Source organism: Odocoileus virginianus, chromosome 1, assembly GCF_023699985.2.
Source record: "Odocoileus virginianus isolate 20LAN1187 ecotype Illinois chromosome 1, Ovbor_1.2, whole genome shotgun sequence".
NCBI classification, from domain to species: domain Eukaryota; kingdom Metazoa; phylum Chordata; class Mammalia; order Artiodactyla; family Cervidae; genus Odocoileus; species Odocoileus virginianus.
The window spans coordinates 268,755-338,568 of record NC_069674.1 but is presented as its reverse complement, the minus strand read 5'-3'; the positions used below and the strand labels follow the sequence as shown (position 1 = coordinate 338,568).

General features: G+C 48.5%; 1 protein-coding gene across 4 annotated transcripts; it reads left to right on the top strand.

The window, feature by feature from the left end:
* Nucleotides 1-18,772: 18,772 nt before the first annotated feature.
* DYNC2I1 (dynein 2 intermediate chain 1) lies at nucleotides 18,773-66,586 on the top strand. 4 transcript variants are annotated; one of them, XM_020886171.2, is made up of 25 exons: nucleotides 18,773-18,935; nucleotides 21,408-21,461; nucleotides 22,222-22,624; nucleotides 24,592-24,683; nucleotides 26,106-26,414; nucleotides 31,014-31,069; nucleotides 32,374-32,428; nucleotides 36,913-36,978; nucleotides 37,756-37,833; nucleotides 38,356-38,575; nucleotides 39,617-39,719; nucleotides 40,651-40,780; nucleotides 42,681-42,792; nucleotides 50,176-50,264; nucleotides 50,942-51,071; nucleotides 52,595-52,767; nucleotides 53,538-53,700; nucleotides 56,073-56,186; nucleotides 56,279-56,340; nucleotides 56,693-56,744; nucleotides 58,564-58,624; nucleotides 59,944-60,043; nucleotides 60,186-60,317; nucleotides 63,968-64,191; nucleotides 66,252-66,586. In XM_020886171.2, exons 1-25 carry the CDS (start codon nucleotides 18,921-18,923, stop codon nucleotides 66,424-66,426), a joined length of 3,168 nt encoding a protein of 1,055 aa, XP_020741830.2. In that variant the 5' UTR covers nucleotides 18,773-18,920; the 3' UTR covers nucleotides 66,427-66,586. The 4 variants fall into 4 exon arrangements, with proteins under 4 accessions (XP_020741830.2, XP_070334166.1, XP_020741831.2 ...); XM_070478065.1 differs by lacking the exon at nucleotides 21,408-21,461 and having other exon boundaries at nucleotides 18,774-18,935; XM_020886172.2 differs by lacking the exon at nucleotides 36,913-36,978 and having other exon boundaries at nucleotides 18,774-18,935.
* Nucleotides 66,587-69,814: the final 3,228 nt, after the last annotated feature.

Here is a 69,814-nt window from a genome sequence, read left to right as displayed (position 1 = left end):
CCCTGAAGCGAGGCGGGCGGGTTTTGAGTGAAAGTTGGTGCGCAGAACGGTCTGCTAGCGGGCTTCCGTGTTCGCCGAGGGGGCTGCGCTCGCCCAGTCACCTGGGCCGCGCTTCGTGCTTGGATACTGCGGAAGGAGAAGCACACACTCCTGAGTTTGCGGGTACTGACAGTCCAGAGCCGATGGACGATTTCCTAACGGAATTCTCTCCGCGGCCCTGGAGGCCCGAGAGCTCAGATAGGCCGCTGTGTGCGCGAGGGCGGGACTTATCCTCGCCCGCGATGCCGCGGGGACTTGGCACCCGCCCTCAGCAGGATGTCCGACGAGCGCCAGTGGTTCCTGAATCCCTTCTCTAGAAGGACAACCCGCTGTTGATTGCTGTTTCCCCTTAAACTCAACCAGGGTAATTATATTTGTACTCTAGTCTCCTTAAAGCCGAACAGTTGCAGAGGACAGCCTAAGTAAATTTTTAAAGCATATCCAGTGGGTTCGAAGGATATTTTAATTCAATTACTGGCAGCCTTGAATGATCACCTTTAGGAGAGACAGGACCTATTGGAGAGAAATAGATCATGCTTACGTGTTTTGAAGTTCTTGGTGGGTGTGTTCATGTTACATGGCCCTACCCTACCACACTGTAGTGATTCTGGAGTATTGAAAACTATGCAGCAATTGGGAGAGGGAGGGGGGCAGAAGCCCATTTTCAGGACAAAACAGTGATGCTCCATAGGCCACTTTGCTGTGCACGCAGGTAAGTAAAAACCTGTAAAATGAAGACCACCAGCTGAAGACACCTGCAGTTGCAGCCCTATAAAATGAAACCAGTGAAAGATTTGCTGCTCACATGAACTTTTTAGGGGGACGGGATGGGAAGCACTTGCGCGATATGGTAACTTTGACAAAGTCTCATCAATGATTCAACTAGGCTTTAAATTCCAGTTGAGCTATTTCAAATCCTAAAAGATGATGCAGTGAAACTGCTGCACTCAATTTGCCAGCAGATTTGGAAAAGTCAGCAGTGGCCACAGGACTGGAAAAGATCAGTTTTCATTCTATTCCCAGAGAAAGGCAATGCCAAAGAATGCTCACACTACGGCACAATTGCACTCATCTCACTCACTAGCAAAGTAATGCTCAAACTTCTCCAAGCCAGCGTTCAATAGTATGTCAACTGTGAGCTTCCAGATGTTCAAGCTGGATTTAGAAAAGGAATCAAAGATCAAATTGCCAACATCCATTGGATCATCGAAAAAGCGAGAGAGTTCCAGGAAAACATGTACTTCTGCTTTATTGACTATGTCAAAGCCGTTGACTGTGTGGACCACAATAAACTGTGGAAAATTCTTAAAGACATGGGAATACCAGACCACCTCACCTGCCTCCTGAGAAATCTGTATGCAGGTCAAGAAGCCACAGTTAGAACCAGACATGGAACAACAGACTGGTTCCAAATCAGGAAAGGAGTATGTCAGGGCTGTATATTGTCACCCTGCTTATTTAACTTATATGCAGAGTACATCATGAGAAACGCTGGGCTGGATGAAACAAGCTGGAACCAAGGTTGCCAGGAGAAATATCAATAGCCTCAGATATGCAGAAGACACCACCCTTATGGCAGAAAGTGAAGAACTAAAGAGTCTCTTGATGAAAGTGAAAGTGAAAAGTGAAAAAGTTGGCTTAAAACTCAACATTCAGAAAACTAAGATATGGCATCTGATCCTGTCACTTCATGGCTAATAGATGGGGAAACAATGGAAACAGTGACAGACTTTATTTTGGGGGGCTCAAAAATCACTGCAGGTGGTGACTGCAGCCATGAAATTAAAAGATGCTTGCTCCTTGGAAGAAAAGCTCTGACCAACCTAGATAGTATATTAAAAAGCAGAGACATTACTTTGCCAACAAAGGTCCATCTAGTCAAAGCTATGGTTTTTCCAATAGTCATGCTTGGATGTGAGAGTTGGACTGTAAAGAAAGCTGAGTGCTGAAGTATTGATGTTTTTGAACTGTGTGTGTTGAGAGTCCCTTGGACTGCAAGAAGATCCAACCAGTCCACATCCTAAAGGAATATTCATTGGAAGGACTGATGCTGAAGCTGAAACTCCAATACTTTGGCCACCCGATGTGAAGAACTGACACATTTGAAAAGACCCTGATACTGGAAAAGATTGAAGGTGGGAGCAAAAGGGGCTGACAGAGGATGAGATGGTTGGATGGCATCACCGACTCAGTGGACATGAGTTTGAGTAAACTCCGGGAGTTGGTGATGGACAGGGAAGCCTGGTGCTCTGCAGTCCATGGGGTCATAAAGAGTTGGACATGACTGAATGAACTGAACTGAACTGAGACAGTAACAGAACTTTAAGACGGTAAGGGCAGGAACCATATTTATTATGTTGATCACCATATCTTCAGGCTAGTACAGTACCTGGCACAGCAGGTCCTGAGTGAATAAAGGATACCCCCTACCCTCATCTGTGAGTCTGTATGTAATAGGTATACATAAGTGTATGTGTGTGTGTGTGTGTGTGTGTGTGTGGCTATGGAGATATATGTAAATATATAATCTCATAACATTGCTCTAGGGTCTTGAACACACAACATTAAGCAAGGGCACTAAACCACAAGCAAGGGAAGGAGTGGTTTTTTTCTTTCTCTTCCCCAAATTACATCATGTGAGTTGTAGATGCATGAAAGGGTGAGTCTCATCTCTTTCTAGGCAGCAGCTTAAAGCTGGAAGGCCACCTGTCGCTCAAGGCCAAGTTACAACCTCAAAACAAGTAATTGCCTTGTTAACCTAGGAAGAAGCATGAGCCTTTCTGTCTTGTGGTATTTCCTCTAAAAAGCTGTAGAATCATATCCTATAGATAAAAATTTGGATGAACATGATCCACATGAGAAATCCTGCATGTCTGTGATAAAGCCTTTGACCTGGAGGCCTTGTTGTTCTTGTTCAGTCTCTCAGTTGTGTCCGACTCTTTGTGACCCCATTGACTGCAGCATGCCAGGCTTCCCTGTCCTTCACCATCTGGAGCTTGCTCAAACTCATGTCTGTTGAGTCGATGATGCCATCCAACCGTTTCATCCTCTGTCATCCCCTTCTCCTCCTGCTTTCAGTCTTTCCCAGCATCAGTCTTTTCTGATGAGTCGACTCTTCGAAACAGGCGACCAAAGTATTGGACTTCAGCATCAGTCCTTCCAATAAGTATTCAGGACTGATTTCCTTTAGGGTTGTCTGGTTTGGTCTCCTTGCTCTCCAAGGGACTTCAACAAGAGTCTTCTCCAGGATTCTTCAACACCACAGTTCAAAAGCATCGATTCCTTGGTGCTCAGCCTTCTTTATGGTTCAACTCTCACATCCATACATAACTACTGGAAAAACCATAGCTTTGTCTATGCAGACCTTTGTTACAAAGTAATGTCTCTGCTTTTTAGTATGCTGGATAGGTTTGTCATACACTTTTTTCAAGGAGCAAGCATCTTTTAATTTCATGGCTTGCAGTCACCATCTGCAGTGATTCTGGAGCCCAAGAAAATAAAATCTGTTACTGTTTCCATTGTTTCCCCATCTATTTGCCATGAAGTTTTGGGACCCAATGCCATGATCTTAGCTTTTTGAATGTTGAGTTTTAAGCCAGCTTTTTCACTCTCCTCTTTCACTTTCATCAAGAGGCTTTTTAGTTCCTCTTCACTTTCTGCCATAAGGGTGGTGTCATTTGCATATCTGAGGTTATTGGTATTTCTCCTGGCATTCTTGATTCCAGCTTGTAATTCAGCCAGCCCAGCATTTTGCATGATGTACTCTGCATATAAGTTAAATAGGCAGGGTGACAATATACAACCTTGACAACTCCTTTCCCAATTTAGAACCAGTCTATTGTCCCTTGTCCAGTTCTAAATGCTGCTTCTTGACCTGGATACAGGTTTCTCAGAAGGCAGGTAAGGTGGTCTGGTATTCCCATCTCTTTAAGAATTTTCCACAGTTTGTTGTGATCCACAGTAAGGTGTACCTTCTTTGGCACAGCCCTTTGAGATTAGAATGAAAACTGACCTTTTCCAGTCCTGTGGCCACTTCTGAATTTTCCAAATTTGCTGGCATATTGAGTGCAGCACTTTCACAGCATCATCTTTTAGGATTTGAGATAGCTCAATGGGAATTCCATCACCTCCACTAGCTTTGTTCATGGTAGTGCTTCCTAAGGCCCACTTGACTTCATACTCCAGGTTGTCTGGGTCTAGGGTGAGTGATCACACCATTGTGGTTATCTTTGTCATGAAGATCTTTTTTGTAGAGTTCTTCTGTGTATTCTTGCCACCTCTTCTTAATATCATCTGCTTTTTTTAGGTCCATACTATTTCTGTCATTTATTGTGCCCGTTTTTGCATGAAATGTTTCCTTCATATCTCTAAAGACATGGGAATACCAGACCACCGTACCTGCCTCCTGAGAAATCTGTATACAGGTCAAGAAGCAACAGTTAGAACTGGACACAAGACAATGGACTAGTTCCAAATTGGGAAAGGCGCTCATCAAGGTTGTGTATTTCTTGAAGAGATCTCTAGTCTTTCCCATTCTATTGTTTTCCTCTATTTGCATTGATCACTTAGGAAGGGTTTCTCATCTCTCCTTGCTATTCTTTGGAACTCTGCATTCAGATGGGGATATTTCTCGTTTTCTCCTTTGCCTTTTGCCTCTCTTCTCAGCTATATGTTAGGCCTCCTCACACAACCATTTTGCCTTTTTGCATTTCTTTTTCTTGATTATGGTCTTGATCACTGCCTCCTGTCGCAAACCTCCATCCATAGTTCTTCAGGAACTCTGCCTATCAGATCTAGTCCCTTGAATCTGTCACTTCCACTGTATAATTTTAAGGGATTTGATTTAGGTCATACCTGAATGGTTATGGCTGCTGGTGCTTTTCCCTGCTTTCCTCAATTTAAGCCTGAATTTGGCAATAAGGAGTTTATGATCTGAGCCACAGTCAGCTCCTGGTCTTGTTTTTGCTGTCTGTATAGAGCTTCTCCATCTTCAGCTGCAAAAAATATAATCAGTCTGATTTCAGTACTTTCCATCTGGTGATGTCCATGTGTAGAGTCGTCTCTTGTGTTGTTGGAAGAGGGTGTTTGCTATTGAAAGGTTGTTTCTGAATCACGAAAAGACGCTGGGGTTCTTGGCCTCCAGAGGAGAAGAATTCAATCTGGGGCCAGAGACAAGGCTAGATCACTCAGAGCTTTTGTGCAATAAAGTTTTATTAAAGTATAAAGGAGACAGAGGACGCTTCTGACATAGACATCAGAAGGGGGTAGAAAGAGTACCCCCTTGCTAGTGTTAGCAATGGAGTTATATACTCTCCAGTGAATCCAAAGAATGTCTGGAGGTTGTAAAGACCTCACCAGACCTACTCCCATAATTTACATTTTAAGATAAGAGTTGGACAGAAGGTTTAATCCAAAGACTGTCCTCAGGCAGGATACATCCATGTAAAGACCAGACCTACTCCTATAATTTATGTTTTAAAATAACAGAATTAGCCAGAAGGTTTAATCCAAAGACTGTCCTCAGGCAGGATATATTATTGTTATATAATCCTAAGGAATGTAGAGGAAAAGTAAAAAGTTTGTCCTTTCTCCTTGAATATTCCAGACCTCTCTCTCCTTGGGGACCCCTAGACTTCTTATCAACCTGCCTAGGAAATGACTATGACCAGTGTGTTCTCTTGGCCTTTACCCTACTTCATTTTGTACTCCAAGGCCAAACTTGTCTGCTACTCCAGGTATCTCTTGACTTCCACTTTTGCATTCCAGTCCCATATGATGAAAAGAACATCTTTTTGGGTGTTAGTTCTAGAAGGTCTTGTAGGTCTTCATAGAACTTTTGAACTTCAGCTTCTTTAGCATCAGTGATTGGGGCATAGTCTTGGATTACTGTGATACTGAGTGATTCGCCTTGGAAATGAACAGAGATCATTCTGTCATTTTTGAGACTGTACCCAACTACTGCATTTCAGACTGTTTTGTTGACTGAGAGCTACTCTGTTTCTTCTAAGGGATTCTTGCCCACAGTAGTAGATATAATGATCATCTGAATAAAGTTGCCCATTCCAGTCCATTTTAAATCACTAATTCCTAAAATTTCAATGTTCACTCTTGCCATCTGTTTGACCACTTCCAAGTTACCTTGATTCATGGACCTAACATTCCAGGTTCCTATGCAATATTCTTCTTTACAGCATCAGACTTTACTTCCATCACCAGTCACATCCACAACTGGGCGTTGTTTCTGATTTGGCTCCGCCTCATCATTCCTTCAGGAGCTATTTCTCCGCTCTTATCCAGTAGCATACAGGGCACCTACCAACCTGGGGAGTTCATCTTTCAGTGTCCTGTCTTTTTGCGTTTTCATACTATTCATGGAGTTCTCAAGGCAAGAATGCTGAAGTGGTTTTCCATTCCTTTCTCCAGAGGACTACATTTTGTCAAAACTCTACATCATGACCTGTTCATTTTGGGTGGCCTTACATGACATTACTCATAGTTTCATTGAGTTAGACAAGGCTGTGATCCATGTGATCAGTTTGGTTAGTTTTCTGTGATTGTGATTTTCATTCTTTCTTCCCTCTGATAGATGAGGATAAGAGGCTTGTGGAAGCTTCCTGGGGGCCTAGGGATGTATTAAGTTGGTGCAAAAGTAATTGCAGTTTTGTATTGTTGAACTTTGCTGTTTGATACTGGAGTACATTCTTAAATGTTATACATCATTTTAATGTGAATTTCTTGCTTTTATATTTTTCACTAATGACTTCCTACTTACTGTATATTTTATATTTATTTAAAACTTGCAAAATGATACTAAACAAAAAGCAAATTTGAGCAATTTTATTATTCAAATTCAAAATGGGTTGTGAAGCAGCAGAGACATCTTGCAACATCAGTGCATTTGGCTCAGGAATTGCTAATGAATGTTCAGTGCAGTGGTGGTTCAAGAAGTTTTGCAAAGGAGATAAGAGCCTTGATGAGGAGTGTAGTGGCCTGCCATCAGAAGTTAACAGTGACCAGTTGAGAGGATCATCGATGCTGATCCTCTTACAACTACACGAGAAGTTACTGAAGAACTCAGCATTGACCATTCTACAATTGTTGGACATTTGAAGTAAATTGGAAAGGTGAAAAGGCTCTGTAAGTGGGTGCCTCATGAGCTGCCCAAAAATTAAAAAAAAAGATTGTTGTTTTGAATTGTCATCTTCTCTTATTCTGTGCAACAACAATGAACCATTTCTCGATTGGACTGTGACATGTGATGAAAAGTAGATTTTATACAACAACTGACGATGACCAGCTCAGTGGTTGAACTGAGAGGAGGCTCCAAAGTACTTTCCAAAGTCAAACTTGTACCAATAAAAGGTCATGGTCACTGTTTGGTGCTCTGCTGCCCATCTGATCCACTACAGCTTTGTGAATTCCAGTGAAATCATTACATCTGAGAAGAATGCTCAACAAATCAATGAGATACACTGAAAACTGCAGCACTGGCATTGGTCAGTAAACAGGGCCCAATTCTCTGCAACGATGCCCAACTACATGTTGTACAACTAAGCAAAGTTGCATGAATTGGGCTATGAAGTTCTGCCTCATCTGCCATATTCACCTGACTCGCCAACCAACTACCAGTTCTTGAAGCATCTTGAAAACTTTTTGCAGGGAAAATGCTTCCACAACCAGCAGGAGGCAGAAAATGCTTTCCAAGAGTTCGTCAAATCCCAAAGCATGGATTTTTATGCAAGAGGAATAAGCAAACTTATTTCTCATTGGGAAAGATGTGTTGATTGTAATGGTTCCTATTTTGCTTAATAAAGATGTGTTTGAGCCTAGTTATGATTTAAAACTCATGACCTGAAACTGAAATTATGTTTGCACCAACCTAATAAAATACTCTGTGCACCAATCAGTCTCCAGCCTCTCTGCTGTCTTTGTGACCCCACTGAACTTCTGGCCCCTTCCCAGCAAGGTGGAACCATCTCCTTCTGCACTGAGCCTGTCAGCAAATCTAGCCCAGTTCCTAGGTCTTTGATAGCATGTTACCCTACACCCCAGTCTCCTGTAATCTCTTCATGGTGCCTCTTTCCTTACCTTAGGGGCAGACAGTTTTCAGAGGAAAGACGAGTCTGATTGTGAGTGTTCCAGTGCAGAATGTAGAAGTTCAGCCTCTGCATTCATCCTGTCTAGTTTCAGAGCAAAGTGCTGCCTTCTCTATAAATTCAATCTGTTCTGCTTTGTTTTAGGCCCCCTCTGGTGGAGGACTGGGCCTTACTGAACCTTCCCCTGTTTTGTGTCCTAGCTCATTCCCTGCGCCTCTTCACCAGCTTCACTGCAGGGGGAGGGACACGGTCAGCCTCCCTTTCATGCTGTCAACTGAATAAATACACACAGTGAGACTTGTGAGTGAAGTTTTATTTGGGGCAAAATGAGGACCATAGTTCAAAAGACAGCCAGTTAGATAGTTCTGAGGAATTGTTCCAAAGAGCTTGTTGGGGTCAGGGTGGGGGTGTAGTATATGTGTGATTTTGGTGAGGGAGGTGCATGAAATCAGGGACATGTTTTGGCAGAAGGTTGCTACTGGTCACAAGGAGGAGACATCTTTGTTAATGATCGTAGTGCTTTTCTAAGCTATGAAAGGATGCAAGAAATTGAGCTCATAAAATCTTCTCCTGAACATATCAAACTGCCTGAAAGCCTGTTCTGCCAGTTTTCCCAGAGCACAGAGGGCCTCCCTCATTCCTGGTCTTTGCCCTGAACTCCTTTCAGGGGTGTGGAAGGGCAGCGACTGCTATGACTGGTGACCTCATCCTTGTAGAGGCAGATAGCGGACAACAAGTTTTAGCTGAGTCTACCAACCAGACTCGTTTGACCCAAACTATTCAAGACTGCTATTCCTGTGTCTCTGAGATGCTTCTCTGGTGACACAATCATGCATTTCTTTATCTGAGTCACCAAGTGGATCTCTTTGCTGTGCAACTAGAGGAATCAGAAAAGCTTGGTCCTCGCTGGCTTACCTATATTATTACAAGAGTGTCTTAACTGGTTGATATCCCTTTAATCTTTCTCTCTTTAAAAGCTCTCTAGAGGCCTCTGCTCCCCAGCACAGAAGGGACAGTGGTAGGCCTAGCACTAGTGACTAGTCAGCCTGGATATACTGGCGAAGAGACACATACACTGGATGTTACATGCCAGGTTTCTTGCTGTTGGAGATCATATAAGCATGGAAAAAGGGGACACTGGAAAGAGCCCTGAGGTGTTGGATTGGCATTGGAGGGAGTATGATGTGTACAGATCATATGCATAGTTCCCAGATCTTGCTCCTAAATACCATTCTCCAGTTAAAGGAACTAGGGATCTTTGAGAAATAGTTGACTTCAGGGCTGGAGAAATGAAAATACAACATGAGCCTGAAATACTTCATTGTGCCAAAAAGTAAGAAAATTATCAAATTGAGTGGTGGTGTCAAAGGACACATGACAACATATGGAAACATAAGACAACATATGGAAACATATGACAACATATGGAAACATAAGGCAACATAACAACAACCCCTGATTAAATCTGGGTAATTTGGCAAATAGATGGGGAAACTGGAAACAGTGGCTGACTTTATTTTGGGGGGGCTCCAAAATCACTGTGGGTGATTTTGTGACTGCAGCCATGAAATTAAAAGATGCTTGCTCCTTGGAAGAAAAGTTATGATCAACCTAGACAGCCTATTAAAAAGCAGAGACATTACTTTGCCAACAAAGACCCTCTAGTCAAAGCTATAGTTTTTCCAGTAGTCATGTATGGACGTGACAGTTGGACTGAAAAGATAGCTGAGCACTGAAGAATTGATGCTTTTGAACTGTGGTGTTGGAGAAGACTCTTGAGAGTCCCTTGGACTGCAAGGAGATCCAACCAGTCCATCCTAAAGAAAATCAGTCCTAAATGTTCATTGGATGTGGAAGCTGAAACTCCAATACTTTGGCCACCAGATGCAAAGAACTAACTCATTTGAAAAGATCCTGATGCTGGGAAAGATTGAAGGTAGGAGGAGAAGGGGACGACAGAGGATGAGATGGGTTGGATGGCATCACCGACTCAATGGACTTAAGTTTGAGTAAGCTCCAGGAGTTGGTGATGGACAGGGAGGCCTGGGGTGCTGCAGCCCATGGGGTCGCAAAGAGTCGGACACAACTGAGCGACTGAACTGAACTGAATTTGAGCAGCAAAGTCAAGAATGATGTTGACAGATTACCACCCAGTGAGTAAAACCCATGAGTCCATGCTGAGGTAGGTAGACAAGTGAGTGTTGAATGTGTAGAAATAAATAATTGGGAGTGATGAAAACTGAAAAATCACCATTTAGCCATCACAGTGGGGCTAGAGTAAGTGATCAGTGGAGGCCAAGGATGGTAGGTGGAGGCTTTAATACCTGTCACAAGGTACTCTTCAATCTCAAAGGGAAAAGTTTTTGGCAGATGTGACCCAGTGCAGGTGGGGCCAGAGTGGAATTTTACGTCCGGACTCCACAAGAGAGGAGCAGAGCAGCATGCCTGGGGCATTTCTGCCAGAAAGCTTAGTCCAAGTGTGGCCTGGGAGCTCACCAGACAGATGGGATGTTCAGGTGCCCTTTTTCATACTGAGAAACTAATTATCTCAGATCTCAGGAGACTGAAAAGGCACAACTGCATGCAGTGTATGCTCCAGAGTGGGATCTGGGCCACAAAGGAAATACTCCAGGGACAGCCTGTGGATTAGATAGTAGAGTTGTATCAGTCTTTACTTGAGTGAGAGGGCTGTGGAGCAGAGGCTGTCCTTATTTTGGAGAAATAGGCAATGGAGTATTTCAGGGTGATGAGTAGTCATATCTGAAACCCTTTGTCAGATGACTCAGAAAAAGACTAATGATGATAGGTAAGCTCAGCTGGTAGCTCAGCTGGTAAAGAATCCGCCTGCAATGCAGGAGACCTTGGTTCGATTCCTGGGTCTGGAAGTTCTCCTGGAGAGAGGATAGGCTGTCCACTCCAGTACTCTTGGGCTTCCCTTGTGGCTTAGACGGTAAAGAATACGTCTGCAATGTGGGAGACCTGGGTTTGATCCCTGGGTTTGGAGGATCCCCTGGAGGAGGGCATGGCAACCCACTCCAGTATTCTTGCCTGGAGAATCCCCCTGCACAAAGGATCCTGGTGGGCTACAGTTCATGGGGTCGCAAAGAGTCGGACACAACTGAGTGACTAAGCACAAGTGTGTGTGTGTGTGTGTGTGTGTGTGTGTGTGTGTGTGTGTGTGTGTGTATGTAGAGAGAGATGCTAAATGAGAGATGGGGTCAGACGAGGAGAGCACATGCTGTTGAGGTTCACAGTAGGGATCTGGTGGTGGAGACTTTTGTGCTCAAATATTTTCTCCAAATTTGAAATTATTTCAAAAATTGTTTTTGAAAGTCCCTGTTTCTTTCAAACGGCCAATTTTAAGTGCAAGTTTGATTGAATATCACCCCTGCTTATAAACTGTTTCCTTTTCTTCCCCTGTGAAGTTAAAGACTTTCTGCAGAGCAAGCAGAGCTCTTCAGAGTCTGACCTGCATCTCACCTTACCCCCTCACCCAGGGTCTGCACCCTGCATGCTCACATTGCTCCCCGCTTGCTCTCGCCAAACCTCACTGTTGTCTCTCTGTCTCTCCACGCCTTTGCACCCGCACCACTGTTCTCTGTGTCTAGACTTTTTCCTTCTGTCTTTATGCAAAACTCCCATGCATCTTTCAAAACCTGATTTGTACGTTTCCACCTCTGAGAAGCCTTTTGCTGTAGTGAGTTAATCTTGTCTATACTTTATGCTGGTCTCCATGATGAAACTTATCTACTGAATACAGCTCAGCCCTCAGGAGCCCTGAGGCAGCTCTGTGCCTGTGAGGGGAGCCCTGGTGTTCATGGGGAAGTCTGAATTAGGCAGTACACTTTAGAGCCCCCAACTGAAGCCATGTATTGAGTCACAAGCCCTCTTTCAGTATTTACCAGTAATGAAGATGGGTTTGCATGACCTCTCTGGGCCCTCTGCTCAAGTGTAGGAAGGCAAGTGAAGTGTTAGCTGAGTCCTCTTGGAGGGCCTTACCTGAGATCCTCTCCAAGTTCATTGTGGCTCTAGGACACAGGTCCTGATTTGCGGGGCTGACAGTCAGGGCTCTCCCTGGGCTCCCTCCATGTTGGCCCTCCCCATGTGGCAACTCGCTTTATCTTCTCAGGAGAGCAGGGGTGTCTCTCTGAAGTGTCACCTCCTTTGCTGTTAGGCCCACTCAGGGCAATCTCCTTTTTGACTTAGCTGATTAGTAAGCTAGCCTTGGGTGTGAAATCCCTTCACATTCTCAAGGAGAGGGGACCGTGGAGTCGAGGGACATTTGGGTTTCTGCCTCTATGGTCTCTTTGTGGACTGAGAGAAGAAAGGGGTGCTGATGGGCCATCTGAAATTGCAAAAGGGGCTCCAAGTATGGTTTCGTATGTTTGCTGCTGTTCAGTCGTGTCCAACTCTCTGCGACCCCGTGGACTGCAGCCCGCCAGGCTCCTCTGTCCATGGGCTTCTCCAGGCAAGAATACTGGAGTGGGTTGCCATTTCCTTCTCCAGGGATCTTCCCAGACCATGGGTCAAACCTGAGTCTCCTGGATTGGCAGGCATATCCTTTACCACTGAACCAGCAGGGAAGCCTGGTTTCCTACGGTAGCAGATGATTTATGAATTTACAAAGGAAGGCTATCATTTTGGTACTGCACCCATTTTTATTTCTAAATGCTTATAGTTTAGGCACTAGTCTATAAGAGCAATAATACCTTGGAAAAGGAAACGGCAACCCATGCCAAAATTTTTGCCTAGAAAATCCTATGGACAGAGGAGCCTGGTGGGCTACAGTCCATGGGGTCGCAAAAGAGTCACAGGACTTAGCAACTAAACAACAGCAGAGCCTCAGTTCAGTTCAGTAGCTCAGTCATGTCCGGCTCTTTGTGATTCCATGGACTGCAGCACACCAGGCTTCCCTGTCCATCACCAACTCCCGTAGCATGCCCAAACTCACATCCACTGAGTCGGTGATGACAACAGAGCCTCGTGGTGCTCATTTTCCAGGGTGTCTGGCCTTGCAATTACAAAAGCCCATCACAGTGACAAAGATGAATGGAAAGGTTACAAGGCTTCTTTCTTGTCCAAGACACAACTGCTGGCATCACTAAGTCTCTGGAGCTCAGGGAGGTAGGTAAGAATTAGTAGGTGGAAGGATGCAGCTTACAGAGCCCAGAGTGCAAAACTTGAATTGGGAGACAACAGACAGGGATGTCCAAACTGCTCTGATAATCCTTGCATAGCCTCAGCCCTGATCCTCAGCCTGTGGGGTTGACTTTTGCTGCTGGCCACTCCAGATGACATCACCCTTATGGCAGAAAGTGAAGAAGAATTAAAGAGCCTCTTGATGAAAGTGAAAGAGGAGAGTGAAAAAGTTGGCTTAAAGCTCAACATTCAGAAAACTAAGATCATGGCATCTAGTCCCATCACTTTATGGCAAATAGATGAGGAAATAGTGGAAACAGTGGCTGACTTTATTGTTCTGGGCTCCACAATCACTGCAGATGGTGATTGCAGCCATGAAATTAAAAGATGCTTACTCCTTGGAAGGAAAGTTATGATCAACCTAAAAAGCAGAACATTAAAAAGCAGGACATTACTTTGCCAACAAAAGTCCGTCTAGTCAAGGCTATGGTTTTTCCAGTGGTCATATATGGATGTGAGAGTTGGACTGTGAAGAAAGCTGAGCACCGAAGAATTGATCCTTTTGAACTGTGGTGTTGGAGAAGATGCTTGAGAGTCCCTTGGACTGCAAGGAGATCCAGTCCATCCTAAAAGAGATCATTCCTGGGTATTCATTAGAAGGACTGATGTTGAAGCTGAAACTTCAATACTTTGGCCACCTGATGCGAAGAGCTGACTCATTTGAAAAGACCCTGTTGCTGGGAAAGATTGAAGGTAGGAGGAGAAGGGGACAACAGAGGATGAGATGGTTGGATGGCATCACCGACTTGATGGACATGGATTTGGGTGAACTGTGGGAGTTGGTGATGAACAGAGAGGCCTGGCGTGCTGCGGTTCATGGGTTTGCAAAGAGTCGGACATGACTGAGCAACTGAATTGAACTGAACTCTGCTTCCTGGCATGCTGCAGTCCACGGGGTTGCAAAAGGTTGGACTTGACTTGGCGACTGAACAACAACTCTGCTTCCTGCAGTGAGGCTGCCTCTCTCATTAATTTCCAGGTTGGAAAAAAAATTAAATCAAAATTTCCAGTCAAATAAACTAGATTGAACAACAGCAACAAAACCAAAAAAGAGCGACAATAATAAAAATGTCAATAACTGACATTTATTGACTGCTCAGCTTTGCAGGTACAGATGCTCAGTACTTCATAGAATTACTCGTTCAGCCCTCTTGATCCCTGCAGAGTAGGTGCCCTGTGATCCTGCTCTGTGCAGGTGGTAAAACACCCTGCCAGTGACCTGAGCTCAGACTCTCACCTGCCCTTAGTTAACACCGCAGGCAAGTTTCACACTCACACACCTCAGTGGCACTATTGTGATGTCAATTCTGTAACAAAGTATTACTGTGGGGAAAAAACTTTTGTTTTTACCACAACCTGCCAGAGTTGAACATACATTTCTATTTTTATTTATTTTTTGGCTGCACTGAGTGGCATGAAGGATGTTAGTTCCCACACCCCCCTACAGTTGAAGCTCTGAGCCTTAACCACTGGACTGCCAGGGGAGTCCAGAACATACATTTTTAAACGACAGGGACGAGGATATGCGGGACTTTGGCAGAAGAAGCAGACAGAGATGGAGCAGAGGCGGCACTGGGGGAAGCAGAGGCGGCACTGGGGGAAGCAGAGGGGAAGCTGCAGATCCAGGCAGAGGAGCGGCCTGTATGAAGGCCGCCAAGCCCCCACCTGGCCTCGTTCTCCACCGGCCCAGTCTTCAGCTGCAGCTTTCTCTTCCCGTGTTAAGCACTGATCACTGCCTAATCTAATGCTTTCCATCTTTCTGTCAAACCTTCCAAGGCCCTGGACAAATTCCACTCCCGCCCCCCCTCACCTCCTGCCATCCACCCATGGCATGTCCCCTGCCCCTACTCACACACCCTGTGCTCCAGACTGCACTGCCTGGAATGGAAGCCACTGGCCACCTGGGGCTGTGAGCCCAGGAAATGGGGCCAGTCTGAACCAAGGTGTTGTGTCAGTATAAAAAACACACTGCATTTCAAGGACAGTATACAAAAAGTATAAAACAACTCAATATTTTAAATAGATATTCTATGACAAAATGGTAACATTTGGTATATACTTCGTTAAATACTAGATTTAATTATATTTGATTCATCTGTTTTTCACTTTGTAAAATGTGGCTACTAGATAATTTATAATGACTCTGTGACTCATATTATATTTCTATTGGATAGCTCGGCTATAGATAAGTTATTACATTTCCTAAACCCTCCAAACCCTTCCCTCCCTTCCTCTGCACTTGCACCCACGTTTGTTTTTGCCTAAGATGTTCTCTGTGGGTCTCTGCCTGTAGGCTGTTTGTGCTTCAGGGTCCACCTAAAGGAGGCCCTTCCCAAACTCATTCCTTTCCTCCAGGCCGACTTTGTCACGTCTTCAGTCACTGCATTTTTTTTTTTCAAATGTATATTTTTTTCCATTTATTTTTATTAGTTGGAGGCTAATTACTTTACATCACTGCAGTGGTTTTTGTCATACATTGAAATGAATTAGCCATGGATTTACATGTATTCCCCATCCCGGTCCCCCCTCCCACCTCCCTCTCCACCCGATCCCTCTGGGTCTTCCCAGTGCACCAGGCCCGAGCACTTGTCTCATGCACCCAACCTGGGCTGGTGATCTGTTTCACCCTAGATAATATGAGTAGCTGTTACACTTTCATGTTGTTTAATTATTGTTTGCAGTTATGAGCAACTGGAGGTCCAGGCAGCGTTTTTTAAGAAACATTTATTTATTTGGATTGCCAGGTCCTAATTGTGGTGTGCAGGATCTTTGATCTTGTTGTTACATGTGGGATCCAGGTCCCTGATGAAACCCAGGCCCCCTCCATTGGGAGTGCAGAGTCTTAGCCTCTGAACCACCAGGGACATCTCCCAGGCAGTGTTTTATTTATCTGTCTTCAGCAGTCTGAGTTCCCGTGTCATCAAATGAACTAGAGCGTCATCTAGTGAATAAAGTGATAGAAGAACTATCACAAGATAAAGTTTGATTGGCAAACGAATTGTTTAGAAAAGAATTCTTCTAAGAGGTCCAAGGAGAGAAAAACTGTTAACTTCCTCTATGGACATTTATTTGGCACATATGGTGGGGACGGTGAGAGAGGGAAGAAGCATTTGCAAAAACCTGTGAATATGGTGCATCTGGGGAACCCTAAGTCATTCTGCTTGGTGACAAAGAGCGCAACTGGGTGAGAGCCAGATGGAGTCAGAAGCAGGGAGCTGAAGTGCGTCACCTGCTGGATTGCTGGCTGCAATGGACGATGGATGGGTCAGGGCTGGAGAGGGAAAGGATGAGGAAGAGAGTTAAGACACAGTGATCGTGACAGGGGTGTATGACTACACTCAGGAGGGGAGAGAGGAGTGCCAGGGCCAGGCCAGGTCAGTCATGCAGTGGGCGTGTCCATGACTTCATCTAACGCTGTAGCTGACCGCCTTATCCTCAAGGCTGAAACCTTTCCAGTATCAGCTGTTTTCTCAGCTGACAAAGACAGACCCAGTGGTTAAGAGAATTAACTTTGCTGTCAGATCTTCCCCCAGCCTAGCTTCCAGCTCAGGCGACTAAATTAATCTTTCTGGCCCTCAGGCTCATCCTCTGAAAGACAGTAACATGCCTGTCTCACAGTAATACTAGGAGAATTAAATGAATTATCAAGGGGGAAATTTTCAGTTTGGTGCCTCCTTTGGAGTAGTCCCTAAGTAAATCATAGCTATCACTGAAATTACCTTTCCTATTCTTGTTTCCGGTTTGGGTCTTCCTAAATGCTGTAGTGAAAATGAAAAAGGCAGTACTGGAAAGTTCAAAACCAGAGAACAATGAAATATAAAAGGCGGATTGGATCTGATACTAATTCCTTTGGCAAGCAGCCAAGAAAACGGCTTTTATATCTGAAGGGAAGTAGATCCATAAACCATAACAGTATGTGACTCAAAAACACAACGTCTGCAAAATTGCATATCTACAGCAAAACCATGACATCAAAAGTTGTTCAGTTGCTAAGTCACGTCCAACTCTTTGTGATCCCATGACTGCAGCACACCAGGCTTCCCTGTCCTTCACTCTCTATCAGAGTTTGCTCAAATTCAAGTCCATGGAGTTGGTGATACCATCCAACCATCTCATCCTCTGCCACACTCTTCTTTTGCCTTCAGTCTTTCCCAGCATTGGGGTCTTTCCCACCCATCAGGTGGTCAAAGTACTGGAGCTTCAGCATCAGTCCTTCCAATGTATTCAGGGTTGATTTCTTTAGGATTGACTGGTTTGATCTCCTTGCAGTCCAAGGGACTCTCAAGAGTCTTCTCCAACACCACAGTTCAAAAACATCAATTATTTGGTGTTCAGCCCTCTTTATGGTCCCTTCATGGATCACAGCCTTGTCCTGGGGAAGGGGCTTAGGCAATTCAACAAAGTTATAAGCCATGCTGTGCAAGGCCACCCAAGATGGACGGGTCGTAGTAAAAAGTTCTGACAACACAAAACATGGTCCACCAGAGGAGAGAATGGCAAACCACTCCAGTATTCTTGTCCTGAGAACCTCATGAACAGTATGAAAAGGGAAAAAAACATCAAAAGTACAGGCCCCCTAATAACACGCTCACGGATGCGCTCCTTAGCACAAGATTGAGTCCTCTCTTTTTCTCTACCCGTAAGTGAAATCCTTTCTAAGTGACACTTGCAGGCTGAACTGACGCGAAACACTTCGCAGAATCAGAGCTAGATGTCAGTTACAATGTGCATCACGGGAGTAGGACCCATCCGTCTCTAGTCTGGCATGCTTAAGGTTGGCTTTTATGTTAACCTTAAAATAGCTGTGATAAAATATTATAAACGTGAGGTGCAGACTAGTGCCTTAATATCTCATTCCCCTTGTCGCCCGTTTTGTGTAAAAGTTGAGTTTTTCAACAAATACTTTTTCAGACACTTTGTGATTCCTACCAATCCTGCCCAGTAGCAAAGGGCAATCACGGGCAGAGGAACTCGAGAAGTGCGAGCCTCCGCGGAAGGAGAGCGCCCTCCGCCGCCCGTCCGGACCGAGGCTGGGTTCCGCTCCACTTCAAAAGGCGGGTTTGCCCGTTTCCCTGCAACAGCTCCCGTTCTGCTCGGCTGCGTTCCCGCCAGAGAGCCGCTGGGCCGAGCTCCGGCCGCGCTCGGCCCTGCTCCGCACCCCTTTCCCCTCCTCGGACCCCACGGGAATAACGGCCCGGCTGTAGCTCAGGGCTTTCCGGGCCCGCCGGTCAGTTGCTAGGAGACAGGAGGGCGCAGGCGTGCTGGGGCGGCCGCGGGGCACGCTCGGCCGGCGGTCTCTCGGTGCTCTACCGCCCAGTCTGTCGGTTGCTAGGAGGTAGGGCGGCGCAAGCGCGTTAGGGGAGGCCGCGCAGCTGCGCCGTCTACCAGTTGCTAGGAGGAGGGGAAGCGCAGGCGCGCTGGGGGCGGCCGCGGGGCACGCTGGGCCGGCGGTCGCTCGGTGCTCAGCTGCCCCGCCTGCAGGTTGCTAGGAGTCGGGACGCCGGCTGGGAGTGCGGGAGCCCGAGCGTCTCTTCCCCGGCCTGGCAGGCAGGAGGGCAGCGCGGCCTCCGGGGCCTGCGCACGGCGATGGAGCCCGGGAAGGTGGGTGCGGACGCCACGCCGGAAAGCCCATGCCCGCCGGGGCCGCCCCCTCCTACGGGGCGGGAGGCGCCCCGGAGTTGCGCTGCGGGACTGTAGGAAACTTACCGACGTGTCTTATTTCCCAACGGATACATCGGGGCAGTACGAGTAGGGCTGGATGAGGTTCTAGACGTTAAAGTGCTCAGGACGGTGTTACTAACTCAGTAAATGAGCTCTCTCGTTCTGCTTGTCTGTGGATTCCCGTAAAAGATGAGTTAGTTTGCATGCATTTCCCTCCTTTTTTTTTTTTTTTTTTTTGGTCTTCTGTCGTTCACTTTTATCGTGTTAGTAATATCGATTAGGAGTTAGCGCATCAACTTCCTGACTTCTGTCATCCACTGCACCGGTTCTTTACGTTTTCATAAGTTATTCTGTAACCTGTTTTCTCTGGTTTGTTTATAGGAAGTTTTAAAAGTTGTGTTAACCAAATAGTAGAAAAGGAGACTTGATTGAGGTTAAAACGTGTCTATTTGGCCTATGTTACTCCTGCGGCTTGGGAGATACAGATTCAAGCTCTTGAACTGTGTTCCCTGATTGCAAAGTGGAAGAGGCTTATAAAGGCAAGAATTTACAATGTTACATTTAGCTGCTTGAGTTGCTTGTCAGGAATTATCATGGAGCTGGGAGGAGATGAGGGCTTGCTTGGGGTCCTTGCAGCTGGTAAGTGCTGTCTGATCGCTGTTGGTGATCTTGGGTGTGGTGCTGTTCAGAGAAAGTTCAATTTCTCAATGCTGCGGGGTAGGGTCTGAGGCCGGACCCTCAATGGTCACCCCTTTTGTTTGCCTGAACTGGGGTCACTCCATTATAATGTCTGTCATTGGTTGTCATATCGTGATTATATAAGCAGAGTTCACACAGAGTCCACTGCGGAGCTAGGTTGTGTGATTGGACTAAGCAGCTCTTGCTGCTCAAAGAGCGATGTGGGCATGTATATACCTATATATAGGTAAGCAGGACAGGTTCGTTTGCATATAAGTTACACTTGGATAAGGAGGTTGGAAGTTCTGCTGTTCAGGCATCGCTTATGGGGTTTTCCTTTGTTTTCAGGGTGCGGTTTATTCCTCTCGAGGGGGAAAAACACTGCCTCTCTACTTTATTTGCCTTTATCTGCCTCACGGGATGGGCTGAGCAGAGGGCAGGAGGCAGGGGCTCCTGGTCTGAAGCCAGTGGCCAAGCATATGCAGGGTGACACCTGGGGTTGTGATGGGCATGAGGAGCTTTGTGTCATTTTACAGTTTAAAGCATTTAAACGAGAAATTTAAAAAGGAAAGGAAGAAAAGCATCAGGATGAAGTAAGGCCCGAAGCCAGGTTTTTGTTGGTGAAAATGTTAGAGGCAGCTGGAAAATCCTGGGGTCTCTGATCTGTTACCTTGTTCTTTTTTTTTTTTTTTTTCAACTTTATTGGCATAAGTAATATAATTACAACCATTAAGAGCCCTGATCCAGTGGGTTTTCCACATTGGATCACATTCCTGCAGGTGCCTCCCGCGGGTAGAGGTCTTGGACCCCACTGCCTGCTCCAGCAGCAGTGCACACTCTCTGTCGGCTTTCGGCCATTTGTTTGGAAAAGATCATGTATTAAACCTCTCTAAAGAGCAGTTAACTGGAGAGAAAATGTTTTTAAGTTCAGCAGCTGCAGGTTGTAGTGGTGCTAACTGTTGCTCACCATCCTCACCATGTCTTATTGTGCACTCCTTTTGTTAAATCCAGCGATTTATCAGAAAAGAGTACATGTTCCACTGAGAGCAGAGAATGATGCCCTTTCTGCTTGTGCTTTGGCAGATTCTTGACCTTGTTGCTTTTTATTTCTCCTTAGAGTGTTATGAACTGTTGTGAATTTTCCCCCTGCTTTCTTCATTTACACATCACCAGGATGATTTTTGGTGGCTGATCCATGAGTGGGTTTTTGTTTTTTATTTGCACTCCATTTGCTTTAAATTTGAAACACACCAGGTCCTCCTGTATTTATGCTCTTAAGGCAGAGTTTCTCAAAGGCAAATGACGTAGTTGGGATAGGTTTGTCTTGTTCTCTATAGGAAACCATCCTTGACTGGTTTCTGCCATCACCCAGGGCACGCAGCTGGCACCCTGTGTTGTGGACTTGTTGCTGTCAGCACCTGAAGAGGCATCTGCCGGGCAAACCTCCCACTGAGGGGTCCGCTGTGGGTCTGCCTGGGGAGGTGGGGCTGGGTGTCTGCACTGGGCATGAACCTCGGAGCAGCAGGAATACAGGGTAGCCTGTGATCATTTATGGGTAACTAAAAAAAATCTGTTTATGATACCTTTTATTCTTATAGGCAGACAATAATTTTTGGCATATCAAGGATTGCCATTGACTAAAATGGTCTAATGAAAAAGCAGCTCACTGGAGCATAAAAAATTAGATGTTTTAAACTCTAAAATTAAATTCTAACTCTATACTTTTCTTTTTAGAGAAGAACCAAAGATGATACTTGGAAAGCAGATGACCTCCGAAAACACCTTTGGGTAGTATATTTTAAAGATCTGGGGAAAGAAATTTTGAGTTTGGGTCTGTGTGGACCCTGGACGGTAATCTTGGATAGTGTTACCTGGTTCTCAGCTCTGCACGGCTTTGCTTACGTATGGCTTGTTGCAGAGGCATTTTGACGCAGAGATAAAGCCACGTGGTTAGCTGCTCAGGAACTGTCCTGTCTGGGGTTTTCTGGCCCAGTTCAGCTCAGCATCCCACCAGTGGGGTTCCTGCTGGGGTTCATAACGCGGGCCTTGTGTGGGGGGGGTCTGTGTGCACATATGTGGGGAGCTGAAGGGCTGCCTGCAATCAAGACCTCCTGAGAAGGGACTTACCTGGTGGTCCAGCTGTTAAGACTCTACACTTCCCCTGCAGGGGGCATGTGTTCCATCCCTGGTCGGGGAACTGAGATCCCGCATGCCATGCTGCGAGGTCACACACACAGGAGACACCTCCTGAGAGTTTATGGTGATGGCCCTTGTTCTCGGAGGGGGACCCCGGCAGCCAGTGTCCTGAGACTTTGGAGCACAGCCTAAAACTGCCTTCCTTTCTTTCGGATTCACGGGGCCTTTCAGGTTTGAGTTGCTGGCACCCTCGGGTGTCCCTGGAGGTGAGCACCTGGCTGGTCACGGGGCTGCCTAGCTGACTGCCTGCCCGGCCTGCGGGGACCGACAACGGTTTAAGCCAGTGCTTCCTAGGGCCCTTCGGTGGGTGTGGCCCCGGGGTGCAGACCTCCGCTCTCCTTCCCTCGTGCAGGCGGCTCAGTCCTCTGGTCCCAAGGAGGAGAAGAAGCATAGAGACCGGAAACCGCTGCGGGAGTCGGAAGCGGACTTGGCAGACGGCAAAGAACACCGACCCGGGGACCCCGACCGCGAGGCCAAGCACCGAGAGCGGGCCGCCGAGCGGGACGGCCACGCCGCCCGGGAGCACCCGCGCGGGGACAGGCAGCGGGAGCGGCGGAAGGACAGGGACCGGCCGAAGGAGAGGCACCGGGAGCTGGACGCGGAGAAGCCGCACGTCCGGGGGAAGGAGCGTGAGAGGGACCAGGAGCACCGGGCGCGCCGCGAGGAGCTGAGGCAGGCGGCCGCGCACCGCAACCTGCTGGCCCGGGACCGCGACCAGGACCGGGACGGGGACAGGCCGGAGCGCCGGCGGGCAGGTCTGTGTCTCCGAGGAGGCGACCCGCCCCCGGGCCTTCTCCTGTGGGTTTCCTGGAGGCTTTGGCTGTGAGATCAGAGCCCCGCGGTGCACCTGTGTGCTCACTTTGCACTGCTTTCTTTGGTTGTCTCTAGTGAACAGGAAGAGCAGCAGCTTAATTATTGGCTGGAGTTCTACTACTGAAATATACTTTAGATTTATTCCCTCCATAATTCACAGCCCCTGTTTTAAATTAAAAAATAATGCTTTTTGATAAAAGAATTTCTCCAAAGTATCAGATTTATTTTAGCCATATTTAAATATCTGTTCAAATTCCTAGAAATTCTAAGGTAGAAGTACGTACTTTTTTCTTCTCAAATGGAATAAAGTATCTTCATTATTTTTTATTATACAAATGGTATCTTCTTCCTATAAAAAGTCAAACTAGCCAACATACACTAAAAAGGAAGAGCACATCGTGGCTCCAGCATCCTCAGGCTGTGATCGTCATGGAAGCAGGACCTCAGTTCGCGGTCTGGTGGCCTGTGTTGCCCTGCGTAGGGGCTCGGGCCCGGGGACCTGAGCTCTGGGCGGGGTGAGGTTAAGTGGGCTGTCTCTGCTCAAGGTCCACAGTGACTCCCGCACCACCCATTGCCTGTTTTCAGGATTAACATTTTGATGTTCTTGGTATTTTTTTTTAACAGTGACGTCCTTTTTGTTTTCCGGTCGTTCTGGTCTCCCTGCTCTTGTCTTCTCGGCGCAGCGTCGCTCTGGTTGTTCAGGAGTCTGTGCAGAGTCTGTGCAGCCTGACTCTGACGGCCCTTCCTCCTCCCAGGGCCATTTGCCCCTTCCCTTGCCTCCTCCGTGTCTCCCCAGGTCCCCAGACCCTCTCTTCCTTCCTCATGTCGCAAACCCTGGGAATCCCCCTGACCCCACTCTCTCTCTCAGAGCCTGGCCCTTCTCTGCACTCCTGTCACCCCCGCCAGGGGACCCCACTGTGTGTTTTGATCTCTTAAATGTGTGCTTAGTCGCTCAGTCGTGTCCCACTCTTTGCGACCCCGGGGACTGTAACCCACCAGGCTCCTCTGTCCATGGAATTCTCCCAGCACGAATACTGGAGTAGGTTGCCATGCCCTATTCTAGCCACTCTACCCTAGGTACTCTAGGGTACCTTCCCAACCCAGGGATCGAACCCAGGTCTCCCACGTTGCAGGCACATTCTTTACCATCTGAGCCACCAGGGAAGCCCTTGATCTCGTATGCCGAAGGCTTTTAGAAAGTGGTCAGGTTTGGTGAATACTTCTGTGGTGAATGAAATTTGTTTCAATGATCTCTGTATGTTGAGTTTTGTCCTCACCTTTACAAATGTGGGTTTTTGTAGTTTTAAGCCTAATAAGTATTATGCAGATTCAAAAGTAGAAGTCTGGTTTTTTGCTCCTGGACGAGGCTGCAGGCGTCACCAGTGATTGAGGTGGTTGTATTGGGTCCCCGTGGCAGGGAGAGATCACGGGGTGGGGTAGGGGCATTCCAGCTTTCACCTGAGGCCTGGGGAGTGGGCCGTCCTTGCCCTTTGCATCACAGGGCCTCCTGCACCAGTGTGCCCTGGTTGGCGGGGCTCTAGGGGACCTGGGGGCAGGAGGGGGCAGTCTCCCAGTTTGTATGAGGCGGCTTTTCCCTTGGCTGAGCATGGGGGAGGGAATGCCTGCCCAGCTAGACTGGACTTTGCTTCCCTGAGTCTCTGGCAGCAACCAGAGCTCTGAAGCCCTGTGTTTGGACTGGTGCCCGTCTGGGGCTCCTCTGACATGCTTTCCAGGTTTCCTTCTCCTTTATTCCATTTTAAGTTCAGATTCTAGAACTTTCCACAGTTGAGACTGGAGAATGTGTCTTAAAGAACATGTTTACACACGTGATACTGTGTGATGTGTCCTGTAGACACTGCTGCAGGACATTAAAGTTTGGGAATGTTAAAAACCTGTTTTATTTTTGTAGGAAGTAAAGCAAGAATTGAAGAGAGGGAGCAGAGAGATGAAGACTCTGAGCGAGGAGATGAGGATCGGGAGAGAAGGTACCGAGAGAGAAAGGTATGAAGGGAGCAGCCCCGGGCCCCAGCTGCAGGGCCCAGGACACCCAGGTGGGCACTCTGGGAGCTTTTCTGGTGAAGCGCGTAAAACAGAGTCCAAGACCCGAGACTGTGCTCAAGCACTGAGATCCTTTAGGCAAGTGTGTTTCTCCAATTCCAAGAGTCAACATTGGCTATTCTGGAAAATTTACAAAACGCAAATAAATAAGAAGAAGAAAATAAAAGGTAGTTGCTCACCTAGAGATAATCATTGATAATGTTTAGGTATATGTCCTATAGGTTTATATATTCATATGTATATATATGTTTGGATATATACATGGAAACTTCATTTTAAGTTGGATTTTCACTGTTTTATAACTGCTTAAACTGAACACATTTTGAACATTTTTTCTAAGCTATCACATGTCTGTAGTATTTTAATGGCTACATAATACATTATTCAGTGATATCAACACATCATAGTTTTCTTGACACATCTGCTTCCTTGGATATTTACTTTGATTCTAAAATTTTTTTATTAGGACATCCGAGGTGTAGACTTTTTGCATTTATTCATAATTATTTCCTAATGATTAATTTCTGGAAGTGAACCAGCTGGATCACATTGTGTCATCTCACCAATTCACTTCACAACGAGCATAGTTGTTCCCTTTATTTGAGTATGATTCCCCCCGACCTAAGCAGCAAATGTTTGCTCATTTGATTCACACGCAAAAGGCATTCTGTGAAAGGGTCTATGGCCCTTTGACTTGTTATTACCTGTGCATGTCTGCCTCCTGGTCTGGCGCGGGGAATAAGGGTGCTTTGAAGATGAACTGTCTGATGATTATGTATGTCAGTGCTGTGAGCAGAGTGGGGGCAGTGGGATCGTCCGGAGGGGTGGCGCAGAGAGGGAGGAGGCCCTGAGTGAAGGGAAAGGACGGTGCACTTTGGGTTCTGTTACGATGTCCTGGTGATGCTCACGACCTGCTGTATGAGTCTGCCTCGTGGTGCCCGCCCCCGGGGTCACCGGGCACCCCCGGGGGCTTGAGGGACCCAAGGGTGAGGAGCGGTCTCCCTGCGGGTGGGGACGGACGCGTGCTGGGAGGAGAGGCGCCCTGTGCTGCCCCCGGACGCGGGTGTCCCCCTGAACGCCTCGTACGGTGCCCTCGGGGGCCTGGCAGGTTGGGTGCGGACGCGGGGAGTCGGGGCGGGGACAGCAGCTAGGTCCGGAGGGTTCGCCCGGAGGAGGAACGGGGGCGACAGCGCCCCGAGAGTGTGCGTGCTGGCGGGGCCGTCCCTGCTCCTGTCCCGGCTGTCACGTGCGTCTGGGAGGGTGGCAGCGCCCGAGTCCTGTGCCTCTCCACCTCTGCGGGGTGTGAACGCGCGACGGCGCGTGCCGCTGGCAACGCTTGCGTGTCTGTCCCCGTCACATCCACAGCTGCAGTATGGCGACAGCAAGGACAACCCCCTCAAGTACTGGCTGTACAGAGAGGAGGGCGAGAGGCGACACAGGAAGCAGAAGGAGCCAGACCGGGAGAAGAAGCACCGGGAGAAGAGCGGCACGCGGGAGCGGAGAGAGAAGAGTTCCAAGGAGAAAGGCAGTTCGTTCTGCGGCAAGGAAGGGGAGGAGAGGCATAGAGAGAGGCGCCATAAAGAGGGCGTCCACGCGGGCGAGGAGAGGCCGCGAGGCCACGCGGAGAGGAAGGAGCGGTCTCGCAGGGAGGAGCACAGGAGGAGGGAGGCGAAGGTACGGCGCCCCGGCCCTGCGCCCGCCCCGCGCCCCCGGCCCTGCGCCCGCCCCCCCAACCCCCGTCCCGCGCCCCCGGCCCCGCGCCGCGCCCCGCGCCCCCGTCCCGCGCCGCCCCCCCCAACCCCCGGCCCGCGCCCCCGCCCTCGTCTCGCCCCCCGCCCCGCGCCGCACCCTGCCCCGCAGCTGCTGGGGCCAGCTCCCACAGGGAGAGGCTGCTTCCCAAACGGTGACCTCGGTGTAGACGGGAGTCAGGCAGTATCACGTGACCACGTAGGCACATGGCTGACCTCCCAGCAGACGTGAAGTGCAATCAACTTTTACCATATATTCATATATTTATCATAACATTTTGAAATTTAACGTTAAAAAAGAAGCTGATTTTTTTAAAAAATGTATTTTAAATTAATTTATTTATTTACATTGGAGGCTAATTGCTTTACAATGTTGTGGTGGTTTCTGCCATGCACTGCCATGAATCAGCCGTGGGTGTGCATGTGTCCCCATCCGGACCCCCTCCCACCTCCCTCCCCATCCCAACCCTCAGGGTCGTCCCAGCGCACCAGCTTTGGCTGCCCTGCTTGCACTGGTCCTCTGTTTCACATATGGTAATATATTTGTTTCAATGCTATTCTCTCAAATCATCCCACCCTCGCCTTCTCCCACAAAGTCCAAAAGTCTATTCTTTATATCTGTGTCTCTTTTACTGTCTCAAATATAGGGTCATTGTTACTGTCTTTCTAAATTCCATATATATGCATTAATATTCTGCATTGGTGTTTCTCTTTCTGACTTACTTCATTCTGTATAATAGACTGCAGTTTCATCCGCCTCATTAGAACTGATTGAAGTGCATTCTTTTTAATAGTGAATAATATCTCATTGTGTACGTGCACCACAGCTTCCTTACTGATTCGTCTGCCCATGGGCATTGATTTCCACCCATGTCCTAGCTCTTGTAAACAGTGCTGCAGTGAACTCCGGGGTGCACGTGTCTCTCTCAATTGTGATTTCTTCAGGGTGTGTGCCCAGCAGTGGGATTGCTGGGTCATATGGCAGTTCTATTTCCAGTGTTTTAAGGAATCCCCACATTGTTCTCCATCATGGCTGTACTAGTTTGCATTCCCACCAACAGTGTAAGAGGGTCCCCTTTTCTCCACACCCTCTCCAGCACTTATTGCTTGTAGACTTTCGGATAGCAGCCATCCTGACTGGCGTGTAATGGTACCTCATTGTGGTTTTGATTTCCATTTCTCTGATAATGAGTGATGTTGAGCATCTTTTCACATGTTCGTGAGCCATCTGTATCTCTTCTTTGGAGAAATGTCTGTTTAGTTCTTTGGCCCATTTTTTGGGTCGTTTATTTTTCTGGTATTGAGCTGCATGAGTTGCTTGTATATTTTTGAGATTAATTCTTTGTCAGTTGCTTCCTTTACTATTATTTTCTCCCATTCTGAAGGCTGCCTTTTCACCTTGCTTAGAATTTCCTTCTTTGTGCAACAGCTTTTAAGTTTAATTAGGTCCCATTTGTTTATTTTTGTTTTTATATCCATTTCTCTGGGAGGGTCATAGAGGATCCTGCTCTGATTTATGTCGAGAGTGTTCTACCTATGTTTTCCTGTAAGAGTTTTATAGTTTCTGATCTTATGTTTAGATCTTTAATCCATTTTGAGTTTATTTTTGTATATGGTGTTAGAAATTGTTGTAGTTTCTTTCTTTTACAAGTGGTTGATCAGTTTTCCCAGCACCACTTGTTAAAGAGATTGTCTTTTCTCCATTGTATAATTTTGTCTCCTTTGTCAAAGATAAGGTTTCCATTAGGTGCATGGATTTATCTCTGGGCTTTCTATTTTGTTCCATTGATCTATATTTCTGTCTTTGTGCCAGTACCATACTGTCTTGATGACTGTAGCTTTGTAGTATAGTCTGAAGTCAGACAGGTTGATTCCTCCAGCTGCATTCTTCTTTCCCAAGATTGCTTTGACTGTTGAAGGTTTTTTGTGTTTCCATCAGTTCAGTTCAGTCACTCAGTTGTGTCTGACTCTTTGCAACCCCACGGACTACAGCATGCCAGGCCTCCCTGTTCATCACCAACTCCCAGAGTTTGCTCAGACTCATGTCCATCAAGTCAGTGATGCCATCCAACCATCTCATCCTCTGTCATCCCCTTCTCCTCCTGCCTTCAGTCTTTCCCAGCATCAGGGTCTTTTCAAATGAGTCAGTTCTTTGCATCAGATGGCCAAAGTATTGGAGATTCAGCTTCAGCATCAGCATCAGTTCTTCCAATGAATATTCAGGACTTATTTCCTTGAGAATTCTTTATACCTAGATAGCCATTAAATCATAATGTTTTCCTACCTAGCACTACTGATTTCATTCTGTTTCTTCTGTTCCAATCTATTTTATAGACAGATGCCAGACTGTTCTTCCTGTTAAACATGTTAATTATGCCTTTTCTAATTGATTTTGGAAAGATTTTTAAATTAGGAAGAATAAAGCAACAGTTATCTGTGATCCAAGACTTGGAGCTAATCCATTTTGTAATATATATTTGGCGAAGGAAGTGGCAACCCACTCCAGCATTCTTGCCTGGAAAATCCCATGGCTTGAGAAGCAGGGTGGGCTACAGTTCATGGGGTCACAGAGTCAGACACGACTAAGCGACTAAACAGCAGCAACAACATGTATTTACTTGCAGTCCTGTTTCTACATAATGAGTGCTGGGGTCCAGCCTCAGCAGGATCCAGGGGTACCCTCAGGATGAATGGCATCGGCGAGAGAGAGAGAGAGAGAGAGAGAGAGAGAGAGAGAGAGAGAGAGAGAGAGAGAGACAGAGAGAGAGACCAGACGGGGAGTGTAGCCGAGTCTGGCAAATCTTTATTTTTTACTGTAGCTTTTATATTCTAAGTTAGTGCATTTTTAAGGGGAAGATAGTTTAATATTACATCGGCTTATCCTTCACGAAACCAGGGTGTTTTCTGCATACTTCTTTGTGAGAGTCTTGTATATTATCTTCTGGCCTTGGGGCCTACTGACATCTTATGACCTAGGTGAATGCAAAGCTGTTTTCCGTAATCTATTCTTTAATGAACACAAAGGTCTGTCCTTTTGCAGAAGTTATCAGTTAAATTTATCTAAAAGGTTTACCACACACAGATTCTGCAGCTCTGGTGAGGCAGCCCCTGTTTAGCATTCCTGGTTAGAATGAACAATTCTAAATTCTTATTTTTCTAAATCTCTAACTATAACCATGTTTAGAATAATATCTTTGTGTTCTCTAATAGGGCTTCCTCATCCCTGAAGGTCTCTGTGCCTATTAGGGCCTTTTGTGTGATCAGGTTCTTTATGCTGTTTATGATTAAGGAGTTGTGAGCAGTCATGTGCATTAGTACGCATTTGCCAAGCAGGCTAGAATGCCAGCAAAGGGGTCTAAATTGAAACACTCCTTTCATCCTTGATAATCTTATAGGATCCCACCGTCCAGGGGACATATTGATGAAAGTTCTAAGTTGATTCTGTTTGGAGAGAGATCGGGGAAGGCCGCCTGCCTGTGTCACAGAAATTAGGGAGTAGTCTAATATAGCAAGCATCAGAAAGACAGAGATCATCTTTAAGGTGAGCGCCGAGGCAGCTTTTCAAAACCCCTGAAGTCCTGATCTGCCTTGCTTGTCAGGTCTTCTCCTCACGACCTTGTCATGGGTGGGATCTCTTGTGCTGGCTCCCGGCACATGAGCTTAAATGAGCTTTCTAAAAATGCAAAATTGGAATTGTGCTTTTTTTTTTAATTTTTAATTCTGAGAATTGCTTTTTTAACACTGTAACATTAAATAGCTGTCTGGTATTCTGTCATGGTCATAACCTCATTTATTTACAAGTAACCTAATATTGAATGTGGAGGTCAGTAGAATTTATTGGTCAGAGACAGTATATGAATAATGTTAACTTTACTAGGCGTTTGCTACTTGCTGTGCATTGCCCTGCATGCCAAGCTTCCTTCTGCTCTGTGCTTTTTCTGGATCTCACCTCCTGCCCCCACCCTTGGCCCCCCAGGTCTGGAGCCCCTCTGTGTGGGAGGCGTGGCCCCTCTGCTCCAGGCCCTCCTCAGGGAACAGCCTGACGCCCCTCCTTTCCTCCGTGCTTCCGGGCAGTGCCCACTCAACAGATGGCTCTCCTTTTAGATAGCCTACTTTCGTGTGTTGATTTATATTCTGTTTTTAAAAATTCACTTAATTTAAGAGAAGAGTGTTTAAATTTTTTCCATAGGTGTATGGATTTATGAAACAGCCATATTACAAATGTTTGAGAGTTTTATCGTTTTACACGGTATGAGGATCTAGTCAGGTTTTCTGAAAATTAGGTGGAATTGGTAAGTATAAGTTTCTTTTTCTTAGGTAACATTATGGAGACGATGGATAACCACCTTTTAGTGTCCTGTGTTCACCTCACTTAGGTCAAGCACCTTTTACTAAGACAGGTGGTAAAAGCAGTCATTTTAAGAGGTGCCTGTAGTTGTTATTTGAGCCCGTGACTTCCTTTTCAGAGCCTACTAACTGTGGTGAATTATGCTGTACTCATTAACGGTTGTGGATTTTCTGCCAGGATGGGGAGCACAGACACCGTGGTGCGAGCCTGAGGAGAGACGGCCCGGGCAGCCAGTGAGTGGAATGTGTCCTTCTGCTGATTGCTGTGTCTGTAGCTCAGTTCTCCCAGAATGCGTCAGAACGGACCTTTCCTCTTGGGCCTGATTACGGCCAGGAGAGGAGCGTACGCTGCAGATAGACGTCGGGTTCTCCAGGCAGGAGCCCTGCAAGCTGTGTCTCCGGGGTCCTGCGGGAGCTGGGAGCTTGTTACGGTTACGAGTCCTGCTTGGCCCCTTGCACACTTGCTGGTGCAGCTTCAGCACGTCAGCCCTCCCCGGCACCAGTCTCCGGGAGTCTCTGCTCTGCGGGGGAGGGCACCTGCAGGTGGCTCTGGGCGTCCGGTTCCCAACCCCGGAATGCTGAGCACAGACGTGCCCAGCAGACCCGCTGCCCCGTGTTTGCAGCTCAGGCAAGGCGTGGGCACTGCCCACCGCTGCGTCCACCCTTCCTGGGGGTGGCTGGCCCTTCAGAGCCTGTCTTTACTGTGAAGCTCGGACGAGGCCAATTTTGTGAGTTTTATGAAGATTAAGGTTAGAGTTTGCATGTAAATCCTCACTTTGTATGTGAGCTCCAGATTATAATTTGTTCTTTGCAGCAACAATATTTGGTGATTCTTTTCCACAGATTAGGGAGATTCAGGTTAAATGCCTTGCCCTAAATCTTACAAGTTTGCACAAAATTATGCTTAAGCCTGGGGTGCAGATTCCTAGATTTTGTATTGCATGTCTGCTAGAAATGCAATGAAGCTTTTGCTTGATTCTGTGTGATTTTAAACATAGTGTGTGTTGAATTGGTATGAATGTTAAGTTCCAAATATTGAGAATCAGATTGTAATTTTGAAAACCTTATTTTACATCCAAAGTAAACATATAAATTATGTTCCATAAAAATAGAACATAATTCAAGATAAATCTTTTGGAAATATTATATTAAACCTAAAACATTTGGGATTGATTCTCTAATAAAATTATACAAATTTTCTAGAACTCTTAAAGGACATAGATTTATACATAAACACAAGTTTGTTAAAACGCATAATTTCTTCTCTCTACTGAAGATATTTCCTATCTTGTACTATGGCTAAGACAGTAAAAATAGTTTAAAAAAGTTTAAACTATAGTTTAAAAATAGTTTTAAAAAGGCCTTAATTCTAATAAAGTTCTAATGATAGTTCTAATAGTGTGCTTTGCAAATATGCCAACCTATAGGCATTCTTAATCATATCAAATACTGACAACAGCCTTCACTGAGATGAAAATGCTTTAATTTTCAAGTCTTTGTTTAAAATTAATTTGACTTTGATCATACTTTCTTTCTAGGCATGTGGAGAACTCAGTGAGGAGTGACGGGAAGGATAGAGACTCAAGAAGAAAGGTGAGACCCTTCCCGGGGGTTCTGTGGTAGGTCCAGCGACTCTGAGGGCAGAGCCTGGCAGGCTTTTTTTCACGTGGTTTCCTTGAGTGGTGATTCCAGGAGGCACGTAAGAGATACATTTTAGATTAAAAGACTCAAATGGATTGAAGTGAAAAGATGGACAAGGTGACCACCAAACAACAGTTGTACCGGAGCTTGGGTGGCTGGACCAGACGCCCGAGAACACATCATAGGAATAAGACAGGTCACTTGCAAGGAAGACATGACAAGCATAAAGGAACACGCTGCTCAGAAGAGAGCCCCAGAATGCCAGAAGTAGAGGCAGACTGAATCAGAGGGAGAGGCAGAAAATTCAATAGAGAATGGGACTTTAGCTCCCACTTTCACAAATAGAATGCCAGCATTTCCTGCTAACAGATTAGACGATTTAGATGAAAGGGAAATTACTGGAAGATCGACATTAGTGACATTGCCTCGAGAAGAAATAGAAACTCTGAGTGTGTATATATATATATATATATATATATATATATATATATATATACTGTCACTCAGTCATGTCCTACTCCTTGCAACCCCATGGACTATAGCCCATGAGGGTCCCCTGTTCATAGAATTCTCCAGGCAAGAATCCTGGAGTGGGTAGTCATTTGCTTCTCCAGGAGATCTTCCCAACCCAGGGATCGAACTCAGATCTCCTGCATTGCAGGCAGATTCTTTACCAACTGAGTGACCAAGTTAGAAAAAAGTTGTGTTAGTGTTAAAAATCTTTCCACAAAGCAGCGGAGGCTTGGGTGACCTCACTGGCAACTTCTATCAGGCATTTGTTGTTAACACTGACACCCTCAAGGCCCCACTCCTTTCACAGTTACTTCATATCCAGGATTAAGTGTGTGCACATGTGTGTATGTGTGCATGAGAAGCATGTGCAAGTTATAAGGTGTAGTAGTTCTTTCACATTCTGGATTATCCATGCATGTGTACACGTGAGAAGCACATGTCAGTGATATGCTATCATTCAGACAGCACAGTCTTGGTCTTCATTTTTTATGCCATCTTCATAATTATCATCAGAAGGATCTTCATAATGATTATTTGCTATCTCTGGAATCGTATACAGTGGTGTTAAAATTATTACCGTACCATTTCCTAGGTTTTTGTTCTGTTGTAGGTAATGTGGCAAGCAGATTTTAGCTTTTGTTGTTGTTGTTCAGTCGCTAAGTCATGTCTGACTCTTTGTGACCCCATGAACTGCAGCACGCCAGGCTTCCCTGTCCTTCATTATCTCCCAGAGTTTGCTTAAACTCGTGTCAGTTGAATCAGTGATGCCATCCAACCATCTCATCCTCTGTCGTCCCTTTCTTCCTTCAATTTTTCCCAGTATCATGGTCTTTTCCAGCGAGTTGGCTCTTTGCATCAGGTGGCCAAAGTATTCGAGCTTCACTTTCAGCACCAGTCCTTCCAATGAATAATCAGGGTTGATTTCCTTTGGGATGAACTGGTTTGATCTCCTTGCAGTCCAAGGGACTCTCAAGAGTCTTCTCCAATACCACAGTTCAAAAGCATCAATTCTTCGGTGCTTAGCTTTCTTTACAGTCCAACTCTCACATCCATACATGACTACTAGAAAAACCATAGCTTTGACTAGATGGACCTTTGTCAGCAAAGTGATATCTCTGCTTTTTAATACACTGTCTAGGTTTGTCACAGCTGTTCTTCTAAGGAGCAAGCATCTTTTAATTTCGTGGCTGCAGTCATTGCCTGCAGTGATTTTGGAGCCCAAGAAAATGAAATCTCACACTGTTTCCTCTTTTCCCCCTTCCATTTGCCATGAAGTGATGGAACTGGATGCCATGATCTTCATTTTTGAATGTTGAGTTTTAAGCCAGCTTTTTCACTCTCCTCTTTGACACTTACCAAGAGGCTCTTTAGTTCCTCTTCACTTTCAGCCATTAAAGTGGTATCATCTACATATCTGAGGTTATTGATATTTCTCATAGCAATCTTGATTCCAGCTTGTGCTTCATGCAGCCCGGCATTTCACCTGATGTACTCTGCATGTAAGTTAAATAAGTTGGGTGACAATATACAACCTTGACGTACTCCTTTCTCAATTTGGAACCAGTTCCATGTCCAGTTCTAACTGTTGCTTTTTGTCCTGCATACAGGTTTCTCAGGAGGCAGGTAATGTGATTTGGTATTGCCATCTCATTAAGAATTTTCCAGTTTGTTGTGATCCACAGAAAGGTTTTAGTGTAGTCAGTGAAGCAAAAGTAGATTTTTTTTGGAATTCCCTTAATTTTTCTATGATCCAGCATATGTTGGCAATTTGATCTCTGGTTCTTCTGCTTTTCTAAATTTGTCTTGTACATCTGGAAGTTCTTGGTTCACATATAGCTGAAGCCTGGCTTGGAAAATTTTGAGCATTACTTTACTAGCGTGTGAGGTGAGTGCAATTGTATAGTAATTTGAACATTCTTTGGCATTGCCTTTCTTTGGGATTGGAATGAAAACTGACTTTTTCCAGTCCTGTGGTCACTGCTGAGTTTTCCAAATTTGCTGGCATATTGAGTGCAGCACTTTCACAGCATCATCTTTTAGGATTTGAAATAGCTCAGCTAGAATTCCATCACCTCCACTAGCTTTGTTCATCGTGATGCTACCTAAGGGCCCACTTGACTTTGCATTCCAGGATGTCTGGCTCTAGGTGAGTGATCACACCATCACGGTTATCTGGGTCATGAAGAGCTTTTTTGTATAGATCTTCTGTTTATTCTTGCCACCTCTTCTTAATATCTTTTGCTTCTGTTAGGTCCATACCATTTTTGTCCATTTTTGTGCCCATCTTTGCATGAAATGTTCCCTTGGTATCTCCCATTTTCTTAAAGAAATCTCTAGTCTTTCCCGTTCTTTTGTTTTCCTGTATTTCTTTGCATTGCTCACTTAAGAAGGCTTTCTTATCTCTCCTAGCTGTTCTCTGGAGCTATGCATTCAGTTCGGAATATCTTCCCCTTTCTCCTTTGCCTTTTGCTTCTCTTCTTTTCTTAGCTATTTATAAGGCCTCCTCAGACGACCACTTTGCTTTCTTGCATTTCTTTTTCTTTGGGATGGTTTTGGTTATCACCTCCTGTACAGTTTTATGAGCCTTTGTCCATAGTTCTTCAGGCTCTCTGTTTACCAGATCTAGTCCCTTGAACCTATTTGTCACCTCCTCTGTATAATTATACAGGATTTGATTTAGGCCATAGCTCGATGGCCTAGTGGTTTAACCTGCTTCCTTCTGTTTGCTGGGAAGAACAATCTTTTTCTTTCTCTGATAGCTATCTGAAACACTGGACTGTGAGAGAGCTGTCTTGAGCACCTGGCGCCGTGTTTTTACGGGTCTGTACTCCATGCACACACAGCAGCACAGAGCTTTCTGATGAGTCAGGTCGTGCAGCTGTTGGTTGATGTGAGGATGTTTTTTAGTCTGGGCAGCGGTTGCATTCCTCCCTGTCCAGGTGTAGCCACACCCTACTAAAAAGTGAGCCTTATAGGTAATTCTTCCCACGTAGTCTTTTTTCTGTATAATCTTTGAGTGTGCTGTTTTGATGTCTGTGTTGGGGGGGTCGATGCCTTTTTTCTGTCTTGCTCACACCTGCAGCATGTGCGGTTTGTCCTGATTCTGTGGAAACCCCTCTAGCTATAATGATTCAGATCTCCCTCCTACTTCTCATGAGTAAGTTTCTTGAACTGGAATTATTGAATGAAAATATCCGGTTTTTAATATTTTCTTTCTGTCTCTCAATTTTTTTACCAAGGGTTAGCATTGTTCACTAGAATTATAATGTGAGCCATGTTTGTAATTTTAATTTTTTTGTTAGTCATCTTAAAAAAGAAACATAAATTTTAATAACATATAATCCAGCGTTTCTGAAAGTCTTTCAACATGTAGCCAATGTACAAAATTAGAATTGTACATTCTTTTTTTCACCAAAGTAGCAAAATATGAGAGGTGTTTTTCCCCTGAGAGAGCCCAGAAGTGATCTTGAAGACAGCTGGCAGCCCAGCCGGTTTGGCTTATGACTGGCCATGTGTTTTATAGCATCAGCCCTGAGTTACCTTGGTCTAGTTGCTCAGCATTTACATGGCGACCCCACACTACACCAGATGAAGCTTCCGGGTGGAAGGCTGTTCCGCTTCCTGCTGGGGGCGCCATGCTACCCCCACACCATCGCCTCCAGTGGTTGCTGGCGGCGACGTCTGTGAGCCGTGCCTTCGGGGGCCATGGCCCCAGTGGGACAGCCAGGTGCCCCCGCCTCACCGGCACCTGGAGGAAGGTTCAGTCTCCCCGTTTCTCGGAGGAGGACACTGAGGCCCGGAGAGGTCGAGGTCGCTGTGAGGCGCGGCCCAGCCGGTGCCCCTCACGTGGTCCCTGGCCCCCGTGGGAGCAGGCTGCGTCCCGGGCCTCCCCTCCGGCTGACCCGCTGTGCTCTGTCCCCCAGCACGGCCGCGAGGAGGGCCCCTCGGCGTGGAAGCTGGAGCAGAGGCAGGGGAGCGAAGAGGCCACGGTGAGGGGAGGAGGCGTCCGTCTCCGCCCGGAGGACGCTGGGCTGGAGGGGCTGCTGTGCGTTGGCCCTGCGCCCCCCGTGTGCACTCCCAGGAGCTCGGGCTGGACGCGCCCCCAGCCTTCGCGCTGTTTCTCTTCCTTGAAAGTCAGTAGGTTTGGGGAGAAGGCAAGGAAGTGAACAGAGGCCTCACAAAGACACGATCCGGGTGTTGTCACTGAGGAGCCGTTCAGGGAGCAGAAAGTTTGCAGAAAAACGCCGAGCCAGCGGTGGAGGAGCAGCCCGCTCCTGCAGGAGCTGCTGGTGGCGCTGGGGCGTTCTTTCTGAACCGGGGTAGAGCGGGGGCCCTGAGCTCGGGGCCCCGGCAGGCCAGGGACGCTCTTCTGTTCCTGTCCTCCCGTCTGTCCCCGGCAGGCACCTTGGGTGGCTGGGGGGCCCGTGGCCCGTTTGCCGAGCAATGGGTTGTTGGGACGTGGAGAGCCTGTGATGCTGGGTCTCTGGTTTATTTGTTCAGTAACCAGAGACCCACTTTTTTCTTTGGCCATCAGAATTTAGAGTTTTCTCAAGAAGAATATGATTGATAACTCTTTTCTCTTTCTGGTCATACTTATAAGTCAGGGTATTTAAGAGTTGCGATTAGGTTATATTAATTTTATAAATATTTGAATTTCTAAATTAACAACCTGAAGTGAATCTCAGAAAACATGTATTTTACAGCCTATTTGCAAGAATCAACCTGAGATTGAATATTTTAATTGTATGTTTGATTTCTGCCTGTAGGAAATTGAAAAGGAAGACGTTGATTTAGAAAATGTTGGAACGGATGAGTATACAGCCATTTTTGAAGATGATTTTGAAGTAGGTATTTAGAATTTTCTTATCTTAAGGATAGTTTGTTCTAAAATCAGAAACAATTGTTTTTCCGTCTCCTCTTATTGCTGTCAGTACTCCGTATCTATTTGATTTAGATCTGGTACCGATAAAAAGTTTGCTGTGCATCTACCATTGCTGACCAGTATAGTGTAATTAAATGATTTTTCAGTTTAGCCTGTCGGTAATGCACTACAGTCAAACGTGTGTGTGTGCACACATGTGTGCATTATGTGTGTGCATGTGTGTGTGTCTACATGAAGTACACATGGATATACATGTCTCTGTGTGCTCACTCTCCCATTGTCGGCACAGGTGCGTTTGCACTGTATTGTTCACCCAGAGCTCTCAGAGTGCACAGTTCTGTCGGGGGTATGTGGACGCGGAGGAGCAAGCACAGCAGCTTGCACAGAAACCTGTGAGCTGCAGGGCGCCCAGGCACACAGGGCCCCGTCTGTGCGTCCTGCCGGCTGCGTGCCCCGCCCACGAGCGTGTCCGCTCTGCGTGCAGGACTATGAGGACGACTTTGAGGTCTGTGACGGGGCTGACGACTGCGGGGCAGACGAGCCCAGAGAGGGTGAGGCAGCGGAGGAGCTGCCTCCGGCCCGGAGGAGGGAGATCCAGGAGATCCAGAAGGCCATCCTCGCGGAGAACCAGCGGGTCGGCGAGCTGTCCTCGAAGCTGCCAGAGAAGCATGGCTGCCCGGAGCGTGCTGGGGGGCCGGGCCCGGGTACGTGAGTGGACAGCGCCCCAACCCCGGGGCGCGCGCGTGTTGAGGCCCTGCTTGGGGAGGGCAATGCGGCGGGGCCATGCCATGTGCTCACTCGGTGTCTGAGGCCCCAGCTGCATTTGTTTTGAGGAAGAAAGTGACGGGGTCGGCAGGAGGCTGGCCGTGGTGGGGCAGCCGTGGCAACTTTCTCTATGAAACTGGGAATGTGTTTTGCTCCGGAGCTCTTGGCACCTGGGTATGCAAAGATTACTTGTCAGGGCAGGGGAGTGCTCTCCATGAATGCTTCTGACAGCCCGGAGTGACAGTGCTTTGAGTCAGGAGAAACAGGAGGTGCTCGGTCAGCACCTTCTCTCGGCCTCTCAGGCTGCAAGACGGCAGGACAGGGCATGCTCTTTGCCTGAGTCCAAACACACATCCAAGGGGAATGAGAAGATAGGGTGAGAATAGTGCATAGAGAAATATACGGGTTTGTCCGCACGCTAAGTGCACGGGTCCCTGGAGGCTGAGGCCCGGGAGGTGGACCCCATGGAGGGAAGGGGTGGAGCGGTCTGTCCCGTGGGGGCTTCTGGTGGTCCGTGGCCCGTCACCAGGCCGACCAGCCTGCCCGCTGTGACCTGATGGACCACTGCCTGTGTCTGCCTGTCTCCTGCTCCCTGCTGCAGTGATTGGCTTGTCCAGCCTGCACCAGCCTCCGTGTGTTTCCCGGCTGCTCTGTGTGTTCACACCTCAGCTCCCTCACCCGAGAAGAGGGGTTTGGAGCGGGCAGGGGAGAGTGGGGTGGGAGTGGAGGACTGACCACCCTTATATGTGTTCTTAAATATTTCTGGAAGTAGTGTGATTGGCACAGATGTAGGAAATTTTGCTTTGTTGCAGGTTTTAGATGAAATGAGCAGAAGTGGTTCCTAAGTGCACATAGAAGACATTTGTCATTAGTTGAGTGAACATAATTGGTTTACGTGTCTAATTGGTTTACTCTTGATTTCTTTTGCTTGAAAGAAATATTTCAGTTTCACAAAAATACCTTTTTTTTTTTATGTGCAGAGGCAAACAGCTCCGCTTCCAAAACCCCCCTGTGTGGAATTTTCATGGATTTTGCCACAGCCTCACACCGTCAAAAGAATCGGACTCAGACCCTTAAGCAAAAGTAGGTGTACTGGGAAAATTGCAGATGGAATTAGGAGTTTCTGTACTTCCCTGCAATGGACGTTTAAATATTAGCTTTTGTTTTGTTGTCACTGCTGGTGTTCAGGCCCGTGGTTTCATTTGTGCTGTGTTCCTGAGTCCTGGGTTGTATTCCCGGTGCAGTGCTGTAGGCGAGCTCGGCCCGGCATCTGTGTCAGTTCTGGGGGGGCCCCGGGAGCCCCGCGTCACGGCCGGGCCGCGGCACAGGCGCCCTGGAGGCGGGCGGCAGGACTGAGAGCAGAGGGCGGGGCGGTCCGCCTGTGCCCCATGCCTCCCGCAGCCGTGTGGGCCGCGCGCTCTCAGCCGGCGCCCCTTGTCTCAGGCGGGGGAGCTGGAGAGTCACAGCAGAAAGCCTCATGTCAGCCAGCCATCCTGTGTCCCGGGCACTGAGCCCCCGTGGGCTGCAGGCTGCCTGTGCAGACCCGGGTCAGCCCAGCGAGGGTGGAGATGAGGGTGAAGAGCCAGGGCCAGCGGGGTCAGAGTCCAGACTGCTGTGAACACAGAAGCTCAGGAAAGTGAAGGACAGACTCTCAGCCCATGTCTGCGGTACCGAGCCCAGTGCAGTCTGGGGTAGATGTCGCAGTCCACCGGGTTGGGCTGGACACAGTGGACTTAGGCAGAGTGTCCAGTCAGCCAGGGAGCCATGCTGGCAGGAAGCAGCCTTCACCCCACCTCCCCCGAGAGCGCCCGCCCCCTGCAGCAGAGGGAGCCAGGGTGAGGTTGGCAGGGGCTCGCCCGGCTGGACGCACCCCCGAAGTGGGGGGCATCGACAGCAGTGGGAGCTGGGGGTTCGGCCCTGTAGCCTCGCTGTCCACGGGGGCCCAGCGTGGTGACTGTGCGTGTGGACGACCCGCTGCTCCCGGGCCCGGCCTCCGTCCTGCTCTTCCCTCCAGGACGCGCAGCGCAAAGCTGCTGCGGCTCATCGACATGGACTTCTCCTTCACCTTCTCCCTCCTCGACCTCCCGCCCGTGAAGGAGTACGACATGTACATCCGGAACTTCGGGAAGAAGAACACCAAGCAGGTTAGCTTGTGCGGTGGCAGGGCCTGAGGTGTGACGCGTGCTGTCCTGACGTCAGAGCGGGGGTGGCAGGACACTCATCACCTGGAGCCTGTGCTCTGGGGGCGCCTGGGCACGGACGTGGCTCACTCGCAGGCTCTGAGGACAGCCTGGGACAGGAGGCTTTACTAAAAGTCACCGGGAGTCACCTGCAGTCACCTGCTCCCATCCCTGTGGGCCTGCAGTGTCTTGCATGTATGACCCTAGGTGCAGAGGCTCCAAGATTTGGGCTGGAGTGCCCCCCTACCTACCTCCCCCCGAGCTCCCAAGGTTCTGGACTTGCCTCGGGGTCCTTCCTGCCTGTTCCATTCCGCTCACCCTTACTTGGGAAATGCGGCCCTAGCCAGGCCCTCTGGTATATGCCCTTGGGTCCCCCCCACCTGCCCCTGGGCCCCCCTCACCTGCCCCTGCAACCCCCTTGCAGGCTCCTTGGTCATCTGCCTGTCCTTCTCTGTTACCTGGCCTATGCCGTCCCTGCCTCATCCCTTATTTGTCTTCCTGTCTCTCTGTCCACGGCCTGTCCTCCAGGTGAACTAGGTGACCCATCCCTGCGTGCCCTCTGACCCCCGTGTTGCTCTAGTCCGCCCCACACCACTCTGCCCTTCCCCGTCTCACTTCCAGCCATTGACTGTGAGGTCCTGAAGTCAGAAGTCCCTCCAGTGTTTCTCCCCTGTCCCCATGGAGCCATCCCTCAACATGCTCTTTGGTGTGTCTGTCAATAATCTTTTAACAGGAAGAGGGTTGGAGCAGGAAATTTAAGAAGCTGACAGACTAACCCTGGCTTTGCAGCCAACCCACTCTGACCTTGAGTAGACTCTAACTTCTTTGCTTATTTTCCTTATCTCAAAGCTTTTTGTTGTTATTGTTCAGTTGTTAAGTCATGTCTGACTCGTTGTGACCCCATGGACTGCAGCACGCCAGGCCTCCCTGTCCTTTACCATCTCCAGGAGTTTGCTCAAACTCATGTCTATCAAGTCAGTGATGCCATCCAACCATCTCATCCTCTGTCGTCCCCTTCTCCTCCCACCTTCAATCTTTCCCAACATCAGGGTCTTTTCCAATGAGTCGGCACTTCATATCAGGTGGCCAACGTATTGGAGATCAGCTTCAGCATCAGTCCTTCCAATTAATATTCAGGATTGATTTCCTTTAGGATGGACTGGTTTGATCTCCTTGCAGTCCAAGGGGCTCTCAAGAGTCTTTAACACCACAGTTTGAAAGCAATAATTTTTCAAAGCTTTTAGTTAATATCAAAACTGAAGCATGTACCTTTTTGAAATAAATTTGTGTCTGGTTTAGCAAAGCTGGTATGTTGTAAGAGACTAGGGTATTGGCGGACTAGATCATGAGATTTTTTTTAAAGATTTTGTTTACTTATTTATCTTTGACTGCATCGGGTCCTAGCTGCGGTGTGTGGCCCCTCTCTAGTTGGGGTGCGCGGGCTCCAGAGTGCCTGGAATCAGTAGTTGGGCCCAGCAGATGCAGTGTGCAGGCTTGGTTGTCCTGAGGCAGGTGAGATCATAGTTTCTTGACCACGGATAGAACCCACGTCCCTTGCACTGAAAGGTAAATTCCCAACCTCTGGACCATGAGGGAAGTCTCTAGGTCATAGTATTTTCAAACTGGAGTCAGACTGTTTGATGTAACTTTTGAGAACACTTTTGAAATTTAGGCCCAATTTTTTCAAACGTTTAAGACAAAAGCAGTCTTTGCATAATTGTTATTCATGCCATGATGCTTAATTTGGTCAGAAGTAAGAACAGTGTCATCCTTAACTTAAAAAACTTAGTTGTTTTCTTTTCAGCAATGAGAAATGGATCAGAGGTGGAGACCCAGAGCTAACCTGGCCTGCCTTCCTTCTCAGGCCTACATTCAGTGTAATGAAGACAGTGTGGACCGGGACATCCAGACTGAGGAAGTGGAGACTCGGGAAGTGTGGACCCAGCACCCGGGGGAAGGCGCCGCTGTGTCTGGGGGTAACGGCCTCTGCCCTAGGCCTTGGCGGTTGTGTTCATCCCCTTTCTTGTTCTTTCCTCGGTCTCGTATGTGCTTGCGTGTGTGCTGACTGTGGAAATAGCAGTGAGTTTGCAGACACCACCGCAGCCTGGAGGCCTGGCCTGGGCCCTGACTGAGGCTCATGACACTCGTTCTTGAATAGAGGAGAGAGCCCGACTCCAAACCAGCACCCGCAGCGGTGCTGCTCAGAGACCCCGTGCTCTCCAGTGGCTCCCATGCTTAGAGCGTTTTCTTCCCGAAGTACATTCTCCAGCTGTGTCACATTGAGACAGGTGGAAGGCCCTGGACGGTGTGGAGTTCTGCGCCCGCTGGTTCTTCTCAGTTACTTATGTGCTATTACTTCACTGGATGATTGTTTACTCTGAGGAATTACCTGTGTCACTCCCGTTCCTCAGGGAAGCTTTATCCTAAAAAGAAACAAACCTAAACATTGTTGTTCAGTTGCTTAATCATGTCTGGCTCTTTGTGACCCTGTGGACTGCAGCAGGCCAGGCCTCCCTGTCCTTCATTATCTCCTGGAGCATGCCCAAACTCAAGTCCACTGAGTCGGTGATGCCATTCAACCATCTCATCCTCTGTCATCCCCTTCTCCTCCCGCCTTCAATCTTTCTCAGCATCAGGGTCTTTTCAAATGAGTCAGTTCTTCACATCAGGTGGCCAAAATATTGGGGTTTCAGCTTCAGCATCAGTCCTTCCAATTAATATTCAGGGTTGATTTCCTTTAGGTTGACTGGTTTGATCTCCTTGCAGTTCAAGGGACTCTCAAGAGTTTTCTCCAACACCACAGTTCAAAAGTATCAATTCTTTGGTGCTTAGCCTTCTTTATGGTCCAACTCTCACATCCATATATGACTGCTGGAAAAACCACGGCTTTGACTATACAAATCTTTGTCAGCAGAGTAATGCCTCTGCTTTTTTATACACTGTCTAGGTTTGTCATAGCTTTCCTTCCAAAGAGCAAGTGTCTTTTATTTTCATGACTGAAGTCACCATTCACAGTGATTTTGGAGCCCCTTTAAAAAAGTCTGTCACTGTTTCCCCTTCTATTTGTCATGAAGTGATTTGCCTGGATGTCATGATCTTAGTTTTTTTAATATTGAGTTTTAAGCCAGCTTTTTCACTGTCCTCTTTCACACATATCAAGAGGCTCTTTTGTTCGTCTTCACTTTCTACCATTAGAGTGGTATCATCTTCATATCTGAGATTGTTGGTATTTCTTACAGCAGTCTTGATTCCAGCTTGTGCTTCATCCAGCCTGGCATTTCACGTGATGTACTCTGAGTGTAAGTTAAATAAGCAGTGTGACAATATACAGCCTTGACGTACTCCTTTTTAAATTTGGAACCAGTCTGTTGTTCCATGTCCAGTTCTAACTGTTGCTTTTTGTCCTGCATACAGGTTTCTCAGGAGACTGGTAAAGTGGTCTGGTGTTCTCATCTCTTTAAGAATTTTCCACAGCTTGCTGTGATCTGCACAGTCAAAGGCTTTCATGTCGTCAGTGAAACATGTTTTTCTGGAATTTCCTTGCTTTCTCTCTGATCCAGTGAATGTTTGTAATATGATTACTGGTTCTTCTGCCTTTTCTAAATCCAGCTTATACATCTGGAAGTTCTTGGTTCACATACTACTGAAGCCTAGCTTGAAGGATTCTGCGCATAATCTTGCTAGCAGTTTGAGCATTCCTTGGCATTGCCTTTCTTAGGGATTGGAGTCAAAAACTGACCTTTTCCAGTCCTGTGGCCATTGCTTAGGTTTCCAAATTTGCTGGCATATTGAATGTAGCACTTCAGCAGCAGCATCTTTTACGATTTTAAGTAGTCCAACTGCAATTCCATCACCTCCACTTTGTTCGTAGTGATACTTCCCAAGACCCACTTGACTTCGCACTCCCAGATGTCTGGCTCTAGGGGAGTGATCACACCATCATGGTTATTCTGGTCATTAAGAGCTTTTTTGTATAGATCTTCTGTGTATTCTTTCCACCTCTTAATCTCTTCTGCTTCTGTTAGGTCCTTACTGTTTCTGTTTTTTATCATGCCTATCCTGGCATGAAATATTCCCTCGAGTATCTCCAATTTTCTTGAAGCAATCTCTAGTCTTTCCCATTCTATTGGTTTCTTTCTTTTTTTGTTTAAAACTGTTACTGGTCAAAAAAATGGAAATTATAAAATTATTGCATAGGGAAAATATGCTAGTAATTTAAAAACAGGCTAAATAATAAAGTTTGCATATGTTAACAGGTGGAAGGCTGAGAAGAATCTTTTTTTTAATATTCTTACACCATAAGATTTATTGTTTTTATTTGAGATGTTGCCAAGATTTTTTTTGAGTATTTTAAAAGTTTTATCATTATTTTTTTTTATTTTTTAAAAAAATCTATTTTAACTGGAGGCTAATTACTTTACAATATTGTAGTGATTTCTGCCATACATTGACATGAATCAGCCGTGGGTGCACATGTGTCCCCCATCCTGAACCCCCCTCCCACCTCCCTCCCCATCCCTCAGGGTCGTCCCAGTGCATCGGCCCTGAGTGCCTTGTGTTCATGCATTGAACCTGGACTGGTGATCTAGTTCACATATGGTAATACACATGTTTCAGTGCTGTTCTCTCAAATCATCCCACCCTTGCCTTCTCCCACAGAATCCAAAAGTCTGTTCTGTACATCTGTGTCTCTTTTGCTGTCTCGCATATAGGATCATCATTGCCATCTTTCTAAATTCCATATATATGCATTAGTATACTGTATTGGTGTTTTTCTTTCTGACTTACTTCATTCTGTATAGTAGGCTCCAGTTTCATCCACCTCATTAGAACTGATTCAAATGAATTCTTTTTAATGGCTGAGTAGTATTCCATGGTGTATATGTACCACAGCTTCCTTATCCATTCGTCTGCTAATGGACGTCTAGGTTGCTTCCATGTCCTGGCTATTATAAACAGTGCTGCGATGAACATTGGGGCGCACATGTCTCTTTCAGTTCTGGTTTCCTTGGTGTGTATGCCCAGGAGTGGGATTGCTGGGTCATATGGCAGTTCTGTTCCCAGTTTTTTAAGGACTTTCCACACTGTTTTCCATAGCGGCTGTACTAGTTTTCATTCCCACCAACAGTGTAAGAGGGTTCCCTTTTCTCCACACCCTCTCCAGCATTTATTGCTTGTAGACTTTTGGATAGCAGCCATCCTGACTGGCGTGTAATGGTACCTCATTGTGGTTTTGATTTCCATTTCTCTGATAATGAGTGATGTTGAGCATCTTTTCATGTGTTTGTTAGCCATCCATATGTCTTCTTTGGAGAAATGTCTGTTTAGTTCTTTGGCCCATTTTTTGATTGGGTCATTTATTTTTCTGGAATTGAGCTGCAGGAGCTGCATATATATTTTTGAGATTAATTCTTTGTCAGTTGCTATTATTTTCTCCCATTCTGAAGGCTGTCGTTTCACCTTGTTTATAGTTTTCTTTGTTGTGCAAAAGCTTTCAAGTTTAGTTAGGTCCCATTTGTTTATTTTTGTATTTCTTTCCATTACTCTGGGAAGTGGATCATAGAGGATCCTGCTGTGATATATGTTATGATATATATGAATCTTCTTTTTCAAGATTGCTTTGGCTATTCGAGGTTTTTTTTTGTATTTCCATACAAATTGTGAAATTATTTGTTCTAGTTCTCTGAAAAATACCATTGGTAGCTTGATAGCGATTACATGGAATCTATAGATTCCTTTGGGTAATATACTTATTTTCGCTATATTGATTCTTCCAATCCATGAACATGGTATATTTCTCCATCTGTTTGTATCCTCTTTGATTTCTTACATCAGTGTTTTATAGTTTCCTATATATAGGTCTTTTGTTTTTTTAGGTAGATTTATTCCTATGTATTTTATTTTTTTCGTTGCAATGGTGAATGGAATTGTTTCCTTAATTTCTCTTTCTGTTTTCTCATTGTTATAGGAATGCAAGGGATTTCTGTGTGTTAATTTTATATCCTGCCACTTTACTATATTCACTGATTAGCTCTAGTAATTTTCTGGTGGTGTCTTTAGGGTTTTCTATGTAGAGAATCATGTCCTCTGGAAACAGTGAGAGTTTTACTTCTTTTCCATCTGGATTCCTTTTATTTCTTTTTCTTCTCTGATTGCTGTGGCCAAAACTATGTTGACTAGTAGTGGTGAGAGTGGGCACCCTTGCCCTGTTCCTGACTTTAGGGGAAATGCTTTCAATTTTTCACCATTAGAGGATAATGTTTGCTGTGGCTTTAACATATATGGCTTTTCTTATGTTGAGGTATGTTCCTTCTATGCCTGCGTTCTGGAGACTTTTTACCATAAATGGATGTTGAATTTTGTCAAAGGCTTTCTCTGCATCTATTGAGATAATCATATGGTTTTTATCTTTCAATTTGTTAATGTGGTGTATTACATTGATTGATTTGTGGATATTGAAGAATCCTTGCATCCCTGGGATAAAGCCCACTTGGTCATGATTTATGATCTTTTTAATATGTTGTTGGATTCTGTTTGCTAGAATTTTGTTAAGGTTTTTTGAATCTATGTTCATCAGTCATATTGGCCTGTAGTTTTCTTTTTTTGTGGCATCTTTGTCTGGTTTTGGTATTAGGGTGATGGTGGCCTCATAGAATGAGTGTGGAAGTTTACCTTACTCTGCAATTTTCTGCAACAGTTTGAGTAGGATAGGTGTTAGTTCTTCTCTGAATTTTTGGTAGAATCCACCTGTGAAGCCATCTGGTCCTGGGCTTTTGTTTTTTGGAAGATTTTTGATTATGGTTTTGATTTCCTTGCTTGTGATGGGTCTGTTAAGATTTTCTGTTTCTTACTGGTTCAGTTTTGGAAGGTTATACTTTTCTAAGAATTTTTCCATTTCTTCCAAGTTGTCCATTTTATTGGCATATAGTTGCTGACAGTCTCTTAAGATCCTTTGTATTTCTGTGTTGTCTGTTGTGATTTCTCCATTTTCATTTCTAATTTTGTGGATTTGATTCTTCTCCCTTTTTTTCTTGATGAGTCTGGCTAATGGTTTGTCTCTTTTATGTATCTTCTGAAAGAACCAGCTTTTAGTTTTGTTGATTTTTGCTATAGTCTCTGTCGTTTCTTTTTCATTTATTTCTGCCCTAATTTTTATGATTTCTTTCCTTCTACTAACCTTGGGATTCTTCATTTCTTCTGTTTCTAGTTGCTTTAGGTATAAAGTTAGATTATATATTTGATTTTTCTCTTGTTTCTTGAGGTAAGCTTGTAATATGAACCTTCTGCTTAGCACTGCTTTTACTGAATCCCATAGGTTTTGGGTTGTTTTCTTTTCATTTTCATTCATTTCTATGCATATTTTGATTTCTTCTGCGATTTGTCAGTTATTCAGAAGTGTATTGTTTAGCCTCTATATGTTTGTATTTTTAATAGTTTTTTTTCCCATAGTTGACATCCAATCTTACCACATTGTGATCAGAAAAGATGCTTGAAATGATTTCTTTTTTTTTTTTTAATTTACCAAGGCTAGATTTATGGCCCAGAATGTGATCTGTCCTGGAGAAGGTTCCGTGTGCACTTGAGAAGAAGGTGAAATTCATTGTTTTGGGGAGAAATGTTCTATAGATATCATTTAGGTCTAACTGGTGCATTCTGTCATTTAGAGCTTGTGCTTCCTTGCTAATTTTCTGTTTAGTTGATCTATCCATAGGTGTGAGTGGGGTGTTAAAGTCTCCCACTATTGTTGTGTTATTGTTGATTTCCCCTTTCATACTCGTTAGCGTTTGCCTTACATATTGCGGTGCTCCTGTGTTGGGTGCGTATGTATTTATAATTGCTATGTCTTCTTCTTGGATTGGTCCTTTGGTCGCTATGCAGTGTCCTCTTTGTCTCTTTTCACGGCCTTTGTTTCAAAGTCCATTTTATCTGATACGACCATTGGTACTCCTGCTTTCTCTTGGTCTCCGTTTGCGTGAAATGTCTTTTTCCAGCCCTTCACTTTCAGTCTGTATGTGCCCCTTGTTTTGAGGTGGGTCTCTTGTAGACAGCATATATAGGGGTCCTGTTTTTGTATCCATCCAGCCAGTCTTTGTCTTTTGGTTGGGGCATTCAACCCATTTACATTTAAGGTAATTATTGATAGGTATGATCCTGTTGCCATTTATGTTGTTGTTTTGGGTTCAAATTTATAAATCTTTTCTGTGTTTTCTGTTTAGAGAAGATCCTTTAGCATTTGTTGAAGAGCTGGTTTGGTGGTGCTGAACTGTTTTCCTCTGTTTCTTTGCATTGTTCGCTTAAGAAGGCCTTCTTACCTATATTTGCTCTTCTCTGGAACTCTGCATTCAAATGGGTGTATCTTTCCTTTTCTCCTTTGCCTTTTGCTTCTCTTCTTTTCTCACTATTTGTAAGGCCTCCTCAGACAACCATTTTGCCCTCTTGCATTTCTCTTTCTTGGGGATGGTTTTGGTTACTGCCTCCTGTGTGGTGTTACAAACCTCTGTCCATAGTTCTTCAGGCACTCTGTCTACCAGATCTAATCCCTTGAATCTGTTGGTCACCTCCACTGTATAATCGTAAGGGATTTGATTTAGGTCATACCTGAATGGCCTAGTGGTTTTCCCTACTTTCTTCAATGTAAGTCTGAATTTTGTAATAAGGAGCTCATGATCTGAGCCACAGTTAGTTCCAGTCTTGTTTTTTCTGACTGTATAGGTCTTCTCCATCTTTGGCTCAAAGAGTATAATTGGTCTGATTTTGGTATTGACCATCTGGTGATGTCCATGTGTAGAATCTTCTCTTGTGTTGTTGAAAGAGGGTGTTTGCTATGACCAGTGCGTTCTCTTGGCAAAACTCTTATTTGCCTTTGCCCTGCTTCATTCTGTACTCCAAGGCCAAATTTGCCTGTTACTCCAGGTATCTCTTGACTTCCCCATTTTTCATTCCAGTCCCCTATCATGAAAAGGACGTCTTTTTTTTGGTGTTAGTTCTAGAAGGTGTTGCAGATGTCATAGAACTGGTCAACGTGGCACTGGTGGTTGGGGCATTGACTTGGGTTACTGTGATGTTGAGTGGTTTGCCTTGGGAATGAAGCAAGATCCTAAATGTAACATATGCACAGTGAAATGATGCTCTGCGTAGGACTCTGCTTACAGACTTTCTGTGAACAGTTTCCTGTGAGGAATGAGGAGGAGCTGGGCTCTGGAGGGTGGGTCATGACCTCCTGGCTTCTCCTTCTGGGGTCTTGGTTCGCTGACACACCCTTCCAGGTGTGTGGCCTTGACTGGGAGCCCACCTGGTGGGTTTGGGAGCCCACCTGGTGGGTTTCCCCTCAGCAGGGGTTTATGTGAGCTGTTTTTCAGGGAGTGAGCAGGGTGGTCCCGGAGATAGTGCCATCGTCCCGAAAGTCGACACGCCCCGTCTGTCCAGCTTCCTGCGGGCAGCCTGCCAGGTATGCTCTGCGGGGGGCGGGGACCCAGTGCTGCACATGCTGTTTGGACTCTGAACAGTAGTACTGATTGCCTGCATTTTAGAGTAAATGTAGACAGAAGAACAGACATAACTAAATTGGCAAGGTGAGCACACGTCTAGGGTTTTAAAACTCGTAAACTCATGACTTTGAAGGGTGGTTATGGGAATTTTCAAAGCCCATACAAAGGTCAGAGGGTCCTGTGTACTTCAGGGTCCCTGTGTCCACTACCTCCCCCTCCCCGTAGCCGTCCTGAGTGTGACCCCGCTCCCACAAGGGCAGTGGCAGGACTTGGTGTCACGCTGGCCTGCACTGCAGCCCAGGCAGGCATGCTGTGTTGCTGTGGGTAACATGTTTGTGCCCCGTCTCTTCTCGAGGAGCTGGAGGGCCCCTCACCCCTCCCCCCCCCCCGGGTCTCTGCCGTGGAAATCGGCACCAGCGTTGCATCGTGGCTCTGCAGTTACAGAGGCGAGCTTTACTTGGTAGTCTGTACTGCTCTGCGGAAGGGGCAGTCTAGCTTCTGGTCGTTTCTGTGAGTCTGGGGCTCGGTTAACTTAAGGGATGAGTAGGTTCAGGTAGTGCTCTGCGGCTTTTGCTTTTCTTTGCAAACGAGTCCGTCTGCTTGTGCTGATGAAGGCCTGCTCATGCGACTGTTGCAGGTGATGGCAGTTCTGCTTGAAGAGGACCGGGCAGTGGCCGAGCCGGGCTGGGTGTCCCAGGCTCAGGACTGCACCCTGCCTTTCAGCGACAGCTGCGCACGGCTGGACACCAGCCTGCCCTTCCTGCAGGGTAAGCAGCCCTCAGGGTGGACGTGGACCCCATGACGGTGATTCTCACAGGGCCTCCTGAAGGGCTTTGTTGGCCAGAGCAGAGGCTCGGCTTCTGCAGCCTCGAGTGTGTGTGCCACAGTCCTCACCAGGGGGATAAGCAGTGATTTAAGGGAAAATTTGTTTTCAGTCCTGCGTCTCTTGATTTCTTTTGGTTTCTTGGGTAGAGGACCGGGGGGAGCTGCAGGCAGTCCAGGTGGGAGTTGTGTGGTGAGATTTGAGCTGATCTGTGGTCACAGCACAAACGCTGCCCCAGTGAAGCCTGTGTCTTCCCACGTACATCAGAAGCTGAACAAATTTCATGTGTTCAGTTCTTCAGTGAGTCTCTGCCTTGCCAGCTGGTGAGGGCTTGGGTGGGGCCGGGGTCGTGGTCTGAGGACAGGAGGGTGGGCAGTGCTTTCCAGGGTGACTCTGGGCCGGCAGGACCTAGTGTGTGGCTGCCACTTGTTCTAGAAGTTTCTGTGAAGATTCAGAGTCACGTCCAGCTCTCTGCACTGACCATTAACACCAGTGGCATGAAGTTAACAAGCACATGTTATCTGAGCACGTTTTTGTTTTTAAAAGTTGAGTTATCCTATTAGAAAAAGGATAAATTGTAGCATTGAAAACACAGAAGCCCACAAATCCACCACCCTCTCCACCCCAGGAAACAGGAGTTTAAGAAGTGCTTTCCTCTGATCCCTGGACTGGAGCAGGGATTGGGAGGGGGTGATGCACAGTGTGGGGGGTGGGAGGTGGGGGAAGGGGGGCGGTGGGGGGGTGGGGAGGCCACACTCCCACAGAACCCTTCCTCAGAGAAGGACGACGCAGGTGTGTTGTCTGGGACTTGCCCTTTAGTTCCACCGGTGGGCAGAGCAGAAGTTTTTCTTGTGTCTGTTTTAGTAAAGTGAGTTTTAAGGTGACAGAGGGAAGTTGGGACGCAGGTGCCCGTGACCTGAGCTCCCTGAGCTTGGAGGGAGCGGTGGGCCCTTCTCAGTGTCAGTGGCCGTCCAGTGCTGGCCGCCCAGCCTTCCTTCTGAGGGCCCCGCAGATACCCGGGCATGCGGGCAGGTCGTGGGCCTTGGAGCCGCAGTGGACAGACAGAAACCTCGCATCCCCAGACGAACAAGGGTGCTGGACAGTGTCTGAGGGCAGGCGTCAGGAGGAGGCCGTCCAGGGCCCTGCTGCAGGCGGACAAGCACTGACTGGGCAGACATGATGCCCCCCCACCCCCTGCTCCCCAGGTCCCCTCCGCACCCCTGGGAAGTAGATGGTGGATGGTGGGGTCCTGGGCCGTGCTGAGCTGCGTGTGGAGGAGGGTGGCTTCTTTCAAATGAGGCCACCCAGACGTTTTCGAGTTGAGCTTGGCCACTCATCAAAACACTGGTTTTGGGCGATAGCATCTTTGAAAGACCATGTCTTCTTCACTAAGCTGAAACATACTGGAGTAACCTTGTGTGTTAATGTAATGTGGGTTCTGGAGCATTTTTCTTGTCTTGTCCGCAGACCGGAGAGTGTCCTGCCTGCACGCATGTCAGGCTCAGCGGCGCACGCTGGTGTCTGTGCACGGGCTGCCGGGGAAGGCCTTGGTGCCCCTGCTGGACCACAGACACGTGCTCTGTGTGTGGGACATCCGGCAGCCGTCAGGGCCCCAGAAGGTCCTGGTGTGCGAGTCGAAGGTACAGCTTGGGGGGGCCGAGGGCGTGACTTGAGGGCGTGGGCCCCAGGGAGGGGTGTCCGGGGTCACGGCTTTCCGTCCCGCCGCCATGTGCGGGGTGAGGGTGCAGGAGCTCTTAATACGAAGCACCGGGTTGACTGAGGGGCCGCGTGGCCACAGTCCCCAGGGCCCTGAGAGTGGGCGTCCGCCTGGCTCTGGGTTCATGGAGGCACCAGCCTGGCATCCTTGGGATAGTGGAAGTGAGCGTCCCGGCTTGCTCCGCCTGGGTCACGGGTGCTTTAGAGGTTTCTTCCCGTGCCTGGAATTTTCCGAGTCCTTAGCGCGTGTGTTTCCCGGCTCCTGGTGAGTGGGACTGTGGAGTGGCGACTACATAGGTGCAGGGCAGAGTTCTGTTTCTAATCCTGTGGCTCCGGACTTCAGAAACATCTGGTTTTCACTCCACTGCTCGTCGTGCTGGGGGCTTGAACATAGCTTACTGTGATGCAGGGTATAGATAAAATGACGGGCGGCTCAGCTGTGCCGGACACCCTGCGGCCGCCACCCCGTGTCCCAAAGAGGGCACCCTCAGAGGGGCCAGCTGCTTGCCGCGGTTCCCCGTGTCCAGATATAGAGTCCCTGAGGCCCGGCGATCCCTGTCCCTGGCCCCACCTCTGCCTGGCCCCACCTCCCCATCCCTGCACCCCAACCTGGCCCTGGCTCTCTGGCCCCGGCCCCACCCGCCCCAGCCTCCGGTCCCCCCTCCTCAGCCCTGCTCTCTATGCGGCTCTCTAGGTCACATGCTGCTGCTTCAGCCCTGTGAAAGCCTTCCTGCTGTTTGCGGGGACCGTGCACGGCTCGGTGGTCGTGTGGGACCTGAGGGAGGACCCCAGGATCCATCTCCGCGTGACGCTGAGCGGGTGCTCCTGGACGTTCAGGACCCCCACCTTCTCCACTGGTCAGTGACGCCGCCCACCGGCTCGGGTCCCCCGGAGCAGCTGCGAGGCCCCTTTGCGTTCTCCATGCAGGTCGCCCCAGAGGATGCCCTGACCTCGAGGCACAGGAGGCCTGTGCCAGCCAGGGGAACAGCATCTTTCTGGGGTGGCTGGGGTGGTGACAGCAGTGATGGGCTGCTTGTCCTGTCAGCTCTGGGGCTCCAGGTCCTCAGCGAAGGGGCGCCGGGGTTGCCTCAGCCTGAGATCATTGGTTTGTGCGCGCCCATGGCCCGGGCTGGAGGAGAGGAGAGGTAGTGACCCCTTGAGGTGGGATGGACCCAGAGCCACTGGACCTGTCAGGACCCCGAGTTAGACTCATGTGCATACTTCACGCCAGGCAGCTGCTGCCACAAGCAACCACAACCACGACCACAGTTAACAATAGCTGGTCACAGCCATAGCTGATCACAACCACAACCACAGTTACAGCCACAGCCGATTGCAACCTAAGCCCAACCACTGTTGCAATCACAACCAAAACCACAACCTCAAACGAGGACTGTGTTCTGGGGTTTTTCCCCATGCTGTGTGGGCGTGTCCCATGCAGGCTGTCCGGGCCTCTCCCGGTGCTCAGGGAGATGGGAGGCTTATCTGTGGTCACACTGGCCATGCAGGGGCCAGCACCCAGGTGGTCTCCAGTCCTTCCACGTTCCTGCCCAGGAACGTCACTCTTCCCCCCCACCCCCAGCTGACTTTGGGTCCCCCCGCCCTCACCATCCCACGAGGTTTTGTCTCTGTTTTGTCTCACGGTGAGGGCCGAGATCCTGTAGCATCCCGACCTTGGAGTCAACTTTCCTCCTCTTAGCGAGAAGTGCCCACAAGTCATGGTGTGCTGGGTCAGGACGTCACTCCTCTGCCAGGCAGGCCCCCGTGGGCGCCACATGGCTTTACCCGCCCAGCGGTCAGCTTCTTCTGGTCAGTTCTCTCTGTCCATGGTCAGGACGGGCGTCTGCACTGCAGGTGTGGCGGCCGCAGGTCCTCGCTGCGGGCTGGCAGCCTTTCTGCTCCAGCTGGCGTCCCTGAGATCGCAGGGTGCCGGGTGTCTGTCTTCAGCGGGGCGTCTGTGCAGGCCTTCTGCACCAAGTGAATCAACATGCTGCTTCTGACTGTTGTGCTTTAAGGGTCCGTGTGTTCTCAGTACTGTCCTGGGTAGACTTGTCTGGGTTGTCTCCAGCCCTTAACCAGGCCAGCCCTCAATGTTCTGTTCCTGGCCCCCTCTGGGGAACTCCATGCATATACTGCATGCCTGTTTATGTAGTGTGAGTTTGTCTGTGTTTTATACATAAAAAGACAACATTTCTTTTGTCTTCCAACAACCAGTTTTTCCCCCTTTGGGGGTGAAATTGCCACTGTTGAGAATGTGTCAGTTTATAGATACCTTATGGATCCGTTGCTACTGGAAAAGGTATCTTTTAAGATCGTGTATTTTCTAACTGCTGCTATTACTAATTAGTGCTTGAATTCACCACCAAACACTGAAATGCTCAGGATTTGAAACTTAATATTCTATTAAAATGCTTCCTTCTTTTTTTTTTTTTTTTTTTTTGCTATGTAAACACTGTCACAAAAACCTTCAAAGTTCCAGTAACTTTGAGTCGGAGAACACCCCTCCTCAGTGGGCCTCCAGTTCATTGAGTCTGAAGTCTGTCATTCTCCGTTCCAGAGAGCATTTTGTCCTTTTCTTCAATTTCAACCCTAACTCTCATTTTCTTTCTGATGTTTTTAAATCCATTTTTGTTCTAGGTTTCTGATTGCAGGTGTTTTTATTTGTTAGATGTATTTCCAAGTGCTTTTTGGAAACCTGTGATGTCATCTGGGTGCTGGGCGTTGGTCTTTCTGTTCCATGCTCGTTTCTGGAGGGAGAATTGTCAGAGGTTGAAATGCTTCCATTTGCGTTTTCTATCTAGTTTCTGTGGCAGTGTTGTGTGGCATTTGTCTTCCTCTGCTAGGGGGCATTTTGCAGGTGGGTTTGCCAGGTCAGAGGAGCTCTGTTCTGTTGGGCTGTGAAGGTGCTTCTGCTCTGGCTGCGAGCCTCTGTCTCCTTCTGAAGCTGGAAGCAGTTTCCGCTGTCTCTGGGACCCCCTCTTGCTGTGGAGAGTGCCCGCGCCCCCCAGTCTGTCCTTGCACCTGCAGCTGTGCAGACACACCGCTCGCCTTCTCCGCCCAGGCGGATGTGGTCTGTGGCCTCTGCTCCTCGGCCGTGCCGAGAGCCATGACACGTGCACTTCCACAGTTTTGCGCGTGGCTGGGCACCTGCGGACACGTGCGTGCCCCGCACAGGCGGCTGTGCTCCGTGACCCACCACATGCACACACTGCCTGTGCTCTGCCCCCAGACGGCGTCCTGATGTCCGTGAACCACCGCAGCCCCCTCCAGGCAATAGAGCCCATCACGGGGTCTGTCTGCAAGAGGCAGAGCTGTGTGCTTTCACCCTTTTCTACTCAAGAAGGTATGTGACCTTCACTTCTGTAAATATGAGCTCCAGTGTGAGACGTGGTTTCTGGTTATGAGCCGGTCCTTCCCCACTTGTGTCCTCACCAGAGACGGCAGGCCTATCCTTCCACATTGCTTCCTTGGACGAAAGCGGGCTTCTCAATGTGTGGGTAAGTCGGGCACATGGTCAGTGGTGGGGGACAGGTGGTGATGTGTGCGGGCATGGGGCGACATGTATGTGAGAGGTGGCAGGGCTCTCAGCCAGGAAACCAGAATGAGGCAGCTTGCAGGGAACTCCCGGGGGAACAAGGGATGGAAGGGGGCAGCTTCAGGGCCTGTCACCGGAGGGAAGAAGAAGGTCAAAGTCGGGGATTTATAGTATTTAAACATTAGTCTTCCTTCTGGAGCAACTGTGTCCTTAGCATGTCGTGTGATGTGCTGTCTTGATCACAGCTGTGCTTTGCTTAGACTGTTTCCCGCTTATCCTGTGTGCTGACCCTCGTCTCTGATGGTCTGTTTCAGGTGGTGGTTGAATTACAGAAGGCAGATGCTGCAGGTTCAATAAGTGACTTAGGTAACTAAAAATAAAAAACTAATTTTAGGCAGCGTTTGCTAGAATCACTAAAGATTAGACATACCCAGAATCACTTTGAAGAATCAGTTACTCGCCACATGGAAAATGGAGATTAAAGTTGTGTATTTTATAACCCGCCGACTGTTGCACAGGCCTGACGCCCTTGTTGCAGGAGGACATGTGTCCTCTTTGTGCCTGCGTGGCGTCTGCTTCTCGTCCCCTGGGGCGTCCCTGTGACTCATGTCTGAGGAGCCCTTGGTGTGACCCCTGAGGTCTCTGACCGTACCCCTACCCCTGGGTGGGGGAGAGGGGGTTGGCTGGCAGTTTGCTGTCCTGATGCCCAGGGCTCGGGCACCAAGGAGCCCCAGCCTGCACTTCTCAGAGCCCCAGTTGGTTGTTTTGTGACCAGGCTGGAGGCGCTGCCATAGATCCGGCCAAAAAGTAGGGCCAGAGCCACTCTGACTGTCCCTGACTTCTTGAAATGAAGGAGGGGCATCTCCTGCGAGCAGGGCCCGTGTTGGGAGCCTGGTGCTGCTGCGGGGCCTTGCGGGGGTCCCTCCTGAGAGGCTAACAAGCCAGGGAGGCCAGGGGTCTCCAAACAGAGGAAATAGGCTGCAAGTGGCAGATGTTTTTTATCTCTCTCTTAAGCGACAGGAGGAAACTGGTGTTATATTTTTTTCCCCTTCTCTATACAGATTTAAAAAGAGGCTTCTGTTAAAATTCTGTGTTGCCATAATGACACCTGGTTCCACCTGAACTCAACTTGTCTCAAACTTTGAGCTAACCAGTGCATTTTTCTTATGGAAATGTTTGTCTTAAGCTATGTTAATGTACTGTGTATTTACCCTAGACTCTTTGTCTGTCTTCAAGTCGGTTCCACCTAAGACTCAGAATCGACTTGACAAACCAGTATGTTTTACTCACGCAAATGTTCTCCTAAGCTATGTTTTAAGGGGACTATGTCTTTGCTTGGAAACCTCCCTTTCTTCAAGATTCATGTCACTGGTTTTATGGCAAGGACGACTCACCTGGTGTCAGTGTTATCTCAGAACGCCTGTTGTGGGTGAGGGGCCTGGTGCCCTCTGAGTTTTGAGACATCTGCTTTCTCTACTTAGCAGCCTGCTGATAGGAATATAACCTACTGCTGAAGGCCAACAGGCAGCACTCTCTCTGCCCCCTTCTGATGTCTATGTCAGAAGCTGTCTGTCTCTTTTATACTTTAATAAATGTTTATCACACAAAAGCTCTGAGCAATCAAGCCTCCTCTCTGACCCTGGATTGAATTCCTCTCCTCTGGAGGCCAAGAATCCCGGCGTCTTTCATGGCTCAGCAACGGCCTTTCACTCCCAAGGGGCCATTTTTTCCGCCTCTCTTGCAGTCGGCTCTGTTCCCTGGGCTGCGAGCAGGGCTGCGTGGGGGATGTCGGGGCGGGATGGGGCTGGAGGGACGTCCCCGCCAGCACAGGTAACCCAGACCAGTGGGAGGAGATTTCCAGAGGAGGGTTTCTCTGGGGAACTGGAGGACTGTTGAATATTCACTTTTTGCTTTTAGAAGTATATTTCCGTTTTAAAGTCAAATCTAAAAATGGAAAGGCTTTTGATTCCAGCAGCCCTCTTCCCTCCAGGCCCTCAGCTGCCAGCTCCTAATTCATCCCAGGCACCTGCAGGGCCCTCCCCTGCACAAGGGCGGGGCAGCCCTCACCGCCCTACTTTTGATGTTCTCCCAGCCCAGGCCTTAAACAGTGAAAAGGAATTTCCAGATGCTTGGGTTTTGGTATAACTTGTACCAAGAGGTGCCTTTATTCCTGGTTACTCTGTAGGTTTAATACCTGGAGGACGGATAAAACTGGTACACAGCACTTCGATCCAGCTGAGTGACAGGTGAGTCTATGCCCATTAAGCCATGTTTCCCACAGGAGGAAACAGCCTTAGGTAATAAGTTATGGTCAGACTGGTGCTGGAGAATCCTGGCTTCTGACATTGTTTTTTTGCCAAGTAGTTTATTTGCTAACTGGTTTGCTGTTAATGAGTCAGTGTAACAAATGCAATTACCAGGTGTTACAGCTAAAAATATTTTCTATTGTATGAATTGGTACTATTTGACTGTTTTTCATCCAGTTTTAATACAACCCTGAAATTAAATAGATGAGGTTCAGAAACTGAAAACATTGACGTGAAAGTTTTATTCAGAAATTAGTTTTCTGTTTTTACTTAAATAACTTACTGTGATGTAAAAACCTTACTAGCTATATGAATATTGTGTATATTTATGTGTCTCAAGTTATTTCCCAAAGCTGTCTCTTCCTGTCACTCACTGCAGCTGGGCTGGCTCCCAGCCTGCGACTGACCTGGAGAGTCCTGATATTAGCCTCCCTGCTGTTCGTCAGTTGGAGCACCCCAGGGTTGTGTTAATGAATCCATGCATGCTTTGTGGTTAGACATTACCTGCCGTTCCTTTCAGTATAAGTACAACAAGGAATCTGTTAATGTTTGCAAAAACCCACCTAATAAACTGCAGACTCCACCCTGGGCAATCCCAGCCCCTCGTGGAATTTCCGTGAGACTCCTCATCTCCATTACGGCTTTGTCACTTCATGCCTTGCATTGCAATGGTCTTCACTGCTTTAAAGGAAGTGTCACCTGGAGCTGATGTTGGATCTCCCCCACAGAACGCCTAGCAGTGCCCAGCCCCTGTCGGGGTGCAGCAGACATCCACTCAGACCTCGCCCACACGCTGGCCACACGGAGTGTGCTCTGTCAGCTGCTTTGTGGGGCCTTTCCCTTAGGGGCCCCCAAGTGCAGACCAGCAACCCGTGGCTGCTGCGGCCCACAGGGTTGGCATCTGGCAGGAGGGGGACGGAGCTGCCCGGCCCCGGAGCTCAGAGCCACCTCGCCAGCCTCAGCCCCCTTCCTCGGTCGCTGAACGTGGGTGTCCCTGGGGTGGGGGGAACCCTGGGGCCGCCAGGCCTCCACTGAGGGGGTCCTGGTGGCCTGTCCCCTTGTTGCTGTGGCACGGGACACACGGAGGGGACACGTGGAGTGTGGGCGAGTGAGTGAGTGATGGGATGGGTGAAGGGATGTCCAGAGCCTAGAAAATGGAACTGGAGACGTGTCCATTGGCCGATGACAGGTACTGGTGTCACCTTTGCCCTGACAGTTTCAAGACTGCCCATCTGTCCATCTTTGCTGTTTTCTTCCAGCCTTTCTCATAAAGGTTATGAATCCTGGGGGTCTGTGCAGACACTGAGCGTTAAATTTCTGCCTTCAGACCCTAATCACTTCGTTGTCGGCACAGACGTGGTGAGTAACCGTCTAGACCTCTTTCTGTGGCTACAGTGGCTTGATGAGTATCTTCACTGGAGCTTAGCTTCTGGTTTGCTCTGATCAGAATGTTGTTTAAATAGCCTCGCCCGCCTGGTTCCCACCCCCTCGCTCCCCACAGGGCCTTGTCAGCCACGGCAGCAGACGGGACCTCAGAGCGTCTCCCAGGCTGTTCCGGCCCCAGCAGCAGGGCCCGAGGCCTGTGAAGGTGACCGTGATTGACTTCTCACCATTTGCGGAGCCCGTGTTCCTGGTAAGGGCGCCTGTTTGTCAGCACTGACGCCTTGGCAGTGTCTGCTGTAGTCTCCAGCACTTGGTTCTGTATGCGTTGGCTCCTGGCTTCCTGAGGTCCCATCTGCGTGGTCAGTGCCGTTGGTTCCACTGTGCTGTCGTGTGGATCTTATTTACACTTTTTATTCTGACCTAATGTACGTTTGTAGAGAAGTTACAAGGATGGCGCAGAGCACTCCCCGCCCGCCCTGAGTGTGCAGTGGCCCGCGTGTGGCCAGGGTGCTCCACCCCAGGGGCTGATGTGCGTTCACCTCCTGTGGCCACGGGTCGGTCCACCAGTCCTGCTGTCTGCAGGCCTGACTGCGGCCCCGTGGCTGTCCCACCAGTGTCCTTTGTGAGCAGGATCGTGGCCCAGGTCAGGAGTCCTGTCCATTTACTGTGTCCCATCCTCACTGCCCTCACCTGGGAATAGACTCAGCACCTCACAGAGGACCTGGGCACCTGATGCCCCGAGTTGAGTCAGGGGGTGTCTCCTCGTGGTTAGAGACAGGCCTTGTCCTGACTGTGGGCTCCTCTTTCCCAGTCTGATCAGTCAGGGCCAGGCGGGGAATGTGTGGGCTGAGCTCCTGCTGCTCCCAGGGAGGCTCTGTCCCAAGGGAGACTCTGTCCCAAGGGAGGCTCTGTCCCAGGGCGGCTCTGTCCCCAGGGCGGTTCTGTCCCAGGGAGGCTCTGTCCCAAGGGAGGCTCTGTCCCAGAGCGGTTCTGTCCCAGGGCGGCTCTGTCCCAGGGCGGCTCTGTCCCCAGGGAGGCTCTGTCCCAGGGCGGCTCTGTCCCAGGGCGGCTCTGTCCCAGGGCGGTTCTGTCCCAGGGCGGCTCTGTCCCCAGGGAGGCTCTGTCCCAAGGGAGGCTCTGTCCCAGGACGGCTCTGTCCCCAGGGCGGTTCTCTCCCAGGGCGGCTCTGTCCCCAGGGCGGCTCTGTCCCCAGGGTGGCTCTGTCCCCAGGGAGGCTCTGTCCCCAGGGAGGTTCTGTCCCAGGGCGGATCTGTCCCAGAGCGGTTCTGTCCCAAGGGAGGCTCTGTCCCAAGGGAGGTTCTGTCCCAGGGCGGCTCTGTCCCCAGGGCGGCTCTGTCCCAGGGCGGCTCTGTCCCCAGGGTGGATCTGTCCCAGGGCGGCTCTGTCCCCAGGGCGGCTCTGTCCCAGGGAGGTTCTGTCCCAAGGGCGGCTCTGTCCCCAGGGCGGCTCTGTCCCAAGGGCGGCTCTGTCCCAGGGAGGTTCTGTCCCCAGGGCGGCTCTGTCCCCAGGGAGGTTCTGTCCCCAGGGCGGCTCTGTCCCAGGGCGGATCTGTCCCAGGGCAGCTCTGTCCCCAGGGCGGCTCTGTCCCCAGGGAGGTTCTGTCCCAGGGCAGCTCTGTCCCCAGGGCGGCTCTGTCCCCAGGGCGGATCTGTCCCCAGGGAGGTTCTGTCCCAGGGCGGCTTTGTCCCCAGGGAGGCTCTGTCCCAAGGGAGGTTCTGTCCCAGGGCGGCTTTGTCCCCAGGGAGGCTCTGTCCCAAGGGAGGTTCTGTCCCAGAGCGGTTCTGTCCCAGGGCGGCTCTGTCCCCAGGGAGGTTCTGTCCCAGGGCGGATCTATCCCAGGGCGGCTCTGTCCCCAGGGAGGCTCTGTCCCAAGGGAGGTTCTGTCCCAGGGCAGATCTGTCCCAGGGCGGCTCTGTCCCCAGGGAGGCTCTGTCCCAGGGAGGTTCTGTCCCAGGGCGGATCTGTCCCAGGGCGGCTCTGTCCCCAGGGAGGTTCTGTCCCAGGGCGGATCTGTCCCAGAGCGGTTCTGTCCCAGGGAGGCTCTGTCCCAAGGGAGGCTCTGTCCCAGGGCGGCTCTGTCTCAGGGCAGTTCTGTCCCAGGGCGGCTCTGTCCCCAGGGAGGCTCTGTCCCCAGGGAGGTTCTGTCCCAGGGCGGCTCTGTCCCAGGGCGGATCTGTCCCAGGGCGCATCTGTCCCAGGGCGTCTCGGTCCCAGGGCGTCTCGGTCCCAGGGCGGCTCTGTCCCAGGGCGGCTCTGTCCCCAGGGCGGCTCTGTCCCCAGGGCAGCTCTGTCCCAGGGCGGCTCTGTCCCCAGGGCGGCTCTGTCCCAGGGCGGATCTGTCCCAGGGAGGTTCTGTCCCAAGGGAGGTTCTGTCCCAGGGCGGTTCTGTCCCCAGGGAGGTTCTGTCCCAAGGGAGGTTCTGTCCCAGGGCGGATCTGTCCCAGGGCGGATCTGTCCCCAGGGAGGTTCTGTCCCAAGGGAGGTTCTGTCCCAGGGCGGCTCTGTCCCCAGGGAGGCTCTGTCCCCAGGGCGGATCTGTCCCAAGGGAGGTTCTGTCCCAAGGGCGGCTCTGTCCCCAGGGCGGCTCTGTCCCCAGGGCGGCTCTGTCCCAGGGCGGCTCTGTCCCAGGGAGGCTCTGTCCTCAGGGCGGCTCTGTCCCCAGGGCGGCTCTGTCCCAGGGCGGATCTGTCCCCAGGGAGGTTCTGTCCCAAGGGAGGTTCTGTCCCAGGGCGGCTGTCCCAGGGCGGCTCTGTCCCCAGGGCGGATCTGTTCCAGGGCAGCTCTGTCCCAGGGTGGCTCTGTCCCCAGGGCGGCTCTGTCCCAGGGCGGATCTGTCCCAGGGCGGATCTATCCCAGGGTGGCTCTGTCCCAGGACCCCTGTTCTGCAGGGTGGTTCTGTCGCCCTGTTGCTTACTCGTGGGAGCCACCCTGGTGGGAAGACCTCCTCTCCCGCTCATGTGTCTTTCCCTCCTAACGTGTACACCACGGCTTTTCGGCGCCCTCAGTGGGTTCGGAGTCACTGCCTCCATATACTCTGCTCTCAGATGGTCCCCCTAGGGCAGGGGCACTGGGTCCGTGAGCGCCTCTCGCTTTCCCGTACAGGAACCCTTGGGATCAGCCATCACTCCAAGGAGTCTTGGCTCCTGTTAGGAGAAAGACACCTAGATACCAGGCCTGGGCAGTCAGAGTGCGTGTTGTCCAGGACATTGTCAAGGTGTCCTCTTATGCCACGCCCCAGTCCCAGGCTGGGCTCCTCCCCTGCCCTCCCAGCAGTGCGAACCCAGCTCCTATTATCTGTAATAAGTCTGTTTCCTCCATTTTGGGATTCACAGACCCTTTTGTGATTACTGTCTCTTGCCTCTGCTTTTTTGGGAAGATTAAATATGTGAAGAAGTAAATATATTGAGTAAAAAGGAATTAATTTTAGTAGGCTAAAAATTTATTTTTTTACTAGACCAGCTAAGTTTTGTTTTATGGGAAATTCAATTGAAAAGGAATATAAAACCGTATTACTGGTACAAATGTATATGGGTTTTTTTTTTAAGTCAGTCTTTCCAGTCTTGATCTCCTATGTTTGAATCAGTGATGTTCAGCTTTGTTAAAAAATAAACACCTATTTATATATTCACGGAGGTCACTGATTATCAGCCCTCTTTGGAGGGAGGAGGTACAGTGTGTGTCAGGATCTCCAAATGCCCACCTTTGTGATTTGTGAGAACAAGATGGAATGTTATGATTTGATGTTTGGGAAGCAAAAGAATAAACCAAGTGTTTTTGCTGTGTAAGTGTGAAAGCTAATGTTCTGAGAATTTTCCTTGGCTGCTGAGTTTGAGTGAAAGAGAGGGAAGAACTGTGATGCCCTTTCCCCGCCTGCCCCAGGCCGGCTGTTCTGATGGCAGCATCCGGCTGCACCGCCTGACCGCAGAGCGCCCGCTCCTGCAGTGGGACCACAGCACCTGCGGCCGTGCCGTCACCAGCCTGCAGTGGTCCCTGACGAGGCCAGCCGTGTTTCTGGTGCAGGACGACACGTCCTGTGTGTACGTGTGGGACCTCCTGGAGAGCGATCTGGGGCCTGTGGCCCGGCAGCCCATCTGTCCAGACAGGTGAGTCTGGGAAAGCCCAGGGTGAGACGCCACAGGTGACTTTCTGCAGACCCATCACTGATGGTCTTCTGTCTTGGTTTATGTATAAGGCCACCATACTTTATTGTTGTGTTAATCTCTCAGTCCTGTCTGACTCTGCAGCCCCATGCCCGGCTCCTCTGTCCATGGGATTCTCCAGGCAAGAATCCTGGAGTAGGTTGCTATTTCCTTCTCCAAGTTTATATTCACTTGTATTTATATATTTAAATTTAAATATTATTTTTATATTTAAGTTCTGAAAAAGCCACTTTAAAATGGGTTTATTTCATAATAGCCCCAAATAGTCTCAGGATTAAAGAAGTATTATCTATTGTTTTTTGTTTATATTGAGGTACAATTGATGTAAAATATGCTAGTTTCAAGTGTACAATATAATAATTTGATATTTGCATATATTATCAGAGGATTACATCTGTTACCTCACATAGTTTCAGAATTCTTTTCTTGTGATGAGAACTTTTAATGTTTACTCTTTTAGCAACTTTCAGATTTGCAATAGTGTTATCAAGTACATTTGTCGTGCATACTGCTTCCCATGACTTGCTGTTTTATGACTAGAAGCTTGTACGCCTTCACCCATTTGGCCCACCCCCACCCCTTCATTTGGCCACCAGTCAGTTCTCTGTGTGTGAGCTGAGCTTGTTTTAGATGGGGGAGGCTCACGTGTGAGTGAGATCACACAGTATCTATCCTCTGACTGACTTCACTTCGAGTGATGCCCTCAGGGTCCATCCGTGTTGTCACCAGTGGCCGACAGAGAAGCTGTAGGAGCCAGACCCCCTCCCGTGGCTGCACACTGACTCACAATTGAGCCTTGTTGGTTTTGGCCCAGAGTCGGTGCTGAGGATGCCGTGGCCTGTGTGAGGGAGACTTTTCCCAGTATGAATCTTCGTGTACCGTGAGGTTGCCCCAACACTTAGGTTGTTTCTGTGTCCTGCTGTTGTGAGCAGTGCTGCAGTGGACATGGGGATGTCCCACACCCGACTCATGTTGTTTCCACATCCTGGCTATTGTGAGCAGTGCTGCAGTGGACATGGGGACGTCCCACACCCGACTCATGTTGTTTCCACATCCTGGCTATTGTGAGCAGTGCTGCAGTGGACGTGGGGATGTCCCACACCCGACTCATGTTGTTTCCACATCCTGGCTATTGTGAGCAGTGCTGCAGTGGACGTGGGGATGTCCCACACCCGACTCATGTTGTTTCCACGTCCTGGCTATTGTGAGCAGTGCTGCAGTGGACATGGGGATGTCCCATACCCAACACTGAGGTGGTTTCCATGTCCTGCTGTTGTGAACAGTGCTGCAGTGGATGTGGGGATGTGGATATCTCTTTGAGATACTGACTTCATTTTCTTTGGATAAATACCCAGGAGTGGAATTGCTGGATCCATGTTAGTTCTATTTTTAGATCTTGAGAAGCCTCCACACTGTTTTTCACTGTGTCTTCACCAGTTGACGTTCCCACCTACAGTGCCCGAGGGCCCCCTCTCTCTGTGTCCTCACCAATGTTTGTTATTTCATATCTTTTTGATGATGGCCATTCTGATGTTGATATCTCAGTGTTGTGAGTGGATATCTCAGTGTAGTTTTTATTTGCATTTCCCTGTTGATTAGTGATGTTCAGCATCTTTCCACATGTCTTTTGCCATCTGTGTGTCTTTTTTAGAAAAATGTCTGTTCAGGTCCTCTGCCCATATTGTAATTGGATTACTTGTGTTTTTTTTGCTATTTAGTTGTATGAGTCTTTATATATTTTAGATATTAACTCTTTAACAGACATAGGATTGGCAAATGTCTTCTCCATCTCTAGGTGGCCCTTCCTGTTTGTTTCTGGCTTCTTCTACCTTCTTAGTCATCCCACCTGTTTGCTTTTGGAGTCAGATCCAGAAAGCCATCCCCAGACTGATGTCAGAGAGCTGCCCACTGTGTTTTCAGCATTCCTCTTCCTCCTGCTACGCCTGGGGGAGGCGGGTAATCAGGTGACTCTGGGTCACACCGCATGTGCTTCTCGATTTCAGGCTGCTGGCCATGACCGTTGTGGGGGAAGCAGAGAAAACCCGCGGTGGCTTCCTGGCCCTGGTGCTGGCCAGAGCCTCTGGGAGCGTGGACGTCCAGTACCTGCGGCGGGAGTGGGCAACCCCGGCCAGTGATGAACTGCAGAGGCTGCGGCTGCTGCTGCGGGAAGGCCCGTAGGCGGCGGGACCCCGAGAAGTCATGCGGTGGCTCCAAGCTTCCACTGGGTGCATGTGCATTTGTATAGATAGAAGGCGTGTGTCTGTGCAGAAGTCACTGTTCAAAACTACCACTTCAGGACGCCCTAAATAAATCACTGGTTTTGAATGGAAACAGCAAATCTTTTAGTGTATACTGAACTGCAAAGGCAGCAGAGAGCCGTATGGGACACTGTTTTCCAAGGATATTTCTACTCGTCTTCAAAACAGCTTTGTAAAATTTATCATGAGATGTTTAAACACTCCAAATGAAAATATATTTTAGTGAACAGTTTTCTTAGTCTTTTATAAAATGACATATTCACTGGTTTGAATTAAAGACCTGACTCCAGTGAAATGACCTCCCACTGTGTTTTCTTAGGACTTTCTTGCGCTTCTTCTACTGGAAATGGAAAGTCTACTGAGGCACGTTTGCTTTATGCTTTAGTGTTAACAGCTTTGTGTAAAGATGATGTGAGTACATAAGTTCTCTTAACTATACAGTTATCATAGCAGTTTAGGGGCAGGAGAACCCTGGGCTGACGGCCTCTGCCCACACCCAGTATCACTGACATGGTGACAGGTGAGTGGTCAGCGGGGGGAGGGGTTTGTTCTTCTTTCTGGGCCACAAGCAGCTGCTGCTTTGTGCCAGTGACAGGAGGGTTAAACCCAGAACTGGCAGCCGGCAGAGAACACAGGCTCCCAGGGCCCCGCGTTTCTCGTAAATCCCTCAGCTGCTCATGGTCCTCTTAGAGCCCTGTGCCCTTCTGCGCCTGCTGGCACGGCCCTTGCTGTGGCTGGCTCAGAGCCACTTCCTCTCCGAGGCCTCCCTGGTCCTGTCTCTGGAAGTCTCCTGCTGCTGTTCAGTCCCTCAGTTGTCTCTGACCCTCTGCGACCCCGTGGACCGCAGCACGCCAGGCCTCCCTGTCCTTCACCACCTCCTGGAGTGTGCTCAGACTCAGGTCCGTCGAGTCGGTGATGCCATTCAGCCATGTCATCCTCTGTTGTCCCCTTCTCCTCCCTCCTTCAGTCTTTCCCAGCATCAGGGTCTTTTCCCGTGAGTTGGCTCTTCACATCAGGTGGCCACAGTGTTGGAAGTTTAGCCTCAGTTGCCTTCTGGCTGCTCCATAAGTGCCAGCCTCGGGGTCTCTGCCCACTTGTGGATGAGCTCCAGGGAGTGCGAGTGCGCTTGTCGCATTGGTGGTCAGAGCCCCAGATTCTGCCTCAGCCCAGCTCCGGCTCCCTGAGGGTTTCCCGGAGGAGGGGCTGAAGGAATCTCTTACAAGGAGAACTTTATCAGCATCACTGCTTCAGTGCGAAAACTTCACTTTGAAAGTGTTTAGCCCTCCATCTTTTTTTCCTGAATGGACTGAAGTACCTGAAGGTAATTTGGCTTCTCTATCTAGCTATTTGTAATCTTGTGTTGCTTTTTTATATTTAACACAGATTTGAGGATAAGCAATCAAGACAGGAAACCGTAAACAAGACTGGTCCAGGGTCTGGTCTGTGGGTTTGAGCTCCGTCCTCTGGACACTCGCCTGCGTCCGCTGAGGGTTTTGCTCCTTCCGTGCGATCGGTCCAGGGAGACAGTTCGTTGTGTGGTGTGGTGTCCGACAGGTCTGAAACAATAGACAGAGCAAAGCAGAGTACGGAGCTCCTCAGAGCCCCGTCTGTCCCGCACCCTCCGCCGACCCAGTTCCGTCTCTTCCTGTGTGGGGAGCCCCGCGTCTGCCCCCCACCCTCCACCGGACCCTGTTCCATCCCTTTCTTCGCGGGGAGGCCTGTGTCTGCCCCCCACCCTCCACCAGACCCTGTCCCGCCCCTCCCTGCATGGGGAGCCCCCCCCCCCCCCCGCCTGCCCCTCACCCTACGCCCAACATTTGCAGATGTTCGTGGAACCGCCCCTTGCGCCGCCCTGAGCCTTGGAGTGGCTCCACCTGCTGGGTCAGCAGCCACCTCCCAGCACAGCCAGGTCCTCAGGGGTTTGTGAGCGGCGCTGAGCTGAAGCTCTAAATCTGTCAGGATTCTTTAATTTGTGTACAGTTAGAAGAGAAGACTTCTCTTAAATATGGTGGTATCCTCTTATAGTTGTTGGAGGGAGGAAGCCAGTTCTGACTCCATGTTGGAACCTGTTTCTTTGGTTTGTTTTTATTATTAACAATCATACTCAGTGGCTTGCCTGCAGGACCCTGCCCCTCTGCTCGACTGTAAACTAAACTGCCTTGTTCAGCTCAAGTAGAGACAGTTCATCCCTGCCCGCTTGTGAATAGAAGAGGTTAACAGGCCCCTTCCAAAGGCTGGACAGTCCCTTGGAGATATTTTGCAAGACTAAAGACCCTTTGGCCACCTGATGCGAAGAAGTGACTCATTTGAAAAGACCCTGATGTTGGAAAAGATTGAAGGCTGGAAAAGAAGGGGGCGACAGAGGATGAGATGTTTGGATGGTATCATTGAGTCAATGGACATGAGTTTGAGTAAATTCCGGGAGTTGGTGATCGACAGGGAAGCCTGCTGTCCTGCAGTCCGTGGTCACGATGAGTCGGACATGACTGAGCGACTGAACTGAACTGAAAGACCCTTTTACTCTGCTTCCCCACTGCATCTCCCTCTATTCTGCCTTTTGACTTCAGTTCCTCATTGCTCCTTTCTCTCTGATCTATAAAAGAACCTGGCGTCCAGACCCCAGTAAGATGGTTATTTTCAGGCACTAGCCTGCCATCCTTTTGGTCTGCCAGTTCCCCGACTAAAGTCTCTTCCTTGTCTCAACACCTCGTCTCTCAGATTCATGGCTCATGGTCAGGCTCATGACAATGCAGTGAGCAGAGTGAGCTTGGACTCAACACCATTGTGTTGAACAGTATTACTGGTTCTTGCTCACAGTTTTACTTGGATAAAGATATAACCTATCACACATCAAGGACTCACCAAGGGCTGGAGATATATATACAGTTTTTCAACAAATAATCTCACACTGTATTCTGTGGTTAAAAAAATAATAAAAGATTTACAAATAAACTAACTAAGTAAATAAGAAAAAGATAATTGTATTTGGACCATCCAGAGGCAAATATCTTTAGTTTTACTGGATTTCTTTCCTGTGTCTTTTTTTCTCACTTTTTAAGCAACTTTATTGAGATACAATTCACATATAATACAGTTTACCCATTTACAGCGTGCAGTTCAGCGGCTTTGGTGTTAAACCACCAACCCAACCAGGGTTGGGACTTGCCTGGTGGCCCAGTGTTAAAACTCCACCTTCCAGTGCAGGGGGGGGAGGGTGCCATCCCCCATCTGAGAACTGAGGCCCCATATGCCACAGAGCTACTGAGGCCACCCTCCACAAGTAGATAGTCCGTGCACCGCAAGAAGAT

Bases quoted from the DNA above. Each gene is read 5' to 3' on its own strand.
- DYNC2I1 (XM_020886171.2), top strand. The intron at 22,625-24,591 runs GTCTGTGTCTCC...TTATTTTTGTAG, and splicing joins GCCGGAGCGCCGGCGGGCAG to GAAGTAAAGCAAGAATTGAA. The intron at 56,341-56,692 runs GTAAGTCGGGCA...GGTCTGTTTCAG, and splicing joins GCGGGCTTCTCAATGTGTGG to GTGGTGGTTGAATTACAGAA.